The 72,089-nt window shown below is 30.8% G+C and overlaps 1 protein-coding gene across 6 annotated transcripts; it reads right to left on the bottom strand.

The window, feature by feature from the left end:
* Positions 1 to 9,026: 9,026 nt before the first annotated feature.
* LOC143223110 (DDB1- and CUL4-associated factor 17-like) lies at positions 9,027 to 54,231 on the bottom strand. Of its 6 annotated transcripts, XR_013012668.1 has the most exons (15): positions 54,061 to 54,225; positions 52,358 to 52,520; positions 51,688 to 51,749; positions 50,681 to 50,722; positions 44,037 to 44,133; positions 42,728 to 42,949; positions 40,384 to 40,473; positions 39,611 to 39,727; positions 39,079 to 39,181; positions 35,829 to 35,938; positions 29,200 to 29,336; positions 22,640 to 22,805; positions 20,956 to 21,020; positions 19,154 to 20,039; positions 16,081 to 16,213 (listed from the first exon to the last, which is right to left on the bottom strand). XR_013012668.1 is itself a non-coding variant. In XM_076450586.1 (14 exons), the coding sequence occupies exons 2-14, from the start codon at positions 52,472 to 52,474 to the stop codon at positions 11,155 to 11,157; spliced, it is 1,635 nt and encodes a 544-aa protein (XP_076306701.1). In that variant the 5' UTR covers positions 52,475 to 52,520; positions 54,061 to 54,231; the 3' UTR covers positions 9,027 to 11,154. The 6 variants fall into 6 exon arrangements, 5 of the variants coding, with proteins under 5 accessions (XP_076306701.1, XP_076306702.1, XP_076306704.1 ...); XM_076450586.1 differs by lacking the exons at positions 19,154 to 20,039; positions 20,956 to 21,020 and adding an exon at positions 9,027 to 11,367 and having other exon boundaries at positions 16,055 to 16,213; positions 54,061 to 54,231; XM_076450587.1 differs by lacking the exons at positions 19,154 to 20,039; positions 20,956 to 21,020 and adding an exon at positions 9,027 to 11,367 and having other exon boundaries at positions 16,055 to 16,213; positions 39,106 to 39,181.
* Positions 54,232 to 72,089: the final 17,858 nt, after the last annotated feature.

Consider the following 72,089-nt stretch of genomic DNA (forward strand, 5'->3'; position numbering starts at 1 on the left):
CTTACATTTTTACCTTTAAAACTATCACATTTACTCTTCAATTAAAGTGCAATCTCACTTTATTAACTTTCAAATTATAAGATTTACTTTTTAACTGTTGAAAAATCTCACTTTTTTACCTTTGAAACTACTAGATTTACTTTTTAACGGAAGAAAAATCTCACTTCCTTACGTTTGAAACCATCAGATTTAATCTATAACTAATGAGCTATCTTAAATTATTACCTTTAAAACTATCCCATTTACTCTTTAACTAAAGGCAATCTCACTTTATTACTTTTGAAATTATCAAATTCACTCTTTAACTAAGGTAAAATCTCACTTTATTAACTTTCAAATTATAAGATTTGCATTTTAACTGTTGAACAATCTATCTTTATTACCTTTGAAACTATCAGATTTACCTTTTAACTGAAGAACAATCTCACTTTGTTACCTTTGAAATTATTAGATTTACTCTTTAACTGATGAACTATTTTACATTATTACCTTTCAAACAGTCACATTTACTCTGTAACTAATGCACAATCTCACTTTGTAACCTTTGAAACTACTAGATTTACTCTTTAACTGAAGAACAATCTCACTTTTTACTTTTGCAATTAATAGATCTACTCTTTAACTGATGAAGTATTTCACTTTATTACTGTTCAAAAAATCAAATTTACTCTCTTACTAATGCACAATCTCACTTTCTCACCTTTGAAATATTAGATTTACTTTTTAACTGATTAACAATCTTACATAATTACCTTTGAAACTATCAGATTTACTCTTCAACTGAAAAACAATCTCACTTTCTTTCTTCTCAAACTATTAAATTTACACTTTAACTAAAGAACAATCTCACTTTACTAACTTTCAACTTACAAGATATAATTTTTAACTGTTGAACTATCTATCTTTATTACCTTTGAAACAATTAGATTTATTCTTTAACTGAGGAACAATGTCACTTCGTTATCTTTCAGACTATTAAATTTACTCTTTAGCTGATGAACTATTTTGCTTTATTACCTATCAAACAATAAAATTTACTCTCTAACTAATGCACAATCTCACTTTGTTACTTTTGAAACAACTAGATTCACTCTTTAACTGAAGAACAATCTCACTTTGTTACCTTTGCAATTATTAGATTTACTCTGTAACTAATGAAATATTTCACTTTATTACTGTTCAAAGAATCAAATTCACTCTATATCTAATGCACAATCTCACTTTCTCACCTTTGAAATATTAGATTTACTTTTTAACTCATTAACTATCTTACATATTTACCTTTGAAACTATCAAATTTACTCTTTAACTAATGCACAGTCTTACATTATTCCTTTAAAACTATTATATTTACCCATCAACTGAAGAACAATCTCACTTTGTTATTTTTCAAACTATTAGATTTACTCTTCAACTGAAAAACAATCTCTTTTTTCTTCTCAAACCATTAGATTTACTCTTTATCTGAAGAACAATATCACTTTCTTAGCTTTCAAACTGTTAGATTTACTCTTTAACTAAGGAACAATGTCACTTTGTTACCTTTGAAAGTACTAGATTAACTTTTTAATTGATGAAATATCTTATTTTGTTACCTTCGAAACAATTAGATTTACTCTTTAACTGAAGAACAATCCCACTTTGTTACCTTTGAAACTGCTAGATTTATTTTTAACTGAAGAACAATCTCACTTCCTTACGTTTGAAACCATCAGATTTATTTTTTAACCGATGAACTATGTTACATTATTACTTTTGAAACTAACAAATTTACTTTTCCACTGATGAACTATCTAACTTTATTACTTTTGAAACTACTAGATTTACTCTTCTACTGAAAAACAGTCTCACTTTGTTTCCTTTCAAACTAAGATATTTACTCTCTAACTAATGCACAATCTCACTTTGTTACCTTTGATACTATTAGATTTATTCTTCAGCTGAAGAACAATCTCACTTTGTTATCTCTGAAACTATTAAAACCATCAGCCCTCGTGCACTGCAATAAGTAATGAGCAGTCTTATTTTATTAAGTATAAAACCATGACTCCTAGTGCTATATCCGTAAAAAGAAAACAAAAAACTTTAATTCCTTGTGTTCTATCCGTAATACAGCGTTACAATGGGAGTTGTAATGCTCTTAGCTGTAAAGTGCATTAACTACCAAAATTACAGGCTTGCATGGGTAACTGTAAATTAGTCGTTCAATATAGTGACCACATGACAGCCATAATAATTCACAAACGTAAAACGGCCTTATATTGGTAATTGCAAAATTGCCCGTCGTGCAGTGCAACAATTAAGAACAGCCTTACTTGAGCACACATTGTAAAAAGGCCTTACAATGGTAATTGTAAAACAATTAGCTATACAGTTTGATGACTACTGAATACCTTAATCATGAGAATTTTCGAATTAGGGCATTAAGTGAAAATCAGTCTAATTACTTCAACCGAACAACTCTTATTTTAGTTATTTAAGTGTGTAACTTATATATTAACATTAGCTCATTAACATCGTCATCATGAACTGTTTTTTCATGAATATTACATAAACGCCATCTTAATCTTCATTAAATCATATCTGTTACTTTTATACTCTTCTATAGGTTTAATTTTTAACCGTTTCTCGTTAGTTAAATGAATACGTATATTATCTTCAAACGTATACGGATCTAATGATTCGGTAATCTGTATATTCATCGCTAAATTTGTGTAAATTCTATTGTATTTGTTATTGTCTTCATCGGTCGGAAAACTGCACCAACGTCACAAAATTTCAACGGAGCCCGTTACTGAGGAATAACTTGCGGAATAACAACTCGAATTTCAGTTTAGCTTAGGCAAAACTAGAGAAATAACCAATCACCCAGAGCATTCTGTCAAGGAAAGTACGTAATCACGCAGAAAGTTGAGCGGAGCTAGCGTCTTCAGCGGCAACTTTTTTTCATCTTCAGTCTTGTAGAAATCTGATACCACAGTGAAATTGGCAGCACCATCCTAGCGTGCTATATAGTGTAGAAAGTCATATATTTGTAATGTCAATGTACCCAACCAAATGTATATATATTTATACTAACTGGTAGTATAGGAGTTGGCATAATGGAAACACTAAATCAAAGACCCACGCTTCTCCATGTTCCCATAGCTACTGAAGATATGTATCATTATATGGTTCATAAATGTTTGGATACAACTAGATATTTCTGTATAAATATCCTGTGTAGATGGTATATAGCATCAAAATTATGTTGATTAAAAAAAAAAGAAAAGATGTGTAAAAGTGAGCGAACCAAAACGTGTTAAAACCTTTTATTCATAGAAGTAAGAAAGAACATCAAATACATGGGACAGAGAAATTAAACCAAGTACAAGGTACAAAGTAAGAGGAAATAGAAGTATCGTGCTGTTACGAATTCCACGCAGTTTTTTTATGCATATTTCCCAGTCGCAGAGATATCAACAAAGTTAGGACCCATGCAGAGATGGGTATTCGTCGTCTATCATAATTACCTACCACTTGCAGAAAAGCAAAAAGTTTGCATGGGATAACAATAATATTGAAAGTTGAAGAATATGTCAAATCTCCATTTCATTGGGAGAAATGGAATTATGTATTAAAGACAGGGAACAGGAATGAAAAGCAAAAGTTACTCTCAAAGTAGGTATCCCAGCTCCCATACGAACGAAGTTTAAATATACAGAGTTGGCACAAAATAGGTTTGTGTATAATCATATAAAAGATAATCCATACATATAAGGTTCTAAAACAAAACTCCAGATACATGTATTTGTTCTAGTAGATAACTCCAAGTGCATGCATTTGTTCTAATAGGTTACCTCCATGTGCATATATGGGTCGTGAAGAATAACGTTAGGTAAGGGTGAAACTTTGGACGTAGTTTGGGAGGTCATCACCAATTATTAATATACATATACACTCAATTATAATTGCCTTGTCATGTAGTCAAGCATGGTGAATTTCGAGTCTAATTATTTTATTTTATGAGCATTTTATCTCTTGAATATATTTTAGAATCAATCTCACAAGGCCGGTATGGCCAACCGTGTTAAGGCGTTCGACTCGTAATCCGAGGGTTGCGGGTTCGAATCCCAGTCGCACCAAACATGTTCGCCCTTTCAGCCGTGGGGGCGTTATAACGTGACGATCAATCCCACTATTGGTTAGTAAAAGAGTAGCTCAAGAATTGGCGGTGGGTGGTGATGACTAGCTGCCTTCCCTCTAGTTTTACATTACTAAATTAGGGACGGCTAGCAAAATTAAAAAACAATCTCATAAATAAAGACATAACAAAAAACAAAAGTAAAAGAAAAAGTGATTAGAGAGTTTATAACGACTATGCAACATTAACAACAAAGTTTAATTCCATAAGCCTTCCAGTTATGTAACAAATCTTACTTCATCAAACTTTACATCATTTAATAAACTTTATTCCAAAAAACCTTTTCATCGTTTGGGAGACTTTATTCCACCAGGCCTTTCCTTATATAACAAACTTTAATCTGTCAGACTTTTTATCATATACCAAATTTTCCTTCGCCAGCCTTTACTAAATGTAACAAATTTTACATCATCAAACCTTTCATAATATAACAAAATTTAATCTGTCAGGCCTTTCATCGTTTAACAAATTTTACTCCATCAGACCTTTCATCATTTGACAAATGTTACTTCATCATACCTTTCACGGTATAACAAACTTTTTATAAGGCTTTTCATCGTATGTATTACTTATTCACTCTACCTTACTATAATATTCAAAATGTTGGTCTAACGGTGGGTGCTTCAACAGCAAAATCCATGAATACAATATTCCTTGTTAACATACGCGCCCGTACACTTGACTAATGTCAATAGACATTTTACGTGAGTGTGACTAAAGACTAAGCATGCTAAGTACTCACATATTATTAGTTCCATGAAAATATAAACATAGAATTCCTTGCGTACATATCTGAAACTAAGAAATTGTCTTCTATATTTCAGCCATCTTAGGTAGGAATAGGATATTCGGTTTGTAGAAGAATGCAGAGCACATACCACATACATGTACGATAACGAGGTCACCCTAGATGCTCTATCAATTATTCTACATTGTAGAATAGGAATTCATGAGTTTTATTCGTGTTTTTTTGTATTAACACCCTGTATCGTTTCATTTGTTATTCTTGGTTGATATTAGTTAAATAAGAATTGATATTTCTGCCTCTTATTGTGAAGATTAAATGAGTTAATTTCATTTACAAAGCTGGGCACTACACTGTACTCTGTGCATAAGTTACAAACAGCATTGAGTTGTATAAAGTTCCACTTCTTTAATGAAGTCCACGAACAGTTAGATTTGTTTCCGATTATCTTTAACTTCGAAGAAAATTCACAGGCAATTTCACAAGTTCAGCATGATCATTATTCATGGTGCGCCATTGATGTCGAAAGAGTCTGAGATTTTGTTACCACATTTACCACTTTTTTAATATATTCATGGGTTTGATCATCAGAAACTTGACTGAAACGACCACCAGACTCTTTCCACCATAAAGTAGCCTGCACAGGTTTCTGAATACATAGCTGAAGGTTGTTAGGTATATACCATTATTTAATACATATTTTATGATTTAGATGGTTTAACTACAACACAAATGTTAAATATGGTTATTTTTAGAAGAGATAACTTATCACATATTTTTACGTAACTATTTTCATATCATATTTGTGCAGTTCAATTGTTGTGCATTGGCAACTGTTGTATTATTACACCATGCTACAAGAACCTTTTGAATTTTTTCTCGTTGTTTTAATTGAGTATTATTGCATCACAATAACTAGTAGTGTGTGGAACGTTCTAGGCCTCTTTTGGGATTAAATATGCGTTAAAAATATAATTTGATATATAAGTAATCTAGACTGCTCGAGCTTAGCTACAAATGGAGTATAGTTCTGATTTTAAAGCAAAATTATCACATACTGTATTGTAACAACAGGGCATAATATCCAAAGTAACTGAACCAGCCTTCGTGAATTTTGAGGAAAAAAAGATACAATTAATTAACTTACCGACAGTGTAATGAACATTTGTATATATATTTATTTTAATATATTATTTTAAAACAAGTGAACTATGTGCTGTTTGTTTACTGTTGAAATTGATCGCCAACAGGCCATCGACACCTACTCTGAAGAATCTGGCCCATACATAAAACTTGACAATGAAATGCATATCGGAAATGAATACTTGATCTAGTGTAACGTGAATTATCAGAAACAGAAAATCACAGTCGAATGCACCATGCTCTGTGTTTTAATTTTTCAGAAGTTAGCTGGATGTGGTATCCCCAAATATTATTATAACATTTTCACCGGGTTTCTCTCATTGTAGTAGTCGGCCTACCAATTAATTATTTATTTGTTATCGATCAAAAAGCTGCTCTACGAGTTATTTTTGCTGTTCGGACGACAAATATCGGAATCCGACTTTTAGTATTTTATTCCATATATTTCTATGGGATAACATAAACACTCGTTTCATTCTTCAGCTCATTGAGATTAATAGTGGTTCAAAGGGAAGTATGACTGGAAGCCATACCACGGTTATGAAGTGGCTTGCTGATTTACACATTCAAAATAATTTTGATATAGCATTTCAATCCTGTTTTTTTGTTTTTGAATTTCGCACAAAGCTACCCGAGGGCTATCTGTGCTAGCCGTCCCTAATTTAGCAGTGTAAGACTAGAGGGAAGACAGCTACTCGTCACCCCCCCCCTGCCAACTCTTGGGCTACTCTTTTACCAACGAATAGTGGGATTGACCGCACATTATAACGCCCACCACGGCTTAAAGGGGGAGCATGTTTGGCGCCCAATGCGAACCCGCGATCCTCAGATTACGAGTCGCACGCCTTAACACGCTTGACCTTCTCAATCCTGTAATCTTGAAGTTAATTCATAAATATTTGCCCGCCTTATCACTATGGCCAGACACATAAACTTCTTTTCCTGGCTACGTTTCAGTGATTCCTACACCATTTTACTGGTGTTTGTAAATACATTTTTTTTTCCCTTTGGTTTCGACCATCGATGCAATTCTTTTTTCAGATCTACTCTGCTTCGGTCAAGTTCTATTATGTTTTCAGGAATCTTGTTATAACAAGATATATAATTGTATATTAGTTTAAAGTCTAATATACATTCTTAGTTCTTTGGGACTTGTGTTAAAATGATATACTATTTCTGTTTTGCCTAACGTTCAATTTGCTGGTATATAACAAACATATACAGCTACAGAAATAAGATGAAAATCTCCGAGATCGAAATTTGATAATTACTTTCTTTTTCAGTTTGTTTATTTCTTCTCTTCTTTTTTTTTTTTTGTACAAAACTAAACAAGAAATATGTTGCTCTCTGTAATTTTTGATAAACTAGAAAGAAGGCAGCTAGCTACTCAATAATACCCACCGCCATTTCTTGCCTGAGGAAATAGGTCTATTTGACCATCACTCACCCGTAGCACCAAAGAATAGAGTGGGCTTTTATATCAACGGTTGTTATTTCAACTAAAACCTGCCCTTAAACTTACTATTCACACGTACGTTAACCATTTCTTGGATTCACAATTCACAGTCCGAGCACGCTGACAAGCAGAAGCTACACACAACTCCCTTCACAATATACGAATATTCGGTTACTTATTACCTCAACACATATACATATAGAGATTAATCTAACCAATGAAGTTCATGCATCACCATTACATATACTACAGGTAAACTAGTATTAATTTTGTGTTTGAGGATTTGAGGGCCATAAACACGCAATTTACTTTGTACGTGGAGAAGAATTATTTATTTTAACCAAGTTCAATTAAGGTTAAATTCAAGTTATATGGCTTAAAAATATCACATAAAAACACCAATGCTAAAAACCAATTTCGTCAGCATAAATATAAATGGTAACACATTTCCCCAAGACGAAGTACACATTAGTGTTTCCTCCTAGTAATACATTAGATTGGTTCTTTTTATAGCCTAAGTACGCATTAGTTTTTTTTTTTTTAAACAAGGCACTCATTAGTTTGGTTCTTTTTTAAGACAAGACACTCATTAGTTTGGTTCTTTTTTTATACGAGGCACCCATTAGTTTGGTTTTATTTTTTACACGAGGCACTAATTAGTTTAGTTCTATTTTTACACGAGGCACTCATTAGTTCGGCTCTCTTTAGGGCATTGTACTGATGTATGGGCTGCAAAAATAATAGATACTTTATCTTATCCTCTATGTTTTAGATATCATTGACCCAGAAAAATTGTAATGTCTTCATTTATCTGTCACCCAGCGGTATATCTGCAGACTTACAATAGTGGAAGCTGGATTTCAATACCCGTGGTTAGCAGAGCACAGATAGGCCGCGGTGTAGCCTTGTGCTTAATCACAAACAAACAAACCATTTATTTTCTATTAAACATTGAAATAAAAGATTTTTACAGCTAAGGTAACACCAGTCTTTCATAAACACAAACGCTTTCTTTTACCATTTCTAGACGAAAATATGAAAATAAAATCTGGAGTACATTACGATCGACGCCTCTTTTTATTATTATTTATTTATTTATCACTATATTTTCTGGCTCTCTCTTTAAAAATTTTAAGGCCAAAACCAGGCTGTGATAGAAAAGCATTGTGGCGACATCTATCCTACACGCCAAAACCTTAATATATCTATCAAATACTTATTAAAGTCGCTACTTGTTTCTAAACAAATGCGTTTCTTGGAACTTACATGAAAATAAAATTATACCCATATTCACAGCATTTTGAAAAATAACAGTTGTTAGTCTGTCAGAATGAAACACAATGTAAAGCTTTTTATGAACTATGTGGTGAATAAAATATTGAAGGCACAAATTTTGTTAAATTAAAATATTAGTGAACTTTTTTGCTTTTTAAAGAGAAAAATAAAAATATAATAAACTCTGGCATGAAGTTTGCAGTTTTAAGAATAGCTACATCGTATAAATGTTTAAGTAATAAATTCTTTATTATTTAAGCAGGTTTATTTAATAATTACTTTTCATTACTGTTTAAACTTACCTGAGAAATCAAATCTACATTTTATTTCTGTTTAATTCTATGTTTATTCAGTTTTTATTAGAAACAATTCTGGTAGGGTTTAATATTACCTCTTATAGAATTACATAATTGCTATGTACATTAAGACTGCCATTATTTATAATTACCATAGATGAGAAATATTAATAAAAAAAGCAAGGTTCACTTACTTAAACTAGTCCCAAGTGTAAGAACTCTACATTATGTAGTACAACATGATAAAAAAATGTAATGTGGTGAGAAGTTAATTTTGAATAATTTAACCTAAAAAAACTATATTAAACAATTTTTTAAAGAAATTTTACTATCTAATGGAAATAACAAAACTGTTCTGAACAGGTTCAATATCATAGTAATAATCATCTTTCTAATAATGAGACCAGAAATATCTATCTTTTACAAGAAAAAAAAAAGTTGATCCCTAGTTCACATTTTCACACTTTCCTGCAATGATATATAAAAAAGCATAGTTCTTGTTAAGATCCTGGAAATGTTCCAACAAAAATATACATAATTAATTACAAGACTAACACCCGGTGTTTGTTTATTTAGCCTATGTCAACAGTGCAAACTCATAAGCCTATTCTAGTAAATTTCTTTATCATCTCATTTATAAATTTGTAAATATTAATGTAAAATGTCATAAAATATCCAAAATTAATTTATAATAGTAGACTATTTTACAGGCATGCTGGTTGCTCAAAGTATGAATTCTTTAATATATTCTGAAGCTACAAAAAAGTTCTTTCGTTTCTAATTCTAAACTTAAAAAAAAACATTTAAAATATACTCAACCATGATGTTAATTTCAATAAAAATATTGTCTTTCAGTAACATTAGAGTTAATTAATTATAAGAATAATGTTACTTACAAGTAATGACAATAATTTAATGTTAAAATATTAGAAATATAGCAGTTTTCACGTACAACAATTCATCATATTCAAATAATAATGGCACTTTGAAATGATATTGATAAGTAGGGTCACTGTTACATCTACACAGAAATAACAGCATAAGTTTACTTCTGGTGAATATGGTTGTTTACAGAAACAAGTTACTTAAAAGTGAGACTAACACTTTTTAATGTTTACAACAAGAAAATAACTCATATCACTGCAAAATAATATTGTTATCCAAACAATAATAGTACATTCAATTGTTTAACTAAACCAGTAAATTACATTTTACACTATAAATCTAACTTGTAATAAATGTTACTCCTAACTGTTAAAAGTACTGAAACTAGTTTCATGTTATTTTCCAATTGTTAAAAAAATTAGTGCTAGTTACATACACATTTAAAGGAAGTTAAAAGCACTAGTGTTGGTCTCAGTTTGTAAATTTATTTTATTGCAAAAACAATTGTTATATATCTTCATAATTAAACCAATTATATTAGGTTGAAGCAATGACAATAATGAAATTAAAGAACCTTCAAAACAAATTTTGTCTACAAATAGTCACAGAGTAATTTCTTACTAACAAGTATGGTAAAATCACAAAATAAACAGACTCATCAAGTTTTCAACAATGAAAATACATATCCAACATGTTAACTAAATGTTGACATGAACTGACAAAACTACCGTTAATTAATGCAGGAAACAATACAGATATCTTAAGTTAACATTATGCACCTATTTTACAGCAAATGGTTAACTCTCTTCACAAACGTTACAATTAATTATTCTGAGCAAGATATAAAATCAGTTGATGGCAGTGAGCACCAATTTACCAAACAGAAAGGTTACCTGGGTGCTTTTCTAGATACTAAATGTCAAACAGATACCTTAAGAAATTTGAAGCAATGCCTTGTTCACCTTTAAAAACAAATATATTTACATACAAAATACACAATGTCCACCTGGAGAGTTTTAAACTCACAAAATGACCCTTTCTTTTTCTTTCATGAATAACATTGCTGAATGTTTGAGGAATATTAATTCCTATACTCCATTGTTTCAATAAAAACATCCAAATATAAAACCTTCCAATATTTTGTCATGTGAAAATGAAAGATCTTACTTTATTATACAAAGTTAATAAAACTTGTTACAGTATTAGAGCTATCTTTGATCTTCTTCCTCTCACTCTTGGTTTTCTTTGATCTGCTACCCAATAGAGGATCTTTCACTCCACTAGGCCGAAACAGTCTGTACACATAGCAACTGAATCTACGACACTCATTTCTGGTAATGATGACAAAGGTCTCAAGATCCATGGTTAATGTATGGTCAGCCAACTAAAAATGTAGAGAAAAATTATCGATATCTAGTAGCAATCAAGATATTTATTGTTAAATTACTGTCAACAAAATTCACATGAAGCCAGACTCTTCACAGAAATTGGTAAATCCACACTTAATGTGTCCAAAACTTGTATCAACTAAGACATTAAGAGCATGTTAGAAGTCAGTTCTGCTGTGATGACACTCACACGAATGTCTCATATCATAGACATTTTATATGGATGTATATATAATGTCTGGTTTACTTTTATTAAAACATTCCTCCTTCAAAACCCATTAAAATGAAAAAGTTCAAAGTTACATAGAGACATTGATGTGATATTTCCATGAATATAATTTAACCTTCTTAAACATTTAAAACATACCCCAAAACTGTGATAAGCTATAAAAAATAAATTATATGCATGTGCATCATGTGGTACTCATGTACATCATGGTACAAACTATAATTGAATAAGAATACTTACCCATAAATATTCTGATGTTATTTTGTATTATAAAAACACTAATAATAATAAAAAAAAACTTGGTATGAGGCAGCACTAAAAGTACTAATATTCACTCGAAAACATAATAATTCACTATTGACTTATTATTTACCCATAACACTAAAATATTCATGTTAAAGTTCTTATTAAATATTCAAGGCATCTCTAAATGAGATGCAAGTAATAAAATAGAGAATTCACTAAAGAAATGTTGAAGGTTCACAACAATGAATGATATCTATGGTAAAGATACAATAAGAATTTAGAAAACCACCATAGATTTTCTATAGCGTAAGCCAAGTACTGATCATGTGATCATAAACTCACAATGGCAATGAACAAGTTATGATCAAACAGTGACAAATTTTAACTGTTCAGAGTTCATAGCAACATCAATATATTAACTTTCCATTAGAGCAGAGTAATTGTGAAATTAATATAATTAACCTGGTAATGAATATAACTTAACTAAATATAATATACTTTTCCTCCATTCTTATTTATAAAGATCAGCAGAAAGCATTGTTTTACCACTTGAAAATTTTTTACCATAATCTCAGTAATATTTCACAATGTTCAACCTTCTTAGAAGATTTAAATTAGTCCTAAATGCATATATTGAGCTAACATTGCAAAACAATCTCTACAATAAAAGTATAATACTAAAGTTTAAATTATAAAATTATTATATTAAACATTCTAATTAATACTGTCAATGAAAATAGCAATAAAGAAATTATAGAGTATGTATTATTTAGAGAATATGCAAACACTAGCTTATGGCTTCAAGTTCTAGAGTACATTTTATTTTATTTGGAAACTGTAACATCAGTAAACCTGTTAAGATGTACTTTCTCTAACTCTCTCTAACAATGTCTCTTAACCAGTGGTAAAATACACAATAAAACTGTTCCTTTTCCTCTAAATAACTTATAAAACTGCAATCAGTAGCAAGGATATTGTAGAATTTTAAACACAGTTGAATGAATTTTGTGTTTAACCCAGACTCTCTTGTCAAAACTTTTCTGACAGCCTTGTGTCTGCTGGTTCTGTGTCTTTGACAAATGACACTGCCAATCCCATATCCATTTGCATTATCTCCATTATTTAAATATGTACTCCCAAAAGATGAACTAAAGCAAGTTCCAAATGGATATTTTTTTTCAAAAATGATGTGCTGATGATGAAATGAAGACCAGCAGATGTACCAGCTTCAGAAGAATGGGTTGTAGTTTACCAAATAATTGTTCTCAAAACATATTACTTTGAAAGATTGAAAGTTGCCCATGAACACAAAATCAAAGAAGCCACACATATACAACAACTAAAACCAAAACTAAACCAATATAAAGGACCACCTTTATACCTATACTAGTTAATAATCTAACATCTAACTGTAACATCCCCTACAATCCTGTACCTGTTTAAACTCTCATCCATAAGACATGTGCCCGGCAATGGTCAGTTGTAAACTCTCTCTTTGTTAACCTAAAGATGATCTAAGAAGGTCAAAACATTGTTTTCTACTTTATCAGTGAAAGTGTCACCCATACCCATACCAGCCATCCTGAGATACATTTCTACCCAATTGTGTTATGTCAGTATGTTAAAATTCTATCACAACCAAGATCCATCCAAAACTATTTAGCTGTTGAGTGTTCTTCTGATACCAATGACAGTTGCTTTGACTTTCATAAACCCATAAATGTGAAAATATAGGAGATGCATGCAACATCATAGTGCAATTATACTATTCTGCCCAATCTTGATTCAGAACTCAATAACTTGCCTCCTGAAGTAGAATTCAACCTGCTAGTTTACTGAATGAATGCAAATACATGTTTCTGGACATTCCTAGTCAACGAACATTGTTGTTCATGATGAGGATGCAGACAATGCTTCTACTGTGAAACAACATCCCTATCACGTGAATCCAATCAAGGCTGATAAAATATATTATATGCTAGAAAATGGAATTACAGAACCCAGTAAAAGTAATTGGTCTTTACCTTGTGTACTGGTTCCTAAATATGATGATTTTATTAGATTCTGTGCTAACTTTCACAAAGTAAATGCATTCACAAAGACAGATTCCTCTTCTATTCCAAGAATGGAGGATAGTATTGATAAAGTTGGAAAAGCCAGATATATCACCGAGTGTGAATTACTAAAGGGATAATAGGTTGTTCCTCTAACTGACAGGGCATAACAAATCTCTGCCTTTGTTACTCCTGATGGATTTTACCACTTCAATGTTATGCTGTTTAGGATGAAAAATTGTCATGCAGCTTTTCAGCAAGTCATAAATAAAGTCTCAACAATCTTTCACATGTTGGAATTTAAGCACATAAAATTGTGATTTCCAATAACACCTGAGAAGAACATTTTTGTGAATTATGTACGTTTTTGACAAGCTCAAGAAAGTCAATCCTACTGTAAATTTGGCAAAAAAGTGGCTTTTGTAAAATCAAAGTTGTTTATCAAGTTTCTCCAATTCAAGCCACAATTGAATGTATTGTGAATTATTCCACTCCTACCAACAAGAAAAGTTTGATGAGATTTTTGGAAACATCTGGTTAGCATAGGAGGTTTTGTAAAGACTGTGCTGACATCACTGTACCATTAACATATGAAGTGAACAACAATTAAAAGTTCATGTGTTCTGAAACATATCAACCTACTTTTGAAAAGGTAAAATCTTTATTGTGCACTTACCTTGTATAGATGGCACCTGACTCTGATAAGCCTTTCCCATGAGTTATTGATGTCAATTTTTGTACTGGTGCTGTTCTATTACAATCAGATAATAAGGGTGTTGAAGATTGTTTATCAATTTTTAAGAAGTTTAATTGGTTTTACTGTTAACATGTATGTGACTGCATCACAACACTGTATCATTTACACTGATTATAACCTGTTGTTGTTTTTGAACCAAATGAAAGGCAAAAACAAATACTGTTAAATTGGAGGTTAGCATTACAAGAGTTTGATTTTAAGATAATCCATGTCAATGAGGTTGAAAACATACATGCTAATGCACTTTCATATGCTATGTAATTTTATTATCATAAGATTATTTGTAACAATTGTGTTATATACTGACACTGCATTATATTTAATGTATTGTTGTCAATGTATATATAGATATGATATATATATATATATAGTTAAAAATTTTTAGTTCTCTAAGTGAGGAAGGTGTGATGGATTTAATATCACATATTTATTTTAATATGTTTAAGTTTAATATGTTCAAGTTAAATGTGCTTAACTTACACTGTTAAATATGTATTGCAAAAATTCCTGTCTATTTACTAAAGTTGTAAAAAAGTTTTGAGTGTATGAATCAACAATATGTATGTAAACACTTGTGTATTGTATATATTGTTGTGTAAGCTGAAATTTCTAGAAACTCTCTTCACACCCATAAATGTAATCAATACAACATGCCAAGAGACAGTATATATTTTTTGTTTGCTACAGATGAGGAGCTATAAACCTTGGAAACTATAACCGTGATTGTTATAACAATTATTAATTGGAAACTTCAAATATCTGATCAGTAATATTTATAGATTTTGAACACTAAAAATCATTTAACTTCAATGGATTCACATCAGACATTAGTATTTTTACAAAGCAGTGTACAACTCGGCATGTGATTAACGAAGATCACAGATCTAACTAGCTCTCTGTTAAGTGAATTATACCTAAAGTAACTTGCTCATCATGAACCCTCAATAAGACATCAAGGAAATTCCAGACCAGAGAGATGACTCAATATTGTTTGCAAGTTTGTAAAACTTTTGTACACAGATCATTATTTGTAATAACCATTACTGTGAACTGTTTTATTGTTTGTATATTAAAATACATTTATATTTAAAAACCGTGTGTATAAATTTTGCTAGCCTTTGTACATTCATAACAGATATATCTGAAAGCATTTGACAAAGTTTCACATATAAGCAACTTTGAGGAAGTCCTAATAGAATAGCATCACAACTCTTTCTAGCATAGATACCATATTTACACTTGTCTTTTAATTTCAGTATTCTACAAGTTAAATAAGAACTATTTTAAAAAGTGAGAAGCTGAAAAAAATAAGCTATCATCAGGCTTAACTGAATAACAAATCTTACTTAGGCCTAATGATACTAAAATGTTATACTAGTGTTCTTTTCTGTAATTACCTCATCCATTTTCATTTTAAGATCCACACATTTCATTAATTGTCCTGTTTCATTGTCATGAATGTTGATTTTTCCATGACAGCTTTCATCCTCTGGATCAAACCCTAACAATGCATAGATGTCCAATTCATTCTCATAATCATCGCTCAAAATGCTTTTCTGAAACATTTCAGGTAAAAAAATATTAATATTTAAAGAAATAAACAAATTAATGCTCATAAAAATAGAGTAAAACAATATTTAAAAAACTTTTTCACAAAAAATTATTCTCTGGCATTTATAAAATTTTCAACAATTTTTATATTGCAAAGTTATTACTTTTCAAAGCAATTTTTGTCTGCAGTGAAAGAGGTCAGGATTTATGCAAACAATGATAAAAGTTATATATAAAATTTTAAGCTTTGTCAATTCAAATTAAATAGCTTTTCATGCACAATGTTCAGTGTTATGAACTCCACACGTACAGTTTTAGTGGACCAAGCCTATACTGGAAAATTTAATACTTACTAATAACATCTTAAATGCTCAGTAAACATTACAAGTTGTAATAAAAAAAATCAGAATTTTTGGTAAAGTATTCAAACTAAAGGTTTGTCTGTGAAATTACATAACTCATTCTGATTCAGACTCTGAATAGTCTGAACACAAGAAGAGTTTCATGTGAAAAATAAAAACTTTTTCATTTTATTACAGTTTTTATATTTTATCCACATAACATCAAAAATCTCCTAATTTAATATCAAAATTATTTTATAACGAATATATATTTCATCTGTTATTTTCTATAACCTATCACCATATAAGCTCATCCATTTAGTTAATTTTGTAACCACCACAAAAAATATGAAGTAATTCCAAATTACCCTTTTTTCTTGCATAAGAAAATTATAAACACCAAGCAAATCTATACAATGAAAAATTTTAAAAATATATTGATTTACATAACAAGCATGTAGCTTGCATACCTTGAGAAAATGTTATTTTCCATATTTTTCTGTGCATAAGATGCACTTTTTTTTCCCAAAAAGTCCTCAAAACTCCCCCTGCATCCTGTACACAGAAGGTCAAAAATTTTGTCTCTACTACTTCTGAAGTATTATAAAGAATAATAAAAGATTATAGTGACATTGAACAAATAAGTAAATTATAACTATGAAAACTATTTTTTCCCTGAAGATAGCCTTGAAAATGGGGATGCACCTTATACACTGAAGAATATGGTAATTCATTTTCCATTCATTATTTCTTGTATAACCTAACAAGTTTTGAATTTTTTATATCAGTTACTTAACATTAAATATAAATTATGCATAAGACACAAAAGGTGTAGTGCCTATGTATGAATCATGGTCTTTTGCATTCAGTTGTTTGTTTGTTTTGTTACTAATCACAAAGATGCATAATGGATTAACGGTACTGTACCCATCACAAGTATAACAATCCAGTTCTTAGCAGTGTAAACTTAGAATTTTTTTGCATTCAATATCTCAATAAAAGTTAAACCTAATTTATGGCACAGCTATTATTAGTACTTTACTTATTTATTTATTTCATATATGCAATTTAAAAAACAAAATAAAAGCATGCCCAAAGAATACAATGTGCTATGAATATTGAAACTGAACTGGTTCTTTAACCAAGCCAGAAGTGCAACAAAATAATTTCTTAACCAATTGAATTGACCTATTGAATAGAAACAATAAAAGAGTGGAGAGAATAATTCTAAAATTATTACCTGAACAAGAAAGCCTTATCCAGAAACCAATAAGTTACAACTTCCTTTTTCTGTTAGTTATAAATAATGCAGTAACAAATTTAATACAGTTTTACTGACATATTTTTGAAAAAAAAAGTGTTTAATAGGAGAGAATGATATGTGGGTTTGACTTTCTGGTTTATATCTCAGCAAAACATGAAGACTGAAGGTTATAAATTAAAACTATGTCTTAGTGTTAACTATAATATATATGATTATTACACTCAGAATTTTAAACAGTGGTAGACAGAAAACCTAAAATGAGCAATTCAGAAAAAAAAGTGAAGATTTAGAATTTAATTAAATTGTTTTATTGAAATTAAAATTCCAAACTTTCAAAATATTAAAATTTGATACATAAACTAACTTTTGACACCAAGTTTGTTGAAATATATTGATAATATAGTTATTTAACTAATTTGGAAAGTAACTCTATAAAAGGTTGCAACCCCATACTTGCATCTATACTAACTGGGTTAACTAAACAATATTGTTATGTAAAATGTACTCACATTTTGACTACTGGAATGTGGGGTTGTGGCCCCACACTCACACCTGTACTAACATGGTTAACTAAACAATATTGTTAAGTAAAATGTACTCACATTTTGACTACTGGCATGTGAGGTTCTGACCCCACAATCACACCTGTACTAATATGGTTAACTAAACAATACTGTCGTGTAAAATCTACTCACATTTTGACTACTGGCATGTGGGGTTGTGACTAACATGGTTAACTAAACAACACTGTTATTCAAAATGTACTCACATTTTGACTACTGGCATGTGGGATTGTGACCCCACAATCACACCTGTACTAACATAGTTGGCTAAATAATACTCACATTTTCCATATGCCATTAGTGTACTCATAACAGTATATTAGAGAAAAAAGGCCTTAAACGTTCAAAGAAACATTTCAGTACAGCTGTGATTTGAATGTTTTCTACTGGTGTGTAGATGTTTTACTTTGTAATCTACTGTTGGTCATTAGTAAAACATGGAGTTTTCTCAAACAAATAGGTTGCAACCAATGCACATACTTTTACTGCATCACAATCAAGCATTTAAATAAATTTAGCTTTCAAATTAAAATGAAATTCACATAATTACTTTTAGATAAATTGATTGGCAGTTGTTACTTTGATGTACTATCAATCTGAGCACACACTCCACCCACTTCCTTTCATGATGTCATGGAGTATCTCATAAAGTTTCATTCTTAAGTTTAGGTTAGGTCTAAAATATTCCTCTAATTGAAAAATAAGTATATAATTTTGAAACCATGCTCAGAAGTTGATATTTCCCTAAACAGAAAATGTATTAACAATAATACTTACCTCTGCTGACAATATAGCTACTTCTCAATCTCTGGTATATCTGCTTCTTGGCCACCTAAGAATGGAGAATGCTTGCTCCAGTCTTTTATACCCCACTTGAATACTTTAGGTAAATTCTAGTTTACATATTTCTCCACCAACTTCAATGAACCCCCTATCTATGTACTATAATAAGCACCTCATGCCAATAATGTAATAACTTTCTCAAGATGTAAACCTGCTTTTATGAAATTTCTCAAATTGTAATAAGAAACCAAGATGAGAAACAATGATGAAGACATATCTGCAGTAAAAGCTGACACCAGTGAAAGAATTCACTTCCATGGACATGGGGTTCATAACTAGTGACCAATATAACAGGAACTTGAGATTAAGGACAGTAACAAAAGCACTGGGTACAGCAAGTACAGTATAGTATGGTTGACATATTGTTATACTTCCTTTTGTACTTTAAATCATCCATATAAACAACAGAGCAATACTTGTGTCAGTCAGTCTGTATATGTATGCATGCTAGCTCACATGGAAACCCAATATGCCAACTGGCTAACTAAACAGTAGTATTTAATGTGGATGAATGATATTTAACATATGAATAGAAAACTCTAACATTTATAACACTTAACTTTACAGATGGTTAATTAAATAACATAAACAAACATGCATGGGAACATATTAACTTAATTCTTTCTCTTGTTGTAGCTGATAAATAACTTAAAACCATTACATTTCAATACTAATTCCAACAGGTGATTAAAAATTGATAATTAAGCCTAAAGTTCAAATACTCATCCTATACGAAAGATGAGTTTACTCTCCATATAATCTTCAGCAACCAGCCTTAATTGTCCCTGCCACAACGTTATTCATGTTTGATGCTCTACAGCTAACATATTCCATGAAAAAAAAATTATAGGTCTTAAATGACAGGCAAATCAGATTTATACACACATAAGCAAATTACGAAAAAAACAAACAAACATGAAAATAGTTGATTTTTATATATTTTGGTACCATACTTTAAAAGATTCACTATTTTATAACACTGATTTATTAACAATTTAATCAATAAAAATCTCAATATCTTACCTAAAGATAGGGATTATTCAGAAAGACAAGATGTTTCACAGAAAATGTTGCATACAGGTATACTTCATTTATAATCGTGCTATGTTTTTACACTTACTTTAAATCTAAATACAAGAACTTCATATTATACTTAGAAGATTTGTGTTTCAATCATGTCCAGATACATAAAAGCACTGTTATTCAAAAGAATTATCTATTTACAGCATATCCTTTGGGTTATGGCTCATATGTCACAGCACAAAATTCATATGTTGGAAGTAGAAAATTCAATATTGTCTATATCCATTTTTCTTTAAACTGTTTTCACTAAACATTGTTCTAACAGTTAAATAATTTTAGTGTGTACATTGCACACAAAGCATGAGTTTATCCCTTAGTAAGTTCTCAATATTATAGGGTAATGAATGACTTTGCAAACTCAGTGAAACATTAAATGTAATATCAAATCAAACATCACTCTAACAATTACTTTGTAATGGGAAGAATGTAGAGACACAAAAAAATACAATCCATCCAAAAGGGCTCCCATGTCCATTGTTAATTTCATTGATTAATCTAATCCAAGGAATGAAGTATCTAATGGCAAAACAGGCTAAGGTTAAACACATAGTTGGACAATAATAGAAAATAACCACTTTATATCTGGCCTCTCAACCTAACGAGACAACTGGACAGAGGTTTGATGAGAAAAGGTTTCTGAAAAAAAGACTTACCTGAATGATGCAATAAGATGGTCAAAGTATGTTATGTAAACTGTTCAGTAGAAAAGACATCTTTTCTATTTGTTAAAATAAAAACAAAGATTATAAAAAAAAATTTCAACAACACAATAAATCTTGTCATACTCACAACAAACATCACAAATAGTGACTCTATGAGTACATTCTTAGCTTCAGTATACCCTTTACCCCTGACTTATGTGAAGAAAACCCCCAGTCAAAAATGACAAGAAAATTATTTGTAAAAAAACAAATTATTACATTTCATATCATGTACGTGCAAAATTTTAAAAGGCTTAGCAACCTATGTCCAGTAGCAACTGAATTCAAAGGTCATAGCTAGAAGAGATAATTGTTTGCTTTACTTCTTTATTTATTGTTCTACATTTGAATAAAAATAAATAGTAATAATGTATATACATATATAATGTATTATAACTGAAATGTGATTGTATCTTACAAAATAGTAATTTACTAAAACACAAGCAAGATAGATTATTTTGTAAAAGTCAATTTTATATTCTTAAATATGGTAACATGAGTGCATATGCACCACTTCATTATAACTTCTGCAATATTAGCCAGCAATGGATGAAAGGTCAATATAATATACATATACATAAATGTATAATAATATTACAACATTTAAGCCATTTAGATAAAACATTTGTGTTTTCAAGTTACAATCCATAGTCATTCTAGAAATAAAAAAGCATAATATATATTAATTTTCTAATTTTTTCATGGTGGTTACAAAATCAGTTAAATCTACGAACAGATACAGTAATTCCAATTCAATAGTAAAAGTAACAGATAAAATGTAAAGTTGTTTTTTTAAACGTTTGATAATCTTCTGGAAGTTATAAGAATTTGGCATGTGAAATTTTTAAATTCTCTGACACAAAAAAGCATTTTAAATCTTAAAACAAAAATTACTTTGCATTTTGGATTGTCAACATTCTGAAAGAAAATATTTTATGAGAAAATCTTTAATTACAAAATCCTAATGATTAATTCCTGATAATTAAAACCTGATACTTTGTGTACAAAAGCCTTGTACTGTTTACTGATGATCTACAAAATTTTATAAACATTTGTATACATTATTAAAACTTATAGTATAATTACTCTGATGGATACTTTCATGGTTACGAGCTGGGTTAAATTTTATGATAAAAACCAACTCAAAAACCAAGAAGAATGTTTTAAACAAACAATAATAAATTCTCAAGTAATTATTTATTTCTACATCACAGTTTTGAATCAAATGATAAATGGTGTTTCTATTTACCTTACAAACTATCATAAATATGAAGGTTATATTATCATAAACTCTGAACATTTTTTTTAACTATATATGTTGCAAACCATCAGAAACATATAAAGAGTATATTATTTTTTAATTAATAAACTGTAATTATCTTAAAAGTTTGAAAATACTTCATTATCTTACTGTTTATTTCAAAGGCTATAACAAAAACATTTCTTTGTCACACATAGCTACTAAGTATTATCTTTTCTACTTTCATAACAAACCAACAAAGGCTAAGGTACATGTTATTTCTTTTAAATAGACAACATAGACAGTTTCCTATGGTACCAGTTAAACAATCATCAGTCCTGCCTTCTTTTATTACTTCAGTGTCTTTAAAAAAAATGTCATGTTTTTATTACTCACTTCACAGGACATCACAAAGTCTGAAGAGAATGTCTTCCTAGCCTCACGCAGTCTGGCTGTGCCAAGTTTAGACCCTTGTTTTCTTCTCTTCCCATTGTTCATAGAAAGTTCAAAACCATTATTTAATGAAGTTATTCCTTGTCCATTTTCTTTTAATTCAAAAATCCTAAAACATAAAAAAATTATTATTACAAAAAAAAGGTCACACCTTTGAACAAATTGTCAAGCAGATACAGAAATTAAAAATTTACACCATAAAGTATTTATCCTGCTTTATTCCAGAACTAAAATATAAACTCTCAAAAGTATGGAAAAGAATAATTAAACACCTTGAACAGAAAAAAAAAGATTAAAAGTGTAGGAAATAAAAACCTACACTTTCTGACAGAGAAAGAAATCACAAGTGTGAGGAAGATAAAGTACGTAAACTTTTTAAAAGTTTAAAAAGGCCTAAATCATAAGTTTGGTGCATAAGTTTTCACAAAGTGAAAGCCAGGATTTATGGTGAACACTAAAATGACAAAAACAATGGAATACTTAGAAATGTTCCAAACTGAGAAATGTATTGTTGATAATTATTTCAGAAACCACAAGAAAGTCTAATGTGATTGTTAACTTATTATGTTATAAAACACAATTACTAAATACAAAATAACTAAGACTATAAAATAGTAAGAAAGAAGCCATGTAACTGGAAAAACATACAAAGAAAAACATATCTCAATCCTTAAACAAAAAAAAATTAAAAGCTTACAGAAACATAAACACACATACTCACACATATTCATATGTACACACCTTCAGACTTAAAAATAAAATATATATATATATATTTCCACAAGAAGAATGCTTAAATTCTTATAAAAATATCAAATGAAATGTTTTAAGGAAGAGTTGTACATGTAAACATTTTGATTACTAAACTGATAAAATCAGAGGGCATGAAATATCTAACTCACCATAATGAGATAACCTTACACCATAAAAACTATCCAAACCCTCAGACTAAAGAAAAATAAACAGTAAAAGAAACATCAAAATTTACAAAATTAATAAGAGAACAAAATCATAGGAAAGAATATCTAAGCCCTTAGTGATACTGTTAAAATTTATCCAAGGTTTACATGACTGAAAAAATATCAGAAATTTATAAAAGGAATATCTATATACTAAAACTGAACAAAAAATAAGTTAAGCAATGAAGAAATGTTCACATTAACAACTGAAAAGTAAAATCATGGATAAAATGTTTCAACCATGAAACCAAAAAAATGATCAGAAGCCTAGAAGATGAAATGCTCTGTAAACAACTGGTGAGAATTATGAAATGGGGGGTAAATGAAAAATGTAAGAAGGCAACTTCAGATCAACACAATGAGGTTAATAATATAAATAAAAAGGCATATACTGAATTTATTAATTATTAATATGTCTACATAAAAGACCAATGTATATGGATATCAAATATAAACTCTTTCTTTCAGATAAATCACTTGATACTTAACTTGATCCAATTTCAGCTTGTTAACCACTTTAACCATTTATTTGATGTTGCATTAACTTGTGGTTAACTACTCATGTAATCTTTATCCTTACATAAAACAATTACCAATCACATTACTGACAAATATTCAAGGGTATTTCAAACCTCACCTATTATACAAAAACATATTACAACTATGGTTTTCCTCAAAAATTACACTTCACTACTGCCCATTTTCTTCATAATTAAATCCATGGTAAATTGACTATGACAAATATCTAAGTGCATCTCATACATCACTAATTCATTTTACAGCTATTGCATTCCTTCCAAATTATTGATCATAACAGAACAATAATTTCTTCACAATTAAATTAATGCTGATTTCCAATCCATCACCTGGATAAATAATCACAGAAGAAACTACCATGTACACATTTCTGTTATAACCAATATTACCTTGAACCAAAGCCAACATCAATATGTTGGAAAAGAGTGGGTTTTCCTCTCTACCCAACCATTATCAGTTAACCATATGTACACAAATAAGGTAAAAGAGGAGTACATACCACAACCTTTTCCAGAGTGCAATTCAACATTTTATTACTTGTTTTATGTCAGAGTTATCAAAAAATTCATTATAGCCCACACTACTGATTTAACAAAGGAGAACAAGTACCAGATACAGTACAGAGAAATACTGAAAAAAACTGTACATGTGAATTTCAGACATTATGCAAACTGTACAATAAACAACAAAATGTTTATTCTTTATATGAACATCACTTTGCTCTTTGACTGTCAGAGTCAGACTGATGTCAACAATGCACAAACATAACTTGAAAATAAAACTTTTTGTGACACATCTGATTTTTTGGTCACAACAGACATGTACATTATAGTACCACTATATCACTTTTAGATACTCATGGTAAATTAAGAATTATAGTTAATATTCCTTCATCATTATAATTATGTTGCACATTCCATTAAATTGAGATTGTTCCAGATAAAGGCTTATGGCATCCCAGAATACTAAAAACCACCCATTTGGACCATTATTTTCAGGATGCACATACCTCTGCAAGTTGCTGCTCAAATACATATATTTCTGTATATCAAACAATACTGTTTGTGCTAAATACTCTGCAGCACTTTAACTGACCACCAGAGTTAATCACATAAATAATGTTTATTCTTAATTCTTATCTTTAATTGCATCTTATTACTTATTGCTCACTTTCTGAACAATCAAAACAAAGAGGACATTTCACATATTCATTTTTTATGGTCTCCTAGTTAGATACTAACTAGCTAATGCTGGTCACAAAATCTTCTATTCTCAGCATATCTCTAAATTGTCTTCATCATCACTGTTATTCCAAAGCCAGTTTTATATATTCAAGAAAATGAAATCAACAAAATTAAATTATACCTGGAAACTGTATGGAAGTGGTAACTACATATAAATGTAACATAAAATTATGGAAAAAATTAGTCATAAGCCTAATAAAAGTTGAATATGAGATGAAATGATATTTTAAATTTAATATTAATACTTCACTTACATTCTAAAAAAAATTAATGGATTTAAAAGAGTTCCCATTGCTAATGTTTTTTACTAAAGTTTTTACACTTTAGTGTTTAAAAAAAAGGGATCTAAGTGTAATTATATTTAGAACCTGGATATGGTATTCATGTTTAAACAGTATACTTTATTGCAACATTATTATAAATAACTCTGGTCTTGTTCAAAGAGTCATAGATGGGAATGAGATCCCGAAGTGCTGGACTATCATGAAATACACTTCTCAGAAAGAGCAGTTAATTAATTCTAGTTGTTAAAGCAACAAGAAATGAATTCCTAGAACAGAGGATTGAGTAAATTATATTAAAATGGTTTTGGAGTCTCATCACTTCATTACAGTACACATTCCACAACTGTCTGATGGCTATGCATTTTGGCAATAGCCCCATAGCTTAGTTTTTATTGTACATCCAAATCACTTCTCTCTCCAGGCTTTACATAATCTGTCCTTGTATGAGGACGACAGTTTAACAATGTTCATTTCAATAGTACAATCCCACAGAAATCTACAAGCACTGTATCCTGCAAATTGACCAGTATATATTTGTATGGGAAAGCAAGAATACCCAACTCATTCTTGAGCTGTTTTAGGTATGACTAGAAGCCTTGGTGAATGCATACTCTGATGACTTCATTTTCAGATGAATGTCTTTCTTGTTTATATTGTATATTAATGTATGTATCCATTCTATTAATGGATTCTCACCTTTTATAATACATCACCATTTGATTACCACAGCTAAAATATGAATTTTTGCAGGTCTCTTTTCTGGATCCACAATCTACTGTTTTCCAATGCCATTAAATACAAAGGATATCTTTTTCTTGAAAACTTATAATCTCCACCCTGAACACATTTTTATAACCCAAGTATTTGAATATTTTGCATTGGCAAGGACTGTTAAATACCCTTCACAAAAGCAATCACATTTCATCAATATCATGCTACTTATCTATCAGACCATATTTTTGATAGGTTCCATTACACCATAACTTTATATAGCTGTGCGTGTTACCAGACTTAATGGTTTGGGTATTCAAAATCATTTTTTTATATAATGCACTTAATCCTGTAAGTTTCTAAAAAAGTGTAATTAACTAGTTTCTGTTGTTACAGTTACAAAGAATGATTTTTTGGAATATATTTCTAAAATAGAAAAGTCAGAAAAACAGTGTACTTAAAGCAACAAGACATTACTTAAAGGGCTTCCCAGAATACATTTCTCAAAGAATGCTGTTAACTTGCTAAAGCAGTAAGAGATGATATCAATCAGAACAAAAAAAGCATCACTCAAAATCACAGGCCACAGAACAAAATTATCTGAACCATTATTTAAAAAAAATATGTCTGACACATCAATTCTGTGGCAAATGACAAAACAGTTTCCACTGGTCACAAACAGTTAAAAAAGTAGAGGAGTAACTACTACAAATTTATTAACGTTTATGAGTACGATCAAAACGTAACAACAAGAAACACATGGAAATAAAAATTTATTTTTGATAAAAAGCACCAATAAATCTATGAATGGTATATTCTTTAAGCTGCTAAAAAACCATATTACAATTACTATAAGTAAAATTATAAGCTTGAAGCTGACATCAGTAGGAATACTTGAAACCTAAGCCACAAAAATTATACGAGTGAAGATGTAGGAAAAACTGAACCTTTTAATTGAATTAAAGAAAAATATAAAATATTTTAAGGTGACTGAAATGGAAAGTGCACAAAAGATCTTAAAGTTAACAGAGAATAAAAGAAAAATAGCATAATTGAAGGATAACAACGTGTACAAAACAATCATTTTACCATGACTAAAAACAGTAAGAAATATACAAAACCCATACCCTTATATTTGACTCAAAAATATATATCATAGGAAAGCACTGCCTTAAAGCTAGAGGACAAAATACAAAGCATTAAAGTAACATCAAATGCATTACATATATGATAGTCTCATTATAGTAATACATCAGCTAGTATTACATGCCATCTTAACATTTTTCTTACCTGACAATAAACTTCCAATAGAGACTCACCTCTCACACAGAATGCTACCTTCCCATATGTCTGCCTTAGGCTTGAATGCCTCTAAAATTTAGAAAACCCCTACCTAAACTTCGGAGATTTCTCAGGATTAGCACTACTACATAATGTTTTTGTTATGCAGCATAAAAATCCCTTCACCAACAGGAGGACAATACAGACTCCCTGCATACTAGCTCCCTCTATGCTTTTGCACTCAGCATTTTCATTCCATGACAATGTAAAGAATACTAAATCACACCAGAAGTGGGGAAGAAGTGCAAAAAGTATGTAAAGTGATTAGTATTTATCAAAAATACATTAGGAGGTAAGGAAAGTCTTAAATTTAGAGATTATACACACACCTCTACAAATAGAAAGTTAGAATCCAACAAGAAAGTGCCTAAAGGAAACCCATGAAGTGTGACATCCAATGGCAAGGTTCCACAGTGGAACACCTGCAGAAGACAGCATCACATCTCCTCCAAGGTACACTCCTTATCCAGACTGGAAAGAGGAAGAGGCAAACAAGCCCATCTTTGTGGGTGTAGGCAGAATAAGCCATCCAAGGACTTACACACATGAGGTTAGAGAGCTAATAATATGTGTAGTTTAGTTGCAGCATGTTCAGACCATATGTAGTGCTGACCTCAACTCTATGATCAGACTTATTGGACAAACAGCAGCTATAGGAGGGCACAGAAACAATTAGTTCATGTTATTCTCAACTCTACCATCAAACTTGTAAACTGTAACCAGCTGTACAAGACAAGAGAGCAACACTAGTAAGTGCATGTTCAGGAGGAGGGCATTATACATATATATATTTGTAAGTACTCATCTCAATTCAACTGAATGGGAGATGATTGCAAGTACTTGCAGGGTCAGCTCCAGTCCAGGCAGCACTGGATATGTGTCATCTGGTCCATGATAGGAAGAGGGTCCAAATCATTTTCATCTCATGAAGAAGCAGAAGGTAATTTCCAATTGACAACCTAGCAAAGGTACACATGTGAAGATCCTGACAACAGGGAAACACATTTTATCAACAAGCATAACATCAGAAATTCTGTTAGACTGGCAAAGTAAATACACATCTGATATGTTCAATGCTGAGGAATAAAATGAAGATCATGAGTGCAAATGCATATTGAGAGCTAGTGTGTGGAAAGGCTGTGTTGCCCTGTTAATGATGTAGAGCTTTTGATACATAATACCATCATTAGGCAGTAGTGCAAGTCACAATAAATCTTGTGAGTTTAAGTAAGAGTTGCCTAAAGGCTGGTGGCATACAAATCTCAAAGACAGATGTATGGGAAAAACAGCTTTCTGCAAGACATGTGCATATTGCCATAGAACTAATTTTTCTATTATACTGTGCAGACAGAACACATACAATAATTATTTTATCATTTCTGCTTATCAATGAATTTATATTTGCTAATACAAATCAGACAACTTACTTAATTTTATGAGCTGAATTGTACACAATTCTTCCAGAATCATCTGGGTGGAAAGTAACAGAGTCAGGTTCTGTACTGTTAGTTGGAAAATTTAAATATCCATTCTCAACAAGAACACTAGATGCAAGAGAGCACACCTGTAATTCACACAAACAATGGAATGTTATTACTTCTCACAGAAAGTGTTTGAACAGCCTAGAAAATAATACAGCTATTTTGACTCAGCCATGGTAAAAATACTCAAAAATAAATCTGGCATAAAACAAATCTACAAATCTCAAAAATTACAAAACTGTAATCTGGCAAAAAAGATCATTATCACATAATCACATAGCAGAAAACAAGGTTTTATATTTTCCAAAACACCCATAAACAATAACTGTTTATTCAGTTACACCTGATACATATCAAGTTTATTACTTGTTACAGATTTAACCCTCTCACTACAACTAAATCAAATACTTTAAATATTATCAACATACATGAACACATTTGGCATCAAAATTTAGTTACTAATTCAAATTTTAATACAAGTTTTTAATTTATAAGGAAGTGTGACAAAATTATCAATATGCAGTAGTATACAAATTGTGACATTCTCTCTCTTTGGTCGTTCAACCTCTCTACTTTATTTACCACCCCTCTGAACAGTATGGAATTCAACTTAAATTAATCATTACAAAATAAATATTAGTAAGACAAAGTATAAATTTTATAGCTTTAAATTTTATTTTTTTACAGAAAAGCAGACCCATTGTTGCATTATTTCTTTCACAAACTGTCAATAGTTCTCTTTTATACTACGTTATTTATAACCAAAAGAAAACCAATATTTTAACCAATCAAATTACTTATTATGTTGTGTTCAGTACAGAGTACTGTCTGTTTCGTCTTTGATTTGAAAGTTTCTCTCATGGTGAACCTATCGACAAGCTTAAAGTTAGATTTAAAGGCTTTCGTATCATAGTAAGAAAGCCAAATAAATTATGATAGTTATAGGACATTGTTTGTTTTGTGCATACTATTATTCTGTGTTCTTAGGTATATTACTTCAGTAAATAAAAGTTATAGAGCTTACTAGTACTATTAGTATAAAAAAGTTAGCTTAAATGTTATCGGCAACCAACAGCAAGAAAACAAGAGTTTACAGTTTAATGATATATCTCTTTTTTAATATGTTTTTTATTTATCACAGAATCAGCAGACTCTATAGAGATAGCCAAAGTATTCTTTAATACAAATGGGCACACTAAATAATCAGCAATGACAGAGTTCTACTTTAAAACATGAATGCTACTCACTTTCATTTTCTACCTAACAAGCCCAAAAACAAGGCAATAAATTGTTGGTAATATACCAATCCAGAATGCAACCAACCCACCAAACTGTTCATCTTTTTTTGCTGTTTCTTTCAGTCAAGATGATTCTACAACTACTTTATCACTATCATAAGTTTAGATCTAAACCCACTCTACGTATTTCTAGGTGGTGCACAATGTCATAACTTATTGAAATAACTAGCAGTAATTAAAAAATATATATATCATAATTCTAGTGTAAATGATGTTTTATCATTACCACTTAAAATTAGCTTTCTTCCAGAATTCTGATGCTCCATTAAAAAACTTAAGTATAAGGTGAAACAGGAGTTACGTGCCGATGAGTGTTAGATGACTGTAACATGTAGAATAGTCAATGCTTTGTACATTATAAAATCAGTGTCTTTAAGAAACCAAACCCAATATTATCATAAAGTGAAGGAGTAAAAAAAAACAATACACATAATATTAAACAGAATATTCAGAGAATACACTAATTTTCAGTTAAGGAAAAAATGTCACAAAACAAGTAATAAAAAATATTTTTTTAAATGTTAAATCTTGAAGAAATGATAGTGACAAAAACAAAGCAAACAAGAAAATAGAGATTGTTCAGCTACACATAAATCACTCCTTCTTGATTTTTAATATTAAAATTTAATGTTACATTGTGAAAGGCATTATAACAAAATGGTTATGAGGTTCATCAATTCGACCAACCTTGAAGTGAAAGTCAACTTAGTTTTCCTTGTATGTAAGTTCTAGGCACTTAGTTACTTTAAAATGATGCCTACTGTGACATGATCACAATACTATAAATAAACAAACTGCATACCAACAGTTAAGAAAATGTGAGTTTCAACTGCAATAATATTAAAGTCAAATATGCATTTTACAGTTTAACATTAAATTATAATAATGAAAATCATGTACAGATTTACAAATTAATTTATTACTTGTTATTATGAGATTAGCAAAAAGGTAAAAATTAGAAACTTACTGGGTTAGATAATGAATAATGAAAAAAAATCTTCATGACATATGCTTGCAAGCAGGTCATGCATCGTGTCATTCAATTTGGTAATGTGAGCTACACATCTCCCAAGTGATTTACAATTTGGATGGCAGAATGACAAGGTAGACAAGGATCATAGGTCAATGAAACAATAAAATTAAATATATAAAGATGTGGACTGTTATGAGTTTTAACTTTCTTGCTATGAGGTCAGTCAAACTGACCAAGTTTGTAACCACTTTGTAGTTTATAAAGTTTCCATACTGTAACTTTTAATTCAGCAAGTGTATCATCACAAAATTTGACAGTCATTCAGTAAACACTATAAGTGGTCTACAGAAAAATTACATTTTACTAATGAAGTAAGTATTTTTACTAGAGATCTATTCATGACTATATTGTCTTTTTTTTTCTTACCAATCCAAGCACAAAGAGGTTTCTTGTTAAGATTAAGAATACTCTTCTTCATCTCAAAATTCTCAAAATTAATTTGAATAATCTCTAAAACCTTCTAAATAAATTTCAAAAATTTTATTTAAGTAAAAACTTTAATTTCATCTGTTATTTTTTCTACCTCATATCTACACAAAGTTGATGAATTTGAATGACCTTGTAACCATCAACCAAAAGATCTAAATTACCATTTTATTACCTCCTAGAATGACTTCAAATTGTGACATGAAAACTACATTTCTCTATCACAGATAGCTTTAAACTCACAACAGTATCCTTCTATTTATAACTACATTTCTATGTCTGGCATGGCCAGGTGGTTAAAGCACTCAACTTGTAATCCAATAGTTGAGGGTGTTCAAAACCCTGTCACACCAAAAATGTTCACCCTTTCAGCCATGGGGGCATTATAATGTGAAAGTCAATCTCACTATTCATTAGTAAAAGAGTAGCCCAAGAGTTGGGGGTGAGTGATAATGACTAGCTGCCTTCCCTCTAGTGTTACACTGCTAAATTAAGGATGGCTAGAGCAGATAATCCTCGTGTAGCTTTGTGTCAAATTCAGAAACAAACAAAAAAACATAAAGTTAATTATTATTCTTTAATATATTTAACCTAAACAGCTTCCAATTTTTACATTTTAGTCATTATTATGATGATAAATAAAGAATACACATGAAAAACAAGAAATAAAATACCTGGGTGTTCACTTTTTTTTTTGTGCTGTCAAGTGTCATGACACTTAACCTTACTTTTTTATACTAACAGCACTACTGCACTATATCATTTTTTTACTTAATTAAATAATTCTCCAAAGAACACAGAATAATAACATGCAAAAGGCAGAATACAGTTCATAACTATCAACATTTTTCTGGTTTTTAACTATGCAACAAGAGCTGTCAGAAATTCAGCAAAGCTCATCAGTGTGTTTCCTGTGGATTAAATGTTGAACTGGAAGACAGACAATTCTCTCAACATAAAACACGATAATACAGTATGTCATTTGGTAAATTAAAACCTTAGTTTTCTGTTGGCTATAAACAATATGGTATTAAACAACAGAGGAAAGTACTGGCAATTTCTGAAGAAAGAATGTGACTAGTGGGCATGTTAAGGGGTCTGAATTTCTATTTGATAGTTTGGTAATTAAATAGGATTGAAGGCTATGAAAAATTATGCTTTATCTGAGTAATGACAAATTATAATGAGCAATTTATATTAAATTTCATACTTTTTTGGAAGGATGGTAAATGAAGAAAAGAAAGAATGCCGAGAGAGAAGATGTCTCAATTCTAAAGTGAGTGAAAATTCATATTTTCTTCAATATTGCCTTATAAAATTAAACACTTAAACTTACATACTAATAAAAATTAGTTTATTAACTGCACTTATATGCCAGACTTATTCATTTACCATGATAACAGAGTAGTTTAATTAACCTTTGAATGTAACTCACTTAAATCTCATGACAATAGCAAAATAAAATGCCTTTAGCAAGAGGATTACACTATTCAGAATACACAACTGTACAATTATGTTACAATATCCAGTCATTCTAGAAAAGAAAAAAAGATAATCTAGGTTTATTTTATATTTTTTAAAATAGTTACAAGGCCAGTCAACTCAACCAAATGTGTACAGAATTAGGGTAGAGAAAACATATAAGGTATAAAGTTTTACTGAAAAAAATATTTGATATTTATTTAAGAAGTTTAAGAAATTATGCAAGAAAAATTTCACAATTTTCATATGAAAAAAAGTAATTTTAATCTTAACATGAAAAGTACTTTACACTCAGAGCAGTCAAAACTCTGATTCCATATATTCACTGACAAATTTTTAATAAAAATAGTTAATTGATAAATTGATTTGTTGTGTACAAAAGACTTTAAATGATATTGAAAGGCTGCCAAATTTTGTGAAAAAGTTATAAGAGGGCTGTTCAAAAAATACGCGGACTGATGTCATAAAACAAAATGTACTTTATTTAGAAGTTACAGGTCTGGGACCCCTTCAAAGTACTCTCCTCCCCAACGCACACACTTATCCCAACGGTGTTTTCACTTGTTGAAACAGTCTTGGTACGCTTCTTTTGTAATGTCCTCCAGCTCCTTTGTTGCGTTTGCCTTAATCTCGGGAATTGTCTCAAATCTTCTTCCTTTCAAGGGTCTTTTGAGTTTGGGGAACAAGAAAAAATCGCAAGGAGCAAGGTCAGGTGAGTAAGTGGGGTGGGGAAGAACAGTGATCGAGTGTTTGGCCAAAACAAACAATTCGCAATTCAAACAGTCCACGTATATTTTTAACAGACCTCGTAGTATGAAAACTCTGATGATCACTTAATGGTTAAAAGGTCTGTCACATTGACCAAGCTCATAGCAAGAGCATTAACTAGTTGAATAAAAACAATAAAACTGGAATAGACTAACTTCTGTTAAGTGATAATAAATAATATCATATATTAATATACATATACATAATACTATGGATAATATACACTCAGGTTGATAGAAATAAAGAAAATCTGACTGGAAAACCCAAATGCAAACACAAGCCAACTTATAGGGCTGATAAATAACAGTCGATTGAGTAAACAGAATGAAACTGATATAGGTCAAAGTATACAGCAGATTAGAAGTTTACAGGTAAGAAAGAAAACAAAAATAATTAGAACAGCAGCTGATTCAGCAATCAATATTTACATTTGTTCAGATTGTGTTCAAAAACAGATATAAATCTGTTAAAATAAATATATAAATAGATTTAAATATAAACATATAATGTCTATTAATATCCTAAAATATTCAATGCATATAATTATTATTATTATTACCAGTTTAGAGAATTAATATCTAGATTTTCTTGCACAGTCATCATCATCTGGTTTGAATGTTTTATTTCACGTGATAAAATTATTATTATTATTACCAGTTTAGAGAATTAATATCTAGATTTTCTTGCACAGTCATCATCATCTGGTTTGAATGTTTTATTTCACGTGATAAAATTATTATTATTATTACCAGTTTAGAGAATTAATATCTAGATTTTCTTGCACAGTCATCATCATCTGGTTTGAATATTTTATTTCACGTGATAAAATTATTATTATTATTACCAGTTTAGAGAATTAATATCTAGATTTTCATCATCATCTGGTTTGAATGTTTTATTTCACGTGATAAAATTATTATTATTATTACCAGTTTAGAGAATTAATATCTAGATTTTCATCATCATCTGGTTTGAATGTTTTATTTCACGTGATAAAATTATTATTATTATTACCAGTTTAGAGAATTAATATCTAGATTTTCATCATCATCTGGTTTGAATGTTTTATTTCACGTGATAAAATTATTATTATTATTACCAGTTTAGAGAATTAATATCTAGATTTTCATCATCATCTGGTTTGAATGTTTTATTTCACGTGATAAAATTATTATTATTATTACCAGTTTAGAGAATTAATATCTAGATTTTCATCATCATCTGGTTTGAATGTTTTATTTCACGTGATAAAATTATTATTATTATTACCAGTTTAGAGAATTAATATCTAGATTTTCATCATCATCTGGTTTGAATTTCACGTGATAAAATTATTATTATTATTACCAGTTTAGAGAATTAATATCTAGATTTTCATCATCATCTGGTTTGAATTTCACATGATAAAATTATTATTTTTCACATACTTATCATTACCAAGTTTGCAAAATTTTCTATACAAACACAATTAATTAAAAACAAAATATGAAGTATTTACCTGTTACTGACAACTTAATATAATTTAATATAGAAATTTAATCATCTGATCAGCACTGGACCACTATTACCTGAAACACTCCATCGTGACGAGGAGGAGTTGTAATGAAATGGAACGGATGTCCTCCAATATGAATGGTGTAATCGGCACAACTAACTTCAAAAAGAAGTTGTGGTGGTTCTACAGGAAGAAATAGATTCTACCCTTATTAACATATACCAAGTTACTATCATACATTTGTATTGAAAAGAGAACATTCTAAAAGAAATCTAAGTGCTACGAACTCATAAGTTCCTAATGAGAATCAGAATTGAAATGATATAAAATTTCTTTTGTATTAATGAAATCATAGGAACTCAGATGTTCTTGATTGTATTTATGGTTGTATCTGTTTTTCTAGGCCAGAGCATGTTATAATAATGAAACAATAAAAGGTAAGTTGTTCTTTGACAAAGGTGACAGCTGTAGCTGCTTTTCAAGAAGAGAAACAATGTTTTTGAAAACATATAAAGTAAGTAGATTAATATGTTAAAAATACAGTTGGACTATTCTCTACTTTAATTTGTTTTGAATTTCCTGCAAAGCTACACAAGAGCTATCTGCACTCTCTACTTTAATACAATTAACAACTTTACTTTCAGGTGCCAATTTGTTAGGATTGTTGCTTAGACATGTGCCTTTAGAGAGTGTTCCACAAATAAACAAATGTGTATTATTCAGTACATTGCTGCCTGATGAAGATATGCTCTGTTGACCAAAAGCTAGGAATTAAAAGGAAAATATTTAATATACAAAACAGTCTATGTATTATATTTTTTATGAACAGAAACATATTGTTATGCAAGAAAATCATAAAAACTAAAAAATGTTCTTTAATAGTATTTAAGGTTGTGGATAGATATAAGTTAACTCAGGACTTCAGGAAATTCGATGCTGAACATGGTTTATGGTTGAAGTCTGTTGATCAAAACTGTACAAAGAGAATGCAGCAAGAAAATTAAATAACTCTATCAAAAAGGTATGTTTATTAGTTATCATTCAATCAATCAGGTTATCTGATCAGTCCATTTCTCTCCACGACTACATATATTATCATGTAACAAACTTCCCTGACTTGAAAAAAAGCAAATGTAAGAACAAAACAGCATCAACCATCAAGACTGGTAGTAAATATAAAGCACACGACCATACAATGTAAAAGTTTGAGGCTATTTTAAACATAATATTAAAAGCACAATCTTCAGTTTTTTATATAATAAGGTATTAACCTACATTTCTTGAATATTATTACCTGAAAGCATTATTAGTTTGTTACTGACTACCTTATTCCCTTTCTAAAACTAAGTAACTTTATACATCATAATTAAAGAATACCGATAGATTTCATAGAATATTGTACTGTGTATACCTTTGTTTCATGTAATATTTGAACAGTGCTCCAAATATAATGTATTTCTATATAAATGCTAATATTACTCGTATAAAAAAATCCATTAGAAATTGTGTGTATCAAATATGCATAACATTTGGTTGTATGTATATCACTCAATATTTATGTATATTCACCAGTTTAAAAGAAACTCCCTACTAAACACAGTAAAATATTTCTAAAATACAAGATGTTAAATGATAAAAAAGTCACTGAACCTCAGAAACATGCAAGTTTCTGACATTGCAGTTTTTTTATTTTTAAAGTAAAATACTTATTTATACAAACACTTCTATGGAGCAATGGTTTATTACAAGTCTATCAAAAATATTTACAATGAGAAAAATATATAACTTATAAAATACAGTGCAACAACTGCCATGACTTCTGTATTGGAGAAACAAGTTGAAAAATGGAAACCAGATTCAAAGAACACCAAAAAGTCACCTTAACACGTTTTTGAATGCTACAAATCAAATAAACACAACATACCTATAGAGAATACCCAGATACTAAGTAGGGAAACAAATATACATAAATGCAAAATCAAAGAAGCTCTACTTATACAGCAACTAAAACTAAAATTAAACCAATATAAAGGAACACCTTTACACTTATAGTAATTAATAACCTAATATCCAACTGGAATGCTCCCTACAATTCTGTACCCATTTATAATCTTGTCCCTAAGACATGTGTCCAACAATAGTCAATTGCAAATTCTGTTTGTTGACCTAAAGATGACCTAGGAAGGTTGAAACGTTGTTCTCTTCTTGTCAATAAAAGTGTTAATACTCATACCAACCCTTTTGAGATACATTTTTATTTCAAGTGGGTTTCTCATCATCAAGAAATACTGAGAATCATGATTTAATAACCTTGTTTTATGAAATTATGATAAATAATTTGTTACAATCATCAAAACATGTGAGATAAAAATCAAATACTTAATAAACACTGTAAATAAATAAAACAATCTTATTGATCTGGGAATATAAAGGCATGAGATTTGCAAGATCTACTCACACAATAAATGTTCCATTTTATCAAACAAAATGACACTTAAACAATTTTTTTCTTCAATACAAACAAAAGAGTAAATAATAAGAACACATATCAAAATTTTCTATTTTATTAAATAAAATATTACACTACTGCATAATAAAAGCTTTACTTATGAAACAAGCAAATGTAAAAAATACACTATAAAACAAATATCTCATTCTATAGTTAAAACAAATACAGATTTACACAAAACAGAAGTTTTAAAAAATTATGCTTTATAAAAACAGGAAAACCACACAACAAATATTCTACATTTTCAGTAATCAAATATGAACACCATAAAACCAAACACACCATTTTTAACACAAAGCCACACAATGAGCTATCTGCACTTTGTTTTCCTGGATTTTAGCATTACAGGATTGTACACTTACTGTTGACCCACTGAGAAACAATGAATCAAACATACTATTTTAAAAAGCAAAACATATAAACAGTAGAATACAATAAATATATAAAACAAAATTCATAAAATAACTATATAACAAATGTTTCACTTTAAAGATCAACCAACAGTATACACAGTAAAATCAAGCAACAAATCTTTCACTTAAATACAGTAATATTAATGCTAACTTATTAAAATACTAAACTGTACAGTTTAAACAAACAAAAACTGTTTTACCTTTTAAAGTGGTAGCAATACACACCATTTAATAATGCAGCATACTTTTTATCTTACAAAACAAATCAAAATGTAAGCTCTAACAGTCTATCCATAAAACAAAGGCTATAATTTATTAACAGACAAATATTTTTGAGATAAATTAAAGGTATCTAACATTGAATCACACCAGATACAAACTTTAACGTGTGTAAAATCTACCTTTCAGTTTACAGTTGAGAGGAATACCTGCTGGGTAAGATCCAACTAATGCCTTTTCCAAAGCTTCACAAGGTTGCTGCAGCTTAGCTTCAAACATTAAGCTCTGAAAACAAGATTGAAAACATACTGATATTACATGTCTCTAAATACCAATCATTAAATAAGTCCAAGAGACAAAAAAATTATTATCTTAAGGCTGAGTTACAAACAAGACACCATTCAACTACTCAAGTTTCCTGGTTCAGGATTGAGCTTTCACAGCCCAGGATAAAAAGTAAAAGTACATTACTAAAAAAACTGCTAACAAAAATAACACCTTCAATAAGCATTGATCATAACAACTATAATTCCTTTACAGCTGAGAGGACAATCATGGCTGAGACATGTTTCAATCCCACAAATCATAGGTTGCAAGTTGAGCACCTTAACCACAAGAACATACTAATACAAACTTACAAGTTTGTTATGATTTAAAAGGCAAGAATTGTATGAAACCACCATGGATAACATTTAAACTAAACATTCTACTTACCTCTTTAATAACCTGAACAAAATTGTATAACCTCACTCTACCAGTAGCTGAATTCCCAACACCAATTATCAATAAACCTTCAGAAATATTGACATGGTTGCAGTCTTTTCCAAACATCTGAGGCAAACAAATCATTCATTTTTCAGCATCTTTTTCAGAAATATGTTTAATAAAAGATCACAGAAAATACTACAATACAGATAATTTAACCTGATAAAAAAGTAACTAAGAATATACTTTAAAGGAAAGTTAATTAACAACTTGGTTCATAAGCTAGAGCATTTTAAAATTCTCCTTTTTAAAAACATATTCATGAGTTTTTTGCTTTTACTCTGTTCATCCTATAAAAGTTATTACATATTCAGCATACAAACATTTTAATTATGTTAAATTTATTCAAACCCTTATCATTACCACAGCTACAATTCTATAGTTACATAAAAAAAGAACAGAACAATTCATTTATAAGTCCAACAATATTGAAGACTAAAGCTTGCAAAAATCAGAAAATTATTTTTTTGAAAACATTTACATTAATAAAACATATGAAGTTAAAACTCTTTAGTATTATGGCTGAAGAGTTATAAAAAACATGTGATGAAGTTATTTATTAAAGGAATTCTTATGTTTAGTTATGTCCCTCAATTTACTCAAATATGCTTTTAGTATTTGAGTAAATTTCTTTTTGGAAAAACTAGTTTTTAAATAAATATATAAGTTACTTAAATTTAAATTTCCATTTACACTGAACATAGGTAAATTATTATTTTTACCTCTCGGTCAATTTCCACAAGAGCTTTGAATTCTATCGGAAATACAGAAAACATTGCTATAGCTTCTAATACACGTGGTCTTATGCCTGGCTGGGAGTAAAAAAAAAAAATAAATTAGCAACTTTGTAATCATTGATTTGATTATTAATTTAAAATGACATTAAATTTTTTTACAATACTTAAAACCAATTCATAGTACTTCTTAATTTTCTGTTCTTCCCAAGAATAATAATACAATATGAAACATTTTTTACCTCATTTAGTCTCATGTTATCTAAAGTGTCACTATAAAATAATACCTTACCCATATTCACTTTCAATTTGTGGGTAAACTAATTGTCAAGCCTTAGGTTATTAAATTTTTGGGAGGCAAAATAACAGTTGAGACTTATTTTATTTGAGTTTTTGGTTTAACTAAATGCTTGGATTTACTTCCTCTGAGTGGTTGATAAAGCTGAAAATTCAGCCTTCTTTTTTGCCTAAGTTGTATGTTAGTGTAACCTTGTTATTATCCAAACTGTGTTAGGGTTAATTAAATCACCAACTTGCATGAAATTATTGTGGCAAATTAAAAGCCAAAACATTATTTTACATTAGTTTTTATGGTACATGCCATCCCTTAGTGGAATTTTTAAAATAAAACGAAAGTTTCATTCTATGGTAACTCTCATGGTATAATTTAAGCCTGGTCTTACTTTACTCAAATATTGAGGTAAGATGAAAGTCTAGTATTACCTAGTGTTAGCTCCAAAATAAACACATCTTTTCATTTTAGTTTTACTTTATCTGGGTTGTTGAATGTAAACCAGAAGTAAAGCTTTATTTGATATCAACTCCAAAAATATACTTGTAGTATGCAAATACTACTACTGCATTCTCCCAACAGTAATTCATATTTACAAAATTTTGATTTTTTAAAGTTTTGATTCAGAGTACAATAAGTTTTTCTGAAGTAATCTGTTCTCTGTAGCATGATTTAGACAAGAGGCTATCTACTGTATTGAGGTATAATTGTGTTATATATTACATTACCTTTGAACATAACAGCTCTATGGCTTTCACACAGGTTAGATAGTTCTGGATACTTGTGATTAGAAACGGGTAATAAAAATCAATATAACTGATACCCATGAGCACTGATCATACTGATCAGTCTCACATAAATGATAAAATCAATTAATGTCATGAAAATAATCAACTAATAAAAATTAGTGTATCCAATTATTAGTGTTTTCAATTATTCTAACTACCAGTAATCAAAATTTTTATTAAACTGATTAGTTTGAATAAAATAATCAAATAATTAAAATAACTGATTCTAATAATTGAAATATTGTCATTATGCTTTTTCATTACTTGTTTAATTAATTATTATTGTGACCTACAAAAATAATCAATTGGCAGAAATAAGTTTCTATTTATTACAGCTATCCATGTAATCAAAATATTGACTTCATATTTATATGTTGTTAAGTACAAAACTACACAATGGGCTATCCATTCTCTGCACATGACAAGAGCCAAAACCTGATTTTTAGCATCACATGTTCTGTAGTAATCTTTTGAGTATTATAATTAATAAGTTGTTGTATATATCTAATTAATAAATTCTACCAAATCCCAATTCTATGATTGGTCAGCTGCAAAGCAAATGTGGTTCATGATAGAAATTGTTTGCATTTTTCAACTTGATTAATTTTTGATACTGAAGAAACTAACATGTACTACAGAATCCTTTAAGTTTGATAGTCTGACAATTTTGTGCATATAGCACACCAAACAGTTTCAGTTTATTTCAAGTTAGTTCATTTTCTTTAATCTTTTTATTACATCCTTGTCCTTTCAGATTTAGTTTATTCAACTGTTTTTAACACAATAATAAATCACAGTAGCACTGTGCATAATAGTTAATCTATTATTTATTCTTCAACTGGGTTTAACTTCACATCTTGTCTCTCTCATTCCACCTGCAACAAATTATTACACCTTTCTTATTAAACATTAGATCCACAAAGCTCTCATTGCTGTGTAGATTAAATTATTATATGATTAGTTTTAGAATACCACATGCTTAAAACCTACACTTACTTTACTCAAGTTGTTTTCGATTACAAAGGAGTCCAGGCTTAACATGCATAAGTTCATTTTAGTTTTACTTTATGAGGATTATTGAATAATAAAGTCAACTTACAGTGAAGCATCATTTTACTTCAATTCATGGAGTACACTTAAAGCTTTGACTAACTTTACCTGAATTGTTCTGATGAAAAACAAAATACCTGAAGCTATCTTGATAAATAAAATGTGGGATTTTTTTCAAATTCAAATTTCAAATATACTTTACCTGAGTTGCAGGGGTAACAGACTGGTTCTGAACAGACTGTATTACCACCTGTTCACCATGAGTCTCCCAGTCTACATGTCGAAATTTGTATCTAGCAGTTGGACCCAAGTAAATTTGTTGAAGCAGCTGTCCAGTCTGGTTACTGTAACATTCTAGCCAATTGTCACCAGTAAGTGCCAAAAAGAAAGCCTGTTGCAGTTTTGGCTCTGCCAATGTCTTAAACTGTAGGAATATACGAAATCATGCATTTGTTCTTAACTGTACAAACATGTAATTTTATTAACTTTTTATGCCATATTAAAATATGCCTTTTTCAACAACACAAATACATATGTTTTACAAAGTAAATCAGAAAAATTGCAATTTTGTGTTATTACACAGCAAGTTTCACTATATATATATATATATATAAACATATAGCTAACAACCTCTAAGTATCTTTTTTTCCTAAATTTCTTTTTTTCTTTTATATTTTACTTGCTTACTGGAGAATTATATATGTATACAAAAATAATATTTATTATAGAATTACAGTTCTCACTAGACTTCTCCACTAAAACAATCATGCTTATAAAAATCAAGAAAACTGTATATATCTTTTCAATAACCACGCATGCATTTTCTTATTTCTTGCACTTACTAAATGAAATTAATCTCCAATACAAGAAAAAAATTTTTTAGTAATCTTCAGCATCAGTTCATCAAAAAAACTAGGGCCAAATCTCAAGCTGTTTTTGAGTACCTCTCTGATCATTGGTTATAAGTTAACATCTAGTTCATATTTATTTCTTCCAAAAAAATAAATAATTTATGTTGCAGTTCTTGATGCCATCAAGAAAATTAGAAATCTACAAAAAAAATAAAATATATGACTAAAAACAATGTCATTAACACTTTTTTTTTTTACTTGGATGTAACCTAACAAAATAATATATTAAAAACATTAAAGAATCTAGCAAATTCACTACCAATAAGATTATATATCAGCTACTCTGGTTTATAAAAACACAAAGAATTTTATAAGCATGTCAAAAAGACATACAGTAATTTCATAAACATCTCAAGCTTTTAAAAGACATCAACTTTCTTCATCATACACACAATACATATTTAAATTTAACAAATATAAATATTACTTACAAAATAAGAAACCATTAGCACTAAAAAATCACCATCACATATAATAAAACAAGGTTATAGCAGTGCAGAGAAATGAGTATTCTTTAGGAGTAATATTAATGTAATTGACAATAATCATCAAACTATAAATTCATAAAGCACAACAAATAGTTCTTAGCAAAGAATGTACCAGAGGACCAGAATATACAATGCAATCTTCAATCCTCTTTTCTTTTGATCTTGATTTTAGTTTGTACAGAGTGCTAGGAAGGGTGTTTCTTCCACACCTGGAAATAATAAAATATGGCATTAGTAAGTTAAAACTACAAATAAACTTTGATATCTATTACACAGCATTCTATTAATACCAATCTCAAAATACTATTAATTTTTTAAACTTTTTTCTAGCATGAAATAACTTAATTTTGTTTAAGAACCACTCCAACTTATAAACATGCAAATCAACAATGATTTGCACACAATATCTCCTATTCTTGGTCCTTCATCGTTTGGTTAAATGTCAGTCACAAAACCATTAATATGTCTCAATAAGCCTATGTTAGCACAGTTACTTTAATCTAATTTTTCAAAACTACATCTCATTTTACAAAATTAAATCCTATTAATCACTTATAAAAAAAAAAAAGACAGACAGGTCTTTAACATAAAAAAAATTACCAACAAGTGACACTCAAAAAATTACATTTACTTTGGAAAGTTTTTCAACTGTAATAAAACTACAGTATAATGGTTACAAAAATATTTTGTCTACTGTCAAATCCCTATTTTTACCATGTATATCAAATCCAATATAGAACATCTTTTTTAAAAAGTTACTTAGTTTAAGAAAAGTTTCCTTACTTTACATCTATTTTTCAATACCACTGCCATAAGACTTCAATATATCACTTAATACTATAAAATATGATGAAAATTAAAAGATATAACAACATATTTTTTTCTATAAAAACAACTATTTACACTAAAGAGTCATGATCAGTCAATTTTGTCATGTTTTGAAGTTTAACCTTGATCAAATTAAATTTGTTCCAGTAATCCTTTTTTTTTTTCCTTCCCACAGTGGAAATTCTTAACTACTAGGGTATATCCCATCAAAAATGATGATGCAAATACTTCCACCCCCAACCCATAATATACTCTAACCTCACATTTCATAGCTAACAAAAATGAATAAATTTTGTGAAATCAAGTTTGACCTACAAAGAGGCAAGAAAATGTAATTGAAGCACTCAAACATCTGTAAATTCCTTTATGAGCCAATCAAAACTAAAATCCTTCATGAAATCAATTTGTGACATATTCATAGAATAATCGGTAAAATTCAGTTAGATTAAGAACTTCTAATATACATAAAAGCAAGTGCAATTTGGTAACACAACATTCCAACAATGGATTTTATGCTGTGTTGCTTAGCAACAAAGATATAATCTTATATTATTGTAATTACAGTTTGTGTGCTGCAAATACAAAATGAAAAGCATGGGGAACAAAACTGGCAAAATATTTGTGGATTTATTTGTTTAGTCTCCATTGATTAAAAATGTTTTATTTTATTAAAAATACTGGTGATATAACAGAAGATAACTTAATTCAGAAATGATTTAACTGTAGAATTGAATCAATATTTTTACTTAGGAAGGGTTAGAAGTGTAAGAAGAGGTAAATACCTACTGAAAATTTTTCAGTACAGGTAAATTATAATTTCTGATATGGTATTTGTATTTCCTCACAATATTAGCTAGAATTCCACACTGAATAGGAGGCAAGACAGGTGTAAGGGAATGACAGAAGTAACCCCTAAAAGTATCTGACATCCAGTATCAAAAGAATGTCCATATAATAGAAATCACCTTCCCCCAACAAAGAAACTAATCAGAACCATCTGAAAAATAACATCATTCTCAGCATAAGATACAATAAGGGACAGCATAAAGGACAAAACCAGAACAATCCACCTTACCTCCACTGTTACCCACAACACAGGAGGAATATGATTGAAAGAGAAATACAGATAACCCTAAACATGAGTGAAAAACTTGCATTGATTGGCTCTACTCTAAATCCAATACCCAGCAACACAGTACCAATATCCATATGGGAGTAAAATGAGGGCTCCCCATTGAAGGTGGAAACTGCAATTTGACATTTCACTCATTTGTGACTGTATAATGCATTCTGGAGGATATCACATCATATACATCCACAGAACGCCACTGCCCTACTCTACACCAAACAGTCATAGCCATCTTTGTATGAAGTTCATTCATGAGGGTACCTCCAGTGTTGACCAACCCAGCAGCTTGGAACTAGAAAATGGTAAGAACTCTCATACTCCACTTGGAGAAAAGGGGGTGAGACCAGAAGAACTCAAAAGAGAGTAGTATGAATAAGCGAGAACACCCAATAAAGTAAGCACGAGGATAAAGGAATTTGTGGGACCAATCCTGGCTGAAGGCATCAACAACCAGAGGTCAAGGATGAAGTACTGGGAACCAAATGAGAAGTAATCTGTGATCGAGGAACATGGCAAATGCATTGACGTGAGGAAGACCCTACAGAGAGCAAAGCTACTGAAATATGAAGGTATCTAAAAACCACTCTGTTAGACAAATTTTGTCCAGGTAGGAAAGACAATCCACTATTAGACTGAAAGCACCCAGAATATGCTACTCAGTGAGATAGATGTGGTGTGTGTGTGGCCCAGTATAGAAAACCCAATGTTCTTAAACAGAAAGATCTTGACCAGTTTCTCCATTAGTGATTGGTATGTTCTACCACTGTAGAATTGTCAGAATTAATTATCACCAGTCAAGGAATGGTGAGAGGAAGAAAGTGGTTTAAAGCTTGATGGACAAAAAGAAACCTGAGGGTTTTGACATGAAAAACTTCTCATCAATAAACCAACAACTCAAAGCCTCTTGGTTATTGGACTATGCTGGACAAGGAGAAGGAAATGAGGTGCTTGCTAATGTATGGGTCCTGTCCAGCCACCAAATCAGATCATGCATCAGGGTAAGAAAAAGGGTAATTGGAGTTGCCAAGGTATTCCAAGCAAGGTTCTACTTATCTTTAGAATCCCACTGAATGGATCAGAGATGTGCACAACCAAGGAGGACCAGTGACGCTACTGAAAACCATAACCCCAAAAGTGATAGAAACTTATAAACAAAAAGTGAGAGAGCTGAAAGGATGTGGCAAACTAACAATTCCATGGACAAAGTTGTAAGGAAAAGGCTGGGTCCAACTGAGATGCGAGTCAAAAAAGATGCCTAACTGGATAAGATATTAGGTAGAATGGAGGAAGGACTTCTCCATTTTAATTATTCAACCCACCTAAACAACTACTTGAAGAAGCTGACAAGTATGGCTTGCCAACTCCAGTTCAGAATGAACTTGAAGAATCCAGTCACCCATATAATGGTGGAAACCCATTTCACAGCATGACAGTGGTGAGTAAAAGTTCTGACTACCTGACAGAATACATGAGAGGCTACAAAAGTGGTAAACCACCCTGTGATGGATTAATCGAAGATATAGACAAAATCGTGTTGAAATAGAGATGCATATATAAGCATTAGGGACATCCATAAACCCAGAGAAACATCCATCACAGGGTGAGAAATAACTCCATGGTAAAATGGGGCAGTTGAATGAATTGAATGAGGTGGGACAAATCAATGAGAGGTCTCTAGTCCAATTTTCTTGGAAACAACAAAGAGTCTGGAATAGAAACCTGGCAAAGTATGTGGAATAGGTTTGATAGTCTGCTGAGATAATAGATCCTGAACTGCCTGTGATAAATGCTGGTTGGGAAGGCAGAAGGAAGGAAATGGCATAGGAAATATAAGAGATGGAACATGGAATCACGAATCCTTCTGATATAACTTGAAGAACCCAAAGATCCTTGATGAAAGAATGCAGCTGATGAAAAAAATCTGTAAGTCAAGCTCTCACTGGGTAGTCACAATTGCTATTGATGACGTGACATGTAGTAAAAAAACAAATGCTTAGACAATACACCCCAAAAAGGCTGAATGGGTAAGAGTAGGGAAGGAGAAGAACAGGAAACCAGAACAGGTGCCATACTGGGCTCTGACTGAAACAAACAAGCAACAAGATTGAAAATGGTAGACTGTTGTTATACTGATATAATTGGTGACTCCAAGGATCTGGAGATCATGTCAAATACATAATGCTGCAAAAATGAAACAGTATGTAAATCTCCAGAATAAGATGTTTGTAAGTAGATGCTAGTTAAGATCACATCATGAACTAAAAGACTCCAACAACAAATAAACCATGTATGCAAGGCTAAACACAACAAATGAGTCAATGTGTATGAAAAAAGGGAGAGAATATGACCAGAAAACTCCTTAGGATTTCAGTGGAGAGCCTCAGAGAAGAGATGAATGGTAGAGAGATACTGTAAAAAAGTTGTGATGGTAAGATAAATGCATTAAAATTGGACATGGGTCAGAGTTACAGGAGATTAGGGGACCAACTCCAAACAGGAAAAATAGAACCTAGCAATCTTTGGTCTAGAAAAAATTATTATGCACGATGATATGCAAGAGCAAACTGATCCAAAGCCCATGGAAAACGAGGCATGCTAATCACATCATGTAATTGTGAGACAAATTGATCAGCATATACCCAAATTATTGAGGGAAAACCAAATAGGGATGTGAAGACTGGCCACGTAGAAACAAAATTCAACAAGACAACAGTATCCCTAACTAAATCATCCATTAGGAGGGGTATAAGAAGGAACGGCACAGTCAGATAGAAATAGGCAATCCAAGTTCTCATCAACCTGAACAGGCTCAGCATATTTGGGAGGAAATATGGTGAGATCAGGAGAAAAAGTGTGACCCAAGTAAAGTTAAATCTTTTACTGGGTTGTCTCAACAGAGCCCTGAAACACAGTGCTAGTTATAAGTGTGGCCCCTGAAGTGGTAGCATGAACTTTGGAAATTTATAATCAAGAAGAATCAACAAAATATAAAAATTATATATAATAATACAACTGTAATAAACTAGGATTAACTTATAGTGAAAAAACAGACTGAATAAACTTTACAGTAATTTAAATGATAACCTCTTCTTAAGTATACTAAAGCTGAATGTGAAACTTGAAACAAACAAAGAAACACATCCAAGCACAAGTGCTTCCAAATGAGAAGTAACAGTTTGGTAGAGGCATACAAAGGGTGTCACACATGATGATTTGCATGACAGACATGTTGGAATAATTTATTTGTAATAAATAGTTTATTTTTAATAAATTATAAATTCTTCTATCTATATGTTTTGTTTGAATGTGAAAAGATTAACAAATATTAAATAAATAAGGATCTGAGTTATCAGAATATCTTACCATCACCTACCATACTGATTAAATGTAACTCAGCTTACACAAAATTTGTCATACAAGACAATCTTCACAGCTTATTTAATGTGTAAAAATTTCAAAAATGACTAACAAAACTTTAAAAACATTCCAAAGTCTAGTTTGTATCTAATTCTTTTAAAATTCTCACTAGATTCAGTTGTTGTTCTCTGCACAAAACCATGACTACTATACTACTATATTCACTCTACATAAGTGGTTTCCAAAACATTGTGTGAGTTTCACCAAATGAAGAATAACTAAAAACACAAAAAAATACAAAAAACATAGTATGTAGCAAAATGTTTGTCACATAAATCAAGGTAAGTAAGTTATGGTACCATTAATGACAAAAGTTTAGAAACCACTGCCCTGCATTGACAATAGTTACACTTTGCCTGTAATTATTTTCAATGCTATACTTATTTACTAGTTGTTAAGATCACAAGCTGTGAAATAATGTGAACAAAAGTTTATAGTAATGAAACCAAATCCAGAGAATTGTATGATAGTATACTTAAGGAATGATATGTTCTTAGTAATTATAAATCTAAGCTTTAACACAGGCAGAAAAATTCTTTAAAAAACAAAAACAAACAGCTAAGTAAACTGTATACAAGCAAAACTCCTCAGTATAAGAATGAAAGTTTGGAACTTTTTTATTTTCATTTCCTGTCACACATTACACTAAATAAACACCACAAAATGACAAATTATCAATTCTAAAATATTTTGAGTTGCAAATTGTTGAAGATATAGTTATTATTTATATTTAAATGTCAAGATTTAAAAACCTAAAAGGTGCTCTACAATTTGGATATAGGGGATAAGTTTTTGTTTTGTAATATATATGTATGACATTTAAAGTTATCCACTAAATAAATTTACAATAATCTTGTGTACATCTTTTGTACCAGCTAAAAAATATAACTTACTCATTAGTTGTTTATTTTTAAAGCAAAGCCACATTAAGCAATCTACTGTGTCCACCATGTGGAATTAAACCTTAAAATTTTAGCATCGTAAGCCTGTAAACTAAATACTGTCCCCTTTGGTGGAAACTTATTCACTAGAGTCAGTTGTATGGTTATACCTTTGAAATTACATCACCTGTACAAAAATCCAGTCTCACTATGTTCTACGTATGGTATATGTTCACTCTCTCTTTAGAATCAGCATGATATCAAAGGGATCTGTCTACAGTAGCTTGGGGCAGTACCTATGCCCCATAAATCCAAGAGTAATATGGTTCAAATAAATAATGTGTACAAAAATTACCTGTTGTGAAATCTTTCTTGATAACTAATTTGCCTTAAATATTTGTTTGCACTATATAACTTATACATTTTATACTGCAAGTTCATGAAGCAAACAGTTAAAACAGTTAAGAATACTTACAGAGTAAAACAGTTAAGAATACTTACAGAGTTAAACAAGTGTGGTAGTTGTCAAAGTACAGCTTTCCACTACCAAATAAAAAAGTAGATGTTTAAAAAAACACAAAATTAAACAAAATGAGAAATTTCAGAATCAGCTTTGAAGAACATAGTAAGTGCCAACTTGTTAAGGTGTACTTTGAAGTAAATAAATGAAAATACAAAGCACTAACAATAATTTTTACCCAGCTTACAGTTTTTATGACTATTATATTTATTTATTTATCATTTTTCATCTTTTTACGTTTATCTTTTTCTTATTCTTATTTTAACTTGGGAAAGCAGTCACCTTTCCACAACTGTCAGCAGGCAGTGAAGGGTGACATAGATGTGGGACATTGTGGGCTTGAGTAACCACATCTCACTCTCCTAATTTCTAATTTTCTTATGAGTGACTAGCAAATTGGAGAATAGGACTGATAGACAGTGTATCCCCACCACAATGTGGGTCCTACTTCTTCAGTTACCTCCAAAACCTGGGATTCATTTCATAATCCCACGATGTAGCTTGTACCCTAGGATCCTTTTTTAAAAATATACAGCATATTTTATTTCATGTTAATGTGTTTTGTTTATGGCTTGAAAATTTATGGTTATAATAAATATATACACACACACACACATTATATTTCATTTTTACTCTTGTATTGTTCTTCATATCTCTAAAAAACAGAACACATCATTCTTGATAAACACACTCTTTATAAGACAATAAAATAAACAACAATTATGGCTATACCGTCAAACAACTAAGCATATATATATATCTTTTTCATTTCATTTTCAAGTGATGACAAGCAGGTTTTCTTGCCCATTTAAGCTAATCTCTTAAATAGTTATAATACAATATCTTCTTAAACCCCTTCAATGTGACAGCTTTCACCACACCTTCAGGTCTTCTTAAACCCTCCAGGCAAAACATATGTTATATGTATCATTTCCACACCAAAATGTAGTGATACAATATTCTTATATATAATAATATGTTTACTTACTCTTCACATGTTATTGGTTGTTTTGAATGGGCTTCCCATATCTTCAGAAAACTTGATTTTTTCTGAAAAAAAATAATTAAACAGCATTAGATAAATATAAGGATTAATAGTTAAACAACCACAATAAATCATATTTAGCCACATTTAATAACTGTTTATAATAGATTACTTTTACTAAGTTGCATGTTAGGTAGTCTGACACAACAATTTTCAATGTCGTTTATATGGAAATGAAACATATGATAATTTATTCTGCAATATATGCTCCCATGTGTGAAACTGCATAAATTTAACATATAAAACATGAAAAAAAATTTTAAAAACTCAGGTCATCTAAGTTGCCAACACGTGTCATTAAAAACCTGCTCTCACTTGATCAAAGGAACTATATGAAATAATGTATATTTATATATAAGTAACACTTATTGTAAAAGAAAAACATCTTTAAGAATTAACTTATAAGAAAATTATGTACAAACAATTCTGCAAATTATTATTTCTGATGTTTATCTTTGCACTTAAAAAAAATTGTATACACATACATAAATACACACACTCTCTCTCACACATGTAATTTATACAAATACAGACAAAAATATTACTGAATAAACCATGGTTATGTAAGTAATACTTAATAATACGTATTTTATCTTTTCTTCATTTTACTTACATCACAGATTAATTTATGTAGAATTTTCAAGCTAAGTCTGTAGTTCGATCCTGTTAAGTTTAGCTCCCGATACCACAAACCATGTAAAACATTGTATCGTGATCCAATTTTGGGCATTGTAACTTTCCCCTGTCCTGATAAATACTGTATCTTTTTCCTGCACCTGCCAAAAAAAACATAAGTTTGAAATAAATAAAAGTTGTTACATACACAGTAATACAATAACACTTTCAAAAACATGGCTTTTTAGCTCTTAACATATCACTCTGCAAAAGTATAAAAACTATATCTAATACAAGAAGACAACCTAACTAAGGCTGTTCCTTGAAAACGAATCTTGGCCAAAACCTGTATTATAATCTAACCCTACAGCATTCAAAAGTAGAGTGCACTACTGTACAATTAACTGTATTCATTACTGACTTAATACTCATATAAAAATATCCTTATGGATATGATACCTATTTGACAATTCTTAAAATATTTCCTTCTATATGTGTATATGAATGGAGAGGTACACAGATTAAATTTATAATTCTTGAAGAATATGACAGTAAAGTTCTGGACAAACTTGAATAAGAAATTATCAAAGTTAAAATTAAATGAAAAATGTTACAGAAATCCACATGGTACAAAACTATAACTAAACACAAACATAAAATGAATTCTGAAAAATAAAAACAACATACAAACCAATCCCTGCTTTCTTTTTTGCTAAAACTAGAACCAAACACACAGATGTTACAAGTGCTCATAATACTTTAAAACCTTCATTAAAGTTCCCATTATGTTACTTTGAACAGCCATATAATATAACCTATTGGTCACTAATGGGCCATTTGGTCCTTCAAAAATCTTCTTGCATACTCACCTTAGAGGGAAGAAAAAACCATTTAAACCCTTCCCTTACTTTGGGAAACAGATTCTCCTCTTAAAATCCTGTAAAGTGTTGACCTCCAAAGCCAATAATAGTAACTTATTCCATAAATCAGTCACCATTATAAATCCATAACAACTGGAACATAGTTTGTCTTTTACAAATCATAACTGTGTGTCCTTTTTATCCTATTCATCCCTTGGATGGTATGTTAATCTCCAAGTTCATCACTTATCATTAAAGAGATCTTAACATATCCTTAAAAGATAACCCTTCCATCCCAAGAGTTATCTTTATAGCCTTCTTCTGAATCCTTACACCTTTTCGTAGATACAGAGACCAAAACGGAACACAATATCCAACTTTTTGTCTTCCATTCCAACAGGGTGCATTTCATATTTAAAAAAAACAAAAAAACATCCTCTCTTTTAAAAAGCCTATCACTATTACAGTAGCCTGTAACCTGGAATTTTCAAAGAAACTCCTGTTATGAATGTTCTACAAATCTAATCAAATTTCAGTTATCTTTTATTATAATAGTTTTTCACTTGTCAAGTTATGTGTTGTTTAACCATTAGTTTAATAACATTCCTATAAGTATAACAATAACTTGAATAAACACTACTACATTTGGTTATTTTCGATTTTAATTTTACCTTATGTTTAATGTCAACATTGCCAGTTATTATCAAGTTTTTTGTTCTTTTTTTAAATAATTTTACAAAAAACATTTAACGTGAACTTCAACACCTGTTAAATACATGCTTCTTATCAATTGGCACCGGCAGGTCTCTAAACCCCATACCCAAAGAATAATATAACTAACCTGAACACGACTGGAGTTACACTTGCTCACATTTATTTCATTTTAAAATAAACCTTTTCTCAAATCAGTAGTAATATGTCAAGTTTATCAGAACTCAAAGAAGTTACACGACACTTCGATAAAAATATTTTACTGTTGTTATTGTACTAGAAACTTACACTAGGCGTCGGTAAAGGATTTATTGTTGTTGAATATAGAAAATTGGAATTAAAAATTCGTATAAAAAACAAACTGAAATAACATCTGCAACTTGAAAACAATTTAATCTGTTCATTTGTTGTTGTTGTTAAATTTTCAGTAAATGATGAGTATTCTTATCAACCGTCCACTTTATATGTTTGGCCTCCAATTTATATAAAATACGATAATATCTACGTAATATATAAATTAATAAATTCACATAGTGTGTAATACGTGCTTAAATCTGAAATATTCTACAGGAAGATTATAAATAAAACTTCATATATCTTTACAATAACTGAGAGGTAACAGTGTTTTTTTTATTTTTAGTTAAGATTGTGTTTAAAAAGACCAATAAGAAATTAAAACTTGAACTTATACTGAGAATAGGCGAGAAAGAAAGACGTTAAAACTCGACCACGTGAAAATGTGACGTGAAATTTGTTTTTTGTTTTTTCAATTTCGTGCAAAGCTACTCGAGGGCTATCTGCGCTAGTCGCCCCTAATTTAGCGGTGTAAGACTAGAGGGAAGACAGCTAGTCATCACCACCCACCGTCAAACTCTTGGGCTACTCTTTTACCAACGAATGTGATTGACCGTCACATTATATCCCTTCCAAGGCTGAAAGGGCAAGTATGTTTGGTGCGACCGGGATTCGAACCCGCGAACCTCGCATTACCAGTCGAACGCCTTAACACGCTTGGCCATGCCGGGCCTTGAAATTTTTTAAAAGATATTAGAAATACTCGGTCGATCATTGTTTTTATGAGATAAAGGAGTGTGTCATGGATTGCTATCTTCTTGTATTATTATACTATTTATTACAAATTATATATTCGTTGAATATGTGCAAGAATGTGCGTCCGCAGACATTTTTCCATGAGGAGCATAGTTTTCTGGGAGGTGGAAGACTGTGTGTACTTATAGCAAAGCGACATCGGGCTACCTGCTGAGTCTACTGAGTGGAATCGAACCCCTGATTTTAGCAATATAAATCCGTAGACTTACCGCTGTTCTAGCAAAGACCCATAGTAGTGTGAAATTGTGAACTGAATAAAAAATCATATACATATACTGAATGAAATAAGAAATAAAAATATTTCTCATTCATCCAGGTGAATGTTTTTTGTACATTCTGGATTTTATATTTTTATTTGTCTTAAATTTCCTAAAAATAATTATTGTTTAAGCATAAACTAACTTATTTGGAAAACAAGTTTGCTTCGTTTATGTTACCGAAAAGAAATCGTATTCATATACGGATAAGAATTTTTGAATGCGAAGTCTTTAAACAATTCCGTATCTTCTAGCTTAAATTTTTTCAACAGAATTAGTCATTCTAAATGACAAAAGTATATTAAACTTTTAAGAGTGTGATTTAGATATTTCTCCGAATAAGTAATTTTGCTTTTTTTCTTGGCCCGGCATGGCCTAGCGCGTAAGGCGTGCGACTCGTAATTCGCGGGTTCGCGCCCGCGTCGCGCTAAACATGCTCGCCCTCCCAGCCGTGGGGGTGTATAATGTGACGGTCAATCCCACTTTTCGTTGGTAAAAGAGTAGCCCAAGAGTTGGCGGTGGGTGGTGATAACTACCTGCTTTCCCTCTAGTCTTACACTGCTAAATTAGGGACGGCTAGCACAGATAGCCCTCGAGTAGCTTTGTGCGAAATTCCCAAACAAACAAAATCCTTTTTTCTTAGTTTTCATATGTTTAAAAAAAATTAATCATTATGGATTCTAACAAATTTTTATCACAGTACAGAACTGGCGAATTTTCTTTAATAAATCTTCTTTTTTTCTGTTTAAATAAATCAAATATTTGTTCTTATTAACATGCCTACCTGTATTAATTTTTATCTATGTTTAGTACATTCTTATACTGTTGAAACTTTCGTTCTGATGACAAACCATGTCAGTAATCTGTCCATTTAATTACAACTTTAGAATGAAAATCTTGCAAACAATCTTATGAAGAACATAAAGGTCTCTTTCATATTAACTGAAAAATAATTACTTGCATGCACCTTGTAACGGATTTATTACTATATATTTATTTTATTAATGTTTGTTTCAGCTTAATATATATTCAAGAGTAAGAATAGACAACTTATGTTTTACGAAAGCTCTAGCTTATCTTCGAATGTTGTTGAGCCGACTGAACTTTCGAGAATTTCGCCTGAAGACTATAAATCAACGCGACAAGAAACAGTAAAGAATGTTGTTAGTTTAAATATAAATGTAAAAACGGCTAATTTGGGTTGAGTAAATCCTTCAAACATGTAGTCAGTTATCGGTCAAGTTACCTCTTTCTTTTTTTCTGAACCTGACGATGACCGAAGAAGGTCAAAACATTGTTCGCTCCTCTACATAAAAATTTTTTTAAACCCAAACCAACCGTTTTTACATATATATTTTTCTCTACAAGTGGGTTTTCTGGTCATCACTGAATATTGTTAGTTTGCTACAGTCAGTATGCTATAAATTTCGGAAGCTATAATTGTATAAACGCTTATTAATCGAGAAACTACAGATATTTGACCAAGAACGTTTGTAGATCTTGAATATTACAAACCGTTTAATTTTAGTGGATTAACTTCGGACGTTAGCATTTTTACAAATACATTAGATAGCTTCGTCGGAGAAAAGCCGGCTTCTAGACGGCTTGAGGCTAGCCATTAAGTGAAGTGTAACAACATCAACATAGAATTCGCGCTCAGTGAACCGTCGATAAAAGATGCGGTTCCAGACATTTTGTAAGTTCGTAAAACTTTTCCATATGAACTACTATTTATAATAACCGCTATTATAAATTGTACTGTTGTTTGTATATTAAAATATATTTGTATTAAGAAAGAAAATCATGTTTATCAATCTTAATGGCAAATATGTTAAATTTGATACACATCGATATTTAATTAGCTTCTAAATTAAAATTTCTTTCCATATGAAATCGCAAAATATAACATGTTACATAATAAATCGAAGACTCGCCCAAAATAAATTATAATAGATAACAACTTGAATTCAAATATATTCTTATCCAAATTGGAATGATCTTACCAGCTGTTTACTATTCTAAGTTGTAATGTTTGATCAATGTCTTCTATATTTTTTATCTAACATTTTTATCAGCCTGAAGTTTCACTCAAGCATTGGTAACAAACTGCTAATTACTTTAATTTAAGAACTGTACATATTCTAAACTGTGTTGTGTGTTATTGTTCATGGTCCATTGTGTAAAAAAATACGCCAGATTTTAGGACCATGAGCACATTATAAAAGTAATAGTTAAATCCCACTATTTAGAATAATTATAATTTGGTCAGACAAAAATATCCCAAGAGATATTAGGGGTACTGATAGCTAGTTGTCTTTCCTATAGACGATCATCTCAAAAGCATGTATGGTTAAGCATACATAGCTTCATATGTAGCTTTGTGCAAACGTTATAAAACAAAGTTTTATTTAAATTATAAACTTCCATTTCGATATATAACTAGAAAAACATTTTCAATGCTAATTATGTTATCCAGTAATATTCAGAAGAACGCCATTTAAGAGTGTGTTTTTCACATAGCAAAGCCACAAAGGGCTATCTGCTCAGCCCACCGAGGGGAATCGAACCCCTGATTTTAGCGTTATAAATCCGGAGACATACCGCTGTACTAGCGGGGAACTCCCATTGATAAGAAGGAATATACATTATTATGGAGGAGATGTTTGTTTATTAACTTTTTACGTGAATTAGAAAACTGGTATGCTGATATGTCTAGTTTAAAAGTAATAACAATAAAGTTTTTTCCAATGTTTTTGTTGCCTCAACGTTTCGGTCATATACTTTTATCATTACAAAGAACACTGTAGTTCTTGATACAGGGCTATAACCGAAACAACGAGAGAGTAAAATATCTAACAAATTAAAATAAAAAATTTGTATGTATTTTAAATATGGACAAATATATTAACTAGAAACTACTCGTATTGAAAACTGAAAATTCTGTAAATCGAGAAATAAAGATTTACAGAGTTCTAATTCTTATGTTCAAAAGCTAAAGTTTCACTTTATCGTTATAAATGGGATTTAGAATGGAAGTGTATAGAAGAAAATAACATCAACATAAAGACATTAGAATTAGATTTTTAGTTGCACCAACCTTTTTAACTAACTGCATAAAACTGAATAAAGATACCCTTATTTTCTTAGGTATGAAAGGGACGCATGCTACACTTTAGTAATGAGAGAATAAATACATTTTATTGAATTATTTTTGGTAATAATTCTATATATTTATTGTTGGGCTATGTTGAAATATGTATGACTGTTAATATTAAATTAGTTCTGGTTATATATTGGGAATGTTTGCGATCATTAAGTGAATTTCATAGATGCTGAAGATATTTCCTGAATAGAATTAAAGTTAATTGTGTTATCTAAATGAAATACCAACCTGCTTCAGTTTTTTAAAATACTTCATTTAAACTTGAGAGTTATTTTCATTGAACTTTTTGCTTTTATTTCAAGACGTCATATAAAAATCTCCATCAGATTTCTAAAGGCCATTGTGTTTCTGATAATAAGAAATATTACATATCTTGCAAAAGCTGGGTTGCAAAAACTGTGCTCATAAATATAAGTTCGCTAATTTTAGCGACAGTTGAAAAAAGTATGTGTATTATTGCGTAAATAGTGGGTTTAAAATGGCCGCTTATAAACTTGTAACAGTTGTTATTGAGAATTACGCTGTTGTATCCTAGCCGAAATAATGAATACTAGTATTCACGAAAGACCCTGTCGACACTGAATAAAGCAGATACGGTATTATTAACATATTGTGAAATTTTTTTATTTATCTTAACTTATAAATCTTAAAATATATAATTTAGCAGTTTTTACTTTATCAAACTATATAGATTAACTATATTGAAGGTTTTTTGACGTCCCGTTCTTTTGAGACGAGTAAATTTTTTGAGTAAAGGTATTGCTGCTGACTCGTTTATTTAAACATCCTGGTTTATTGTTCTATATGTATGTTATTGTTTGTTGTTTGTCTTTCTGCGTTTTAAACACTGTCAAAGCCAAGATGTTAATAAAACATGGGTTATTAGTTTGATTATTGATAGTTTTCAGTTTAAGCAACTTCAAAAAAGGTTGATATTAATTAAACAGAACACAGACAGTATTTACAAGTTAGAAGTGTTTCATCTTTAAAACATAATCAGTTTATATCTAAATTCTAGTGCGTTATGCTTAAAGACGTGACTGGACCTCCATGGTGAACATTCAAGTGTATTCTTAAAGTAAAAATCTATATTTCTTACATGATTAATAAAATTTTATACAGGTTTTTGTAGCTATACAACTTAATCAACATTTTATGTCCATTTAGAAGTCGTATTTAGTAACAGCCAAATCGTAAGCATTTTAAGGCATATTGGCTTTATTTTGGTGAATCTTATATGTTTCACACATTTGAAATATTACAAGTTAGGTGTTCTTTTAGAATGTTTCTTGTTTGTGATTTTATAAATAGGCTTCTAAAATTATACATATAAAGCATAACACAAAGATTTCCTGAGCATTTCTTCACACGATGATACACGTCTTTTAGATATTGATGGGTTTGAACAAGTTTACTTTTTGATTCTGCAGTTGATGGACAAAGAGGATCTCTGTTGTTAGAAAACATTCAGACAGCTTTTTTTTCAGCTCTTTCGTACGTCCATTATGAGCATTAAAGTGTATTTTTACACAGTTTCTCAAAAAAAATTATATGGATTTTTGTAATTGTACAACCTAACCAAATTTTGACTTTCCCTTTAGAAACTGCATTTAGTAATAGCCGAAACTTAGGCATTTTACAAATAACAGCATTAACTGTGTATTGTGGATTCCATAACTTTTTATTTTTATATATTTACAACATTAAAATTTATAAATATCATGTTATCTTCTTAGATGTTTTAGTTACTATTATTCCTCAAATTTACAGCAAGTAAGCATTCATTCTAGGCTAACAGTAAATGAATAGACTTGGTTCTTAAGTTATCTATGTAGAGCACAATACAAAGCTTTTCTTGTTATCTCATCCCACGATGACTTGGATCTTCGAAATATTAATGGGCATAATGGCGTTCTATGGTGAGACAAACAGACAGCTTTTCTTAAAGCTCTTTCGCAAGTTGGTTCGTACGTGGGTGGAATAGAACCGCAAAACATTTCTCTTTGGGAACATTCGCCTTTTCTAACGTGTCCGCCAAATACTTGTTGATATAAATTTATCATAGAAATATTTCTAGCTACTGCTTCCATATCTGATCCGATTTTCTTAATGAAATCCTGGCGTCCGTGTGTCAGGCGATTTCTCAAGCAGTTAATTGGTTCTGCCATACAGTTTAACCTTACCGGTCGTCCAGAGCGCTAAAATAATTTAATTACAAAAAAATGAAAGATTAAAAAACTGATAAAAGATTCAACTTTATTTTGATAAAATTGTAAACTAACACTACTTCACAATCCAGAACATACCAAATGTAAAGCTTAAGGAGCACATATTTGCCAACCATTCCTTGTGTGGTAATCTTAAAGAATCTTATATTTGTTATAGATTTTTTCTTAAATTTTGGAAATGGTAAGGCTACCACGGTTCTTCCCTGATACCAAATTTATTACAAAGCTTTCTATAACCTTCGTGAAGCACCTTAATTATTCTAAAACCTTCTAACTATTGAAATATAATGGCATCTTCATGACATAAAACTAATATTAAGGGTCAAAATAAAAACTAATTACGTTTAAAACTAATTTCTGATAAAAAAGAAAAAAATATTAGCACGTACCAAGCTAGTCTTTCTTATCAAATATGCCCTCCAATAACATAGCGATATGTCTGTGGACTTACACCGCTAGAAACCGGGTTTCGATACACGTGGTGGGCAGAGCACAGATAGCCCATTGTATAGCTTTGTACTTAATTACAACCAGCCAGCTTATAAAATGTAGTACGCATTCAAAACTAAATGACTAAATATTTATTATTAAGATCGTGTGTAATGATATACTTCAGGCCAAATATGTAAGCTTATAAAATTTTGCATTCTTAAATAAATTAGTAGGTTCAACTACTGCACTTCAAAATGAATCAGCAATCATAAACTGAATAGAATATGGAGTCAAGCACTACAAGTTCAATTATAATACCGCAAATGAAACAAAATGTGCAAACATAGACCCTTTTATTTCGCTTATTTCAAGTTAAATAAGTTTAATATTCTTAGATAAAAATTAGACCCTATAGATAAAGCCATCAAGGTAAAAAAAAGGAAAAAGTTCGATTATGAATGCATATTGATAAATAGGTCAAATTAGATTAATAGTTAATGATGCTGGAAAGAAACGTATCGCATTGAAGCATAAAACAACTAGCTTATTTTGTGTCACGCATAATAAGCACGTAAAATATCTAAAGATCTTATCATAAAGTAAATAAAGTTAAATTAATCAAGCTCAGGTCTAAGCTTTCAAATATATCTTTAGTTAAGAGAATAACTGGGAAAGGTTGGTTCATCCTGTTTACTAAGAAGTTCCCATTAATTTCATAATTTATCAAATGTTGGTAAATGGCATGTGTAAAGATGTATTAATTTTGTGTGTTATTTAGGACTTAGTTCAATATTTGTTTGTTAAACGTCTCTCGTTTTTCTTCTGGACTGGCATGGTGTTTTTAATTGTTTTACAAATCAACATTTCAAATGCAAACTAAAATGATGCAAAAGAATTGAAATTTTAACGTTGGTCAACTGTTAATCACGCATGTTTGAAGTGCTATCTCGTAATGTGCATATATGTATGTTTAACTCTTTTTAAATACGTATTTACATATTTCATGAGTCAAAACCTAATAGAAATGTACTTCATGTGTTCATTAGCTTTGGGTTTTCAACCATTCCCATTAATATGTAAACAGCTTTAAGATCATACCATTCACTGAACATGTATCACGATGTTTATACTTTTATTTTAAACCACAAACGAACGAAATTTACCCTTCGGGCTTTGCAATGCTATTTAACTTTCAATAAGACACGTAATATATTGTTGAAATTTATGAGAAGATACTACAATCTATACCAGCAGTGAATAAACGGAACACAATCAATTCTCCAAAATAGCATCGAACTTCACATTTTACGTTGAATTTTGATACAGTGCTTTTTCACCTTCATGTATTTATCCGATATTCACATATTGTGCCATCGTCAATATTCCTACTCCTCACCCCATCCCATTTTTTTGTAAGCAAAGCCTAGACGTTTATTCATTTAGAGAAGTGGGTCTGGCTGCGTTATTTTTGTATACTCTCTCTTGGAAGTACTATTTTGATGTTCAGAGTCTTACTTCACCAACTGAATGTAGGCCACACTAAAGGTTTTATAAGGTGTTACCACTCTTATACAGATAGAGTATATACGCTTAAGGTTACAGAATGTGTAAGGTCTTACTGTGTAATGAAGTTATGGTAACAACTGGTTGAGATTCGTTCACTTTCTTCATAAAGAAAAATAAAAACAAAACTCCACAGGTGCGGCTTAGATAGCTCAGTAGATGTTTTTAAAATTATAATGGCTTCTTCAGTTAGAATCAATGCAATGATCGCTATCGTTCAGGATAGAGGATAGCTCATGCAACTTAGCAGGTAGCTCAAAATTGAGAAAAGGTATAATAGCCATAACGTTGGCAAAGCTAGGATTAAAAATATCGTGTCAGAAATCAATCAACAATATAAGGTTAAATGCATTAACGTTATTACCAATTATTTCTTAGAAATATTCTATAAGGCAATAAAACAAGGATAGATATTTCTTTCACAGCAATACACAGGCATACCTTATGCTTAAAAAAAATCTGTGAATGTTTCATAACGACGTAACACCTTTTGGATTGTAAATCCTTTGCTCAGCAACAATAACTTTTGAAAACTAATATGACTACCTGAATATATATATACTCGTCAGGTCTTTTTACATTCTCTAGTTGCCGTGACAGAGCTCTAATTCTAGTGAGAAAAAGAAGTGAAGCTTCTACTACAGTGCAATATGTCAGTAACTGAAACAACGCTAGCGGCTTTATAAGCATTGGTAATACTTTTAATCAGGGTGTCCAAATAGTACAAAGCTAACTTTTCAACTCTGATTTGCTCTATTGTCATATACATGCACACTTATATTTTACGTCATACTAATACAGAACGATCTAATGTGTGATAAAAAATAAACTTCTCCAAAAACAGTTTGGAAAGAATATTGAGCAAACTTTCAAGGCCGTGAATATTTCAATTTTAAAATCAAACATTAAAACCAATAGAATTGCGTACGTACTCTATGTACGCTTTGATTAATGTACGTAATAGAAGGCATATGAACGAATTCCTTTCTGGCATAAAATACACTGATATTTTCATATTCACATAAACAACAACATCAAATTATTTATTAACATATATCTATAATATATAGCAAAATCATCTGATAATGCATTTGCAGAAACAAACGACACAATTCTTAGCAAGCTGTTAATCAATAGCTGGGCCTTCTGTCATTATCATCTATGAACTTAAAAACTCAGTTTACCGGAGCACAAAAAGCAGTCGAAAGTAAGATCAGTAGAAATGGGCATGTCCACTGAAATTTATGCAGCCTGGATCAGTATTTGCCGTCACTTATGATATATACCAATATATATGTATATATATATATATATAGACTGATGTACTACAACAAGGAATAATCCACTAGAGATTGAGAGTCAAGTGCTCAAACCACCAGGTTATGACAGACTGTTAGTTAAAAGGCACGATATGCAAGATCCTTTCATATGCAGGCATCATAACAAAGCTTAACCCGGTTTTTAAGCTTAAACTTATGTAGTGGAGGAGTTTCTTCACTATTTTGGTGTAGCATGTCTATTGACACATGATCCCTTGATTTATCTCATGATGTACAAGTTCAGATGAATCGACTACTGTAGATATAAAGTACCTCATATATTCTTGTGAGCGGTGTGCCATGTTTGCAGTCGAAGATGGACCATACATTCTATACATTTGGAGCTGCGTGTTATGTACAAAAACTAAAACATTTAGTGTATAATTGAATGGTTGTTAAGACATATGCCATAATTACATATAGCTAACGCTATCCCAGTCCTTTGAATCACAATTTCCAAACTTTGCAAACATTCTCTCGACGATTTATATTACCCATTCAGCCAAATCATCAAATTAAGAGTGATTTGGTTAACTGCAAGTCTCCACTACATCTAATACTCAACACAACTCTGCAACAAATTAATGATCTTGTTTGTTCCTTTGTGGATAGTTTCAGGTGCAATGAAATATAATGTCAACTGCTAAGTTACAAATTAGTGACAGAATGCGCTGAAGCTTTTTCTCAATTAAGTAATCTATAATAACCAATAAATATTAATTACCTTCATCAGTTTCTTTCTATTGATGTTTCTGTTTCATATGACCAGTTTCCTCTCTGAGCAGCAAATGAAAGATAGTACTTAAGCCATATATTAATGTCTTCACACGTCTAAACCAAAACGCATCTGCACAGTAATATGTGAAAATCCACAGTGTCTTCTTGTCCTTACATCAGAAAAAAATTTGGTGTATTTTAAATAACAGAAACGTTGGTAAACCAGATGGATACAATTAGGAAGCCATATTTCTACTGTTCATGGAAGGAATGCAGCAAACAATGTTATAACCATAATAACTCATATACGTGTCACAACTCGATTGCTTATATTATGCATTGGCCATTATAAAAAAATTGTGATTTCCTTTTGATGTGCAGCTTCAAGATAAGTCCTTGTCCTTTAGTGACTCTATCTAAATCTACTTATAGTCATAAATTGAGTCCGTCTTCTGCTTTTATAGGTTATTAAAGCTGCTGTTTCTCTGATTTGACTATTTCACAAATGGACAAGCTATTATCGTCTTGTAAGACAATTGCCTTATGATACTACGTTGTTTTTGATATGGTACTTTACAAAAATATTGTAATAAAATAGGCAATCCCACCTTCTGTTTTTGTGTGTGTGTTTATTAGCCATTTCAATAATGTATGATTTATTTTAAAAATAAACTTTCTACCATGTATGTTACAGCCATAATGTTTGGCAAATATTATAGCTGTAACTACTTCCTTCTTTGTCATACAATATCAACTTTCAGCAGTCGACATTATATATACATATATCTTGTATTAGCAATTACACGAAAGAGACTATCTGTAACTTCTGAAAACTTCACAAGTTTCATTATCACTGTTATTTATATTCAAGATAAATGAAAAATGTTGCTTTGAATAAGTCAATATTGTAGCCTCAAGTATATTTTGATGATTGAAATGGTTGCTCACAGTCTTCCATTCATCCAAAATGTAGTACAGTTTTGTCAAACCAAACAATGATCTACTTACCATGATACAACTGGTTGATAATATGTTGATAATGCAGACTAAGGCTTAAGGGGTGAAGACTTTTCTTTGTACCACAAGTTTGAACTCTTCTTTAACCATTGTGATTTTTAAAGGATCAACAGACACTTCATCTTACAAAACGTATGACCAATAAACTCCATATTCAAATATATAAGTGCACACTTTTTTATTTTACATTTTAATTCTTCATACGTTAAAACACCTGTCTTAAGTTCTAACCATCAGGCTGAAACGTGTGACCAAATTTCATTTATATAGATGAAATATTTCTTCCATTATAAGACTTGTAGCGTAGGCTACATCAACCGATCATAAATGAAAGATGCATTAAACATCCACTTTATGGCAGTGCTGGAAATATCACTGGTGTTTCAAGGACGTTTTATCAATGGCTGATTTATTGAATGTGTAACACTTGTGTATGTATAATGATGGCTACCTGTTGTTTTATTCTGGATTCATCTCGCACAATGAATATGTCAGCAAATTTTATGAGATGAGGTCTTGATGTTTTTTTACGTCAAAACCTCCCACAATATTTAACGAGCAACTTTGGATGGCTAAAGTAACACTATTTATACGGATAAGTTTAGTGGTTTCTTAGTCATTCGCCATGCCAATAACCAGCCCAGCTATTTTAAGTTACTGTCTACAATTTCGAACCCTAATTGATATAAGCCTTGCATTTTGACGTATATTTATTTTCCAAAACACACCTTAACTTCTGGAAATAAAACATTGTGTTTCATATGTCATCTTCAGCAAAACAGTAAACAAAAGGAAAGTATTATATTAAATTTATACCATATCAATAAAACAACACTGACACATCTGAGGTACCATAATTTTCTCTTTTTACATATACATACTCATGCAGCGTACAGTTTTCGTGATTGTGGTGAGTCACATCTCACCTTTGCCAAGAAAAAAAGTCTGTTAATAAATTCTGCAGCAGACCCATTTCTAAAATATCAATGCTTTAAACAGAAATAAGATATAATAATTTTGCCTCTGTGAAAGAAAACACTGACAGCAGAATAAAGTATTGTCTCCCTGCTTACCTCTGGCTTATCATTTTGAGCACAGTGACGACAGTATTAAGAGGTTTCAGCGACGAAATAACCATATTGAGTGAAATCTTGTATATTTTATTGTCCACTAAAAACATAATCTTGCATTCACGTATCTTTACAAGCATATTAAAAACTACATAAAATCTAGGATGGACTGATTATCATGTCTTTAAAAACAAGAAAGCTGATATATTCACACATATTAGTTATCAGGTAAGCTCAGAGTTTAATAGTTCACAACTCCAAAGTAATGTCAACTATTGCTTATCTCTGACCCTCCTGCTTTTGTTTTGTGATTGAAAAAAGAAACCTTTCCTCATTTCTGTTTCACGATATGTTCAATAAAATTTAATTTCTAGTGCTCATCCAGTCTGCGCCTAAAACAGATGGTCTTTATATCACAGAGTGTTGTTTTCTGGCATACAACTCTCATGATTGTGGTTTATTCAAGGAAACCGACTATAGAAAGACGAACTTATGTACTGGAAAACAGTCCAAATATACTGCAATATCTAATGGTTTTTGTGGCAATGGAGACTCCAGTCAAAGTTTTTAGTTTTTCTGAGGCGTTTCATTCTCTTAAGCACATTCGTCATAATGTTAAAATACTGCAGATACAGATATGAACTTCTCTCTCTGACAACTTGTTTAATAGAACATCTTTAAAGTGTGTCTGTTGCTGCCCCCCGCTAGTACAGCGGTATGTCTCCGAATTTACAACCTTAAAATCAGAAGTTCGATTCCCCTCGCTGGGCTCAGCAGATAGCCTGATGTGAGTTTGTTCTAAGAAAACACATACCCACGTGTTTGTTGCCACATAAATTGTATAAGTCAAAGGCAAGATGTTCCTAACATTTATTTTATGATATATAGGCTCACTAAGAAGAATATCTTCATGCTTTGTCAATGGTATATAAAAGTATGTCTATTCATTAAAATGTAATGGACAAGTTCTCATGGGCTCCTTATGTATACAACTTGTAACAAAGACAGCTAAATTCTACACTGGTTAGATCTTCTTCATAAATCAACCATGTTTACATCACAGTCACGGAGTTTATTCTTATTTGTTTCCTCTGTATCATGAATCACCAAACAATCCAAACTAAGTAAGCATCACTCATTGCACCAAATCCAAACTTTCCAAACAATTAATTATTACCTTTGCATTTCAAATGAAATAAGGATGGAAATATACTCATATAATACCAATCGAAGACTCATCTGACAGTTAATCTATTCAATAACAAACCTCTTGTCCGAGCCCAAAACTGTGATCTAAACAACTTTGTCTTTGCTGTTCTCAGATTTGACAGGTAAGCTATCACGACCACAAAACAAGACATTAGAAACAACGTGTATGAAGAGTGTAAAACAAATCTTGTTCAACCAAGATTGGATAATGCTTTATACATACATCTCGTAGAAATAAAAATTATAATTTGTTTTTTAACATAAATACGGCACATGAAAAGTCTATCATAAAATTACCTTAGATGGTCACTGAGTGAGGAAGAAAATGTAAAATATGGCAAGTATCAGGTGTATTCTCCCAAGAAATTGCTTTGCTTATGAATATACTTCATTTCTAAGCTTTACTAGCACTATATCAAAATATCATATCACGTTATCCCTGAGTAAGTATCATAAACAGAACAGAAAAACTAGAGTTTCTGCCATTTCTATCTTCACATATACCTAATCTGCAAGAGTGGCAGTGGTACAAGTATATTGTTATATTGTCTTTCATGATTTTTATTATATACTGGAGAGGTTTACACATTTTAGCTTGTTTCTTACTGTGCATGGTGTTAAATTTTTTCCACTTTTTTAAGTTGACCAATAATGTTTATAAGTCTATACCCTTTCTTGGTGTTGTGGTTACTATTGAAAACAGCAACTTTTATAATACTATTTTTCCATAAATCAAGAATTAACTCAATTATTCTACACTATAACTCACAACATACACAAGCTTCCAAACGAGATATCATTATTGGTCAATTTAAAAAAAAACTTGGATAAATCTCCAACACCACGGACTATAACATACAAGCGAGAACTAGACTTCAAAAGCTTTTATTGTTCAATGGCTATCCGCATAGTTTACACAAGTAAGACATTTACAATTACGACACACAATATTTTAATAAACGACAGTAAAATAAAAATCACTAAATCAGAACACTGATTTTCATAGGTTCCGCCCTTCGTCTATAAAACTTCAGCTTTCAATTTCAGTTTTCAATTCGTTCAACCCTCAATAAAAACAACAATGCAAATCCAAAAGGTGCTTTTGCTAAGACCAGTGATTTAGAAAAGTCTTTCACACTTAAGAACCATGTTTATGAAATAACATATACACAGTGTTTAGCTACATAGGTAAGTGAACCTAGCCTTTCAGTACACGATCGTTTCAAATAATATATTCGTGTCATTGCCATTTTTGAGAACAAAAAGCCACTTGATGTAACATGATCAACGGGACACCTTACAGTATCAAAATTTTAGAGATTTGTAACAGTTTATTAAATCTCTTTCGATTCAGTCCGGAAGCCCTTCTATTAACAGATACGACATCTGGCCTCTGTAAAACTGTTATTGTTTAATGTAAGGTTTATTCCATTTTTATTTGTGTTTTATATTTGCTTTTGTGATCAGCGGCCCTAGCCCCTTTAACAATGTTTTTAGCATGTTTCAACGTAAACCGTTCCGTTATATTGTTGTAGTTCTATATTCATTTCTGGTTAATATTAATTTAAAATCACTTTAGTAGCATGTGCATAAGCCAAAACATCGGATGGAATTAAAAACAATCATACAGTTATCTGAAATTGTTTGTCGTCTTCCTTAAGAATAGAAATGTGTATATACATAATATAATTGAAATCTATGTAAAATAACGCTTTCTTACAAATCAAAACACACATGTGCGTATTAGTTCATACCAAAACGTTACTATACCTTATGATCACAGCAGGATTGCTCGATACCTCTGCTGTAGCAATGAGCTGAGATTAATTTTGGATCTGCAACCATCACGTTTGTTAATGCTCTGTATAACGAAACTCTTGAAATGTCGGAACTTTCCATTGCTAAACGCCAGAAGAGTAGGAACTAAATAGGTATTTGTTACAGAATGAATAAACAGTTTCACACTTTATGACTTTATAAACTGCTTTTGTACTAAAACATTTAGTTTGAAAACATTCCTTAGTGAAATTACTTTCTTAGAATATACAATAAGTATTTGAAGTATTATAAGTCATCGTTTTGTGAACTTAGATGATCTGCTTTGCCGTCACTGATTTAGCAGGAGAAGGCAGCTAGTTAATATCACCTTCCGCCAACTCCTGGGCTACTCTTTTACCAACGAATAATGGGCTTTACCGCACAAGTATAACGCTTTCACGGCTAAAAGAACAATCATATTTGTGAATCAAGTGTCCCAACCAAACCACCAGGGCTATATTATCTGCATTAATATTCAAAACGTCATTATAATTTAATACATGAGAAAACTTGGCTTAAATCATTGGGCAGCCAGATGTTTAGCTAGTGAAGCTGGGATAGGAGAATCAGGTTGAATAAGGGCCTACCTTAGGTAGGAATTGTACGATCTTGTGGCAATTTACGTGCATGTGGCGGGAAAAAAAATCAATATGCTAGTTTGTAGTCCTGTCTAAGCTGTCAACTTTCCGCCCCCTGTACAAATCTAATAACGTAAGCAAAAAATAAAATACCGCATAATACGTAATGTTAAAACATTTAATCCAGTATATTATTAAAGCCCAGCATGGCCAGGTGGTTAGGGTTTTCGACTCGTAATTTCAGGGTCGCGGGTTCAAATTCTTGTCACGCCGAATATGCTCGCCCTTTCAGCCGTGAGAGCGTTATAAGCGATGGTCAATCCCGCTATTCTTTGGTAAAAGTGATTACTAGCTGCTTTTCCACTAGTCTTACTCTGCTAAATTGTGAACAGCTAGCGCAGATAGCCCTCGTATAGTTTTGTGCAAATATCAACAAAATATCGTTATAAAACGTAACACAAAATCATGATGAAAGTTAGGATAAATTAAGAACAGTAAGCACTGATTACCTGTTTTTTGGCAATGTTTTACATAAGTAAGAGAAGCTGAGAGGCTATTGACACTAGTTTACGTGTAATAACCGTTATTTTTAAAAAAGTTGCAGACTGGGTAGCATTGACGTAAGCACGGCCCCGCAACCCTCGTAACTAGGGTGGGAATTGGAATAACATTTATAGGGAAAAAATATAGGAGCCCGATAACTTTGTTATGCTGGGGGCATCTACTGGGTAGACCCTTTAAACATGATTTCTCTTGTCTACCTAAAAGAAAACGAAGTAGTTGTTAAACCAGCGTAATAAAAGTCCACTGACACTGAAAATAAGTAAATGTTAGTGTGAAAAATGTAAATAGAACATTGTTCCAGATTCGGAGCAGCTTCCTATTTCTAACAGTGTTAAGTTTCTGGTTTTGTTTCACATGTTCTATTTTTAAATCATGACTGTTTAAGAAGCCCATAGTGACAGACTAGCTTTCAAATATATTCTCACTTTTCTATATGTCTAAATATATCTGCTAAATTAGGATCTGTTTAACTTTTTGCATGCTCGAAGCCACATAACTTAAGAGCTGTGATAGCGTTTATAAGTAAAATGGTTTTAAGTTAAATAATGAATCGACAGATGTTTAAGACTGACTTCTCCGTCTATAAACAAACGTTGCTACTGTTGTGAGTTTTGTAATACGGAAGTTTAACTCTTTATATAAAAAAGCAGTTACAAGTATAATCAATAGTATGAAATAAAACAGTACAGGGGTAAACTTTTTTTGAAAAGTACAGCTGTAATTGGATACTTCCTTGTCCAATCAAAGGATAATACAAGCTCAGGAACCGATGCAACTAACCAACTCGAACCTACCTAAGGATGTTCCTGAATTGTACGACTGAAGCATCAAACAAGACAAAAAAAGTATGAATTTTCTTTAAAATACCCCTTTATACTTTATTTCTAATTTCAGTCTAACAAAGTAAAAAGACTTGTTTAAAAGTATTAGGACAAATAAGAAACTTTCATATTAGAATGGGCGCAGCGTTGCCAGTTGGTTAGAGCGCTTGACTCGCAATCTGAGGGTCGCGGATTCTAATCACCGTCACATTAAACATGGTTACCTTTACAGTCGTGGGGGCGTTAGAATGTAACTGTCAATTTCACTATTTGTTGGTAAAAGAGTAGCCCAA

This window comes from Tachypleus tridentatus, chromosome 8 (assembly GCF_004210375.1).
Source record: "Tachypleus tridentatus isolate NWPU-2018 chromosome 8, ASM421037v1, whole genome shotgun sequence".
Classification (NCBI taxonomy): domain Eukaryota; kingdom Metazoa; phylum Arthropoda; class Merostomata; order Xiphosura; family Limulidae; genus Tachypleus; species Tachypleus tridentatus.

Coding starts and splice junctions, on each gene's coding strand:
- LOC143223110 (XM_076450586.1), bottom strand. CDS start 52,474: ATGCCCAAAATTGGATCACGATACAATGTTTTACATGGTTTGTGGTAT. Junction 29,337..35,828: donor GTCACGATGGAGTGTTTCAG/GTAATAGTGGTC, acceptor TGTGAATTACAG/GTGTGCTCTCTTGCATCTAG. Junction 16,214..22,639: donor ACTTTGTGATGTCCTGTGAA/GTGAGTAATAAA, acceptor GAAATGTTTCAG/AAAAGCATTTTGAGCGATGA.